The sequence below is a fragment of the Glycine max genome, chromosome 10, assembly GCF_000004515.6.
Source record: "Glycine max cultivar Williams 82 chromosome 10, Glycine_max_v4.0, whole genome shotgun sequence".
Taxonomy (NCBI): Eukaryota; Viridiplantae; Streptophyta; class Magnoliopsida; order Fabales; family Fabaceae; genus Glycine; species Glycine max.
Window position 1 is genome coordinate 3,910,298 of NC_038246.2, and position 70,299 is coordinate 3,980,596.

At 32.3% G+C, this 70,299-nt stretch overlaps 7 protein-coding genes and 1 pseudogene across 14 annotated transcripts; 4 read left to right on the forward strand and 4 right to left on the reverse strand.

Moving 5' to 3' along the window:
- Positions 1-3,163: 3,163 nt before the first annotated feature.
- LOC100798479 (pentatricopeptide repeat-containing protein At3g53700, chloroplastic-like) lies at positions 3,164-6,757 on the forward strand (annotated as a pseudogene). Its single transcript, XR_005886908.1, has 2 exons — positions 3,164-5,837; positions 6,455-6,757. The product of XR_005886908.1 is annotated as a pentatricopeptide repeat-containing protein At3g53700, chloroplastic-like (transcript).
- Positions 6,758-6,916: 159 nt separating this feature from the next.
- LOC100500025 (actin depolymerization factor/cofilin-like domain-containing protein) lies at positions 6,917-8,817 on the reverse strand. 2 transcript variants are annotated; one of them, NM_001349786.1, is made up of 3 exons: positions 8,641-8,817; positions 7,520-7,785; positions 6,917-7,413 (listed from the first exon to the last, which is right to left on the reverse strand). In NM_001349786.1, the coding sequence occupies exons 1-3, from the start codon at positions 8,641-8,643 to the stop codon at positions 7,263-7,265; spliced, it is 420 nt and encodes a 139-aa protein (NP_001336715.1). In that variant the 5' UTR covers positions 8,644-8,817; the 3' UTR covers positions 6,917-7,262. The 2 variants fall into 2 exon arrangements, with proteins under 2 accessions (NP_001336715.1, XP_025979741.1); XM_026123956.2 differs by lacking the exon at positions 8,641-8,817 and having other exon boundaries at positions 6,994-7,413; positions 7,520-7,818.
- Positions 8,818-16,629: 7,812 nt separating this feature from the next.
- Positions 16,630-26,116, forward strand: LOC100794242 (uncharacterized). 4 transcript variants are annotated; one of them, XM_041006323.1, is made up of 21 exons: positions 16,631-16,998; positions 17,232-18,176; positions 18,252-18,320; positions 18,403-18,601; positions 20,224-20,308; positions 21,048-21,155; positions 21,307-21,375; positions 21,494-21,575; positions 21,673-21,732; positions 21,828-21,880; positions 21,954-22,120; positions 22,488-22,653; positions 23,045-23,102; positions 23,180-23,236; positions 23,316-23,564; positions 24,070-24,131; positions 24,494-24,550; positions 24,636-24,729; positions 24,841-24,981; positions 25,581-25,677; positions 25,853-26,116. In XM_041006323.1, exons 2-20 carry the CDS (start codon positions 17,364-17,366, stop codon positions 25,665-25,667), a joined length of 2,676 nt encoding a protein of 891 aa, XP_040862257.1. In that variant the 5' UTR covers positions 16,631-16,998; positions 17,232-17,363; the 3' UTR covers positions 25,668-25,677; positions 25,853-26,116. The 4 variants fall into 4 exon arrangements, with proteins under 4 accessions (XP_006588727.1, XP_040862257.1, XP_014618445.1 ...); XM_006588664.4 differs by lacking the exons at positions 25,581-25,677; positions 25,853-26,116 and adding an exon at positions 25,309-25,420 and having other exon boundaries at positions 16,630-16,998; XM_014762959.3 differs by lacking the exon at positions 25,853-26,116 and having other exon boundaries at positions 25,581-25,776.
- Positions 26,117-27,290: 1,174 nt separating this feature from the next.
- LOC100809669 (arginine biosynthesis bifunctional protein ArgJ, chloroplastic) lies at positions 27,291-33,678 on the forward strand. Of its 2 annotated transcripts, none has more exons than XM_003537142.4 (17): positions 27,291-27,554; positions 27,682-27,786; positions 27,914-28,037; positions 28,123-28,196; positions 28,584-28,628; positions 28,835-28,885; positions 28,983-29,051; positions 29,227-29,285; positions 29,531-29,600; positions 29,891-29,971; positions 30,051-30,137; positions 30,414-30,536; positions 30,964-31,026; positions 32,118-32,195; positions 32,276-32,421; positions 33,103-33,173; positions 33,279-33,678. In XM_003537142.4, exons 1-17 carry the CDS (start codon positions 27,501-27,503, stop codon positions 33,359-33,361), a joined length of 1,383 nt encoding a protein of 460 aa, XP_003537190.1. In that variant the 5' UTR covers positions 27,291-27,500; the 3' UTR covers positions 33,362-33,678. The 2 variants fall into 2 exon arrangements, with proteins under 2 accessions (XP_003537190.1, XP_006588728.1); XM_006588665.3 differs by having other exon boundaries at positions 27,293-27,554; positions 30,414-30,521.
- Positions 33,679-33,850: 172 nt separating this feature from the next.
- Positions 33,851-36,960, reverse strand: LOC100812338 (uncharacterized). Its single transcript, XM_003537144.5, has 3 exons — positions 36,403-36,960; positions 35,172-35,523; positions 33,851-34,417 (listed from the first exon to the last, which is right to left on the reverse strand). Exons 2-3 carry the CDS (start codon positions 35,505-35,507, stop codon positions 34,034-34,036), a joined length of 720 nt encoding a protein of 239 aa, XP_003537192.1. The 5' UTR covers positions 35,508-35,523; positions 36,403-36,960; the 3' UTR covers positions 33,851-34,033.
- Positions 36,961-42,197: 5,237 nt separating this feature from the next.
- On the reverse strand, positions 42,198-46,081 carry LOC100306101 (pyrophosphorylase PPa4-like). The gene is made up of 9 exons (NM_001250623.2): positions 45,843-46,081; positions 44,959-45,103; positions 44,821-44,849; positions 43,962-44,027; positions 43,774-43,881; positions 43,071-43,136; positions 42,845-42,965; positions 42,635-42,716; positions 42,198-42,519 (listed from the first exon to the last, which is right to left on the reverse strand). Exons 2-9 carry the CDS (start codon positions 45,092-45,094, stop codon positions 42,477-42,479), a joined length of 651 nt encoding a protein of 216 aa, NP_001237552.2. The 5' UTR covers positions 45,095-45,103; positions 45,843-46,081; the 3' UTR covers positions 42,198-42,476.
- Positions 46,082-60,235: 14,154 nt separating this feature from the next.
- On the forward strand, positions 60,236-65,125 carry LOC100813408 (WAT1-related protein At2g37460). The gene is made up of 7 exons (XM_003537145.4): positions 60,236-60,497; positions 60,588-60,650; positions 60,757-60,873; positions 61,427-61,658; positions 63,188-63,349; positions 64,133-64,284; positions 64,645-65,125. The coding sequence occupies exons 1-7, from the start codon at positions 60,307-60,309 to the stop codon at positions 64,865-64,867; spliced, it is 1,140 nt and encodes a 379-aa protein (XP_003537193.1). The 5' UTR covers positions 60,236-60,306; the 3' UTR covers positions 64,868-65,125.
- Positions 65,126-65,405: 280 nt separating this feature from the next.
- On the reverse strand, positions 65,406-68,910 carry LOC100794765 (uncharacterized). Of its 2 annotated transcripts, none has more exons than XM_014762963.3 (6): positions 68,552-68,910; positions 68,307-68,410; positions 66,131-67,351; positions 65,981-66,049; positions 65,697-65,895; positions 65,406-65,585 (listed from the first exon to the last, which is right to left on the reverse strand). In XM_014762963.3, exons 2-6 carry the CDS (start codon positions 68,307-68,309, stop codon positions 65,530-65,532), a joined length of 1,548 nt encoding a protein of 515 aa, XP_014618449.1. In that variant the 5' UTR covers positions 68,310-68,410; positions 68,552-68,910; the 3' UTR covers positions 65,406-65,529. The 2 variants fall into 2 exon arrangements, with proteins under 2 accessions (XP_014618449.1, XP_025979814.1); XM_026124029.2 differs by having other exon boundaries at positions 65,981-66,046; positions 68,552-68,884.
- Between the last annotated feature and the right edge of the window lie 1,389 nt (positions 68,911-70,299).

Consider the following 70,299-nt stretch of genomic DNA (forward strand, 5'->3'; position numbering starts at 1 on the left):
CCCCGAAATTCCTGAGCTTCTCCTCCAATGCTATCCTTTGCTTTGTTCTTCAATTTTCGTGTGCTCTTTCTCCTCCATAATTACCGGTAAGTATTTTTTAATTAAATGATATTTATGTATTATGTTCTTAATATTATAAAAAGATTAAGTTAGTTAGTATTAATAGGTATTTCAAGATTAGGTTTGTTAGTTTTAATATGTATTCTATTGTTAATTTTTATGTATTAATAGGTATTCGAAGGTTAGGTTAATTAGCATAAAAATATTATTTGGTTAATTAGTATGAAAATATTATTTGATTGTTGTATATATTCTGAGATATTATATGTATTGTATATGTACGATATTTTAGTTAGACATATACTCTTTCGCTGAAATACAACACTGTAATAATTGAATTCATGATATACCTACATGAACAAAATTAAAAATAATTAATCATAACAAGAGTAGTTTTAAAATAAATAACTATATTTGCTTGCTTCATCTACTAACTTAAACTACAGATTCAAATTTCATTCTAACTTCAAAAAACTAGAAGGGAATCAGGTAAATATTTATAACGATCGTAAATAATTAAACATAATTAAAATAACTTCAAAATAAAAAACCTAATTACAAAAATTTATACGCTTAAACTTCACGTATTAATTTTTTCTCAAAAAACAATTATTACTTCAATTAAATATTTTGTGAATCATAAAAATAAAAAAATCTATTTGCTTGCTTTATTAAACTTAAACTAGACATTGATACTTCATTGTAACAAAAAAATTATTACTCCAATTAAATAATTCTAAAAAAATTCCTTAATTTACAAAACTGGAAGACTCACCTCTAAATATTTTTAAGTCAGAAATAGCATCAACAAAAGCTTATAACCCGAAGGATTACACGTCAAATTTCTAAGTCACAAAAACCATGAACAAAGACGCTTACAAATAATTACTCATAATAATTTAAAAATAAAAATTCTAATTCCAAAATTACTACACTTAAACTTTACCTTCAATTTTTAGTCTGACAAAAAAAATTATTACTTCAACTAATACTTTTGTCAATCATAAAAATAAAAAATATTTATTTGCTTGCTCTATTAAAATTAAACTAGACATTCATATTTTATTCTAAAAAAAAATTATTACTCTAATTAAATAATTTATGAAAAATTCCTCAACTTCAAAATCTGCAAGTATCACATATAAATATTCTTAAGACTAAAATACCTTCAACAAAGGCTTATAAATGGAAGAGTTACACTTAAAAAAATTTCAGACACAAAAACCTAATTCAAATAATTACTAGTAATAATTTCCAACTACAAAATCTAATTCAAAAATTTACTACACTTAAATTTCAGCTTCAAATTTGATTCTAACCACAAAATTTATTACTTCAAAATAAACAATTTGTAAATGATAAAAATTATTAACAAATTTAACTTCAAACCAAATGAAATAATGCTTCTAAAAATTTTACTGAAGAAAAATTCGTTCCTTAAAATGAATACAAAAAATCCTTACTTTCAATAAATAAATAAAACTTTGAACATGGAATGAATAAACTTCAAACAAAAATAAATTTGAAAGAATTTAATAAACCTGAAAGAATTTTTGCCTTTCTTTCTCTCTTTAAACTATTTTTTTCTCGTTTGCTTTCTCTTGCTTATGCCTTTCTTTCTCTCTTCAAACCTGTTTTTCTGGCTTTCTTTCTGGCTTCAGAATGTGGAATTTGAAGTTATACCATCCTCCTATTTAAACGAAAACTACACAAGCCATTATTAAAGCATGCCCGTGAAGCTAATTTTCTCCAAAGTCTTCTGGCCATATAACAGGCACACTGTATCCATGTGAACCTTGCACAGCTGCAATGCATGTGACCCTTACACAGCTGCACAACTAGCCTGCAAATGGTTCAGCTCTATTCTACATGATTCAGCCCTAGCTGCATGCAAATGGCTCACGAACAGTGCCTTAAGCTGTCTCGCAGGAAGCAATGGCGACACTGCTTGTCAATGGTTCTCGCAAGATGCAATGGCGGGTTCCATGCATACGTGGAAGACTTCTCGCCAGTGGTGCTGGCGGCACACCCACGTCACCATGCATTTCGCTAGTGGTGCTGGCGGCACACCCACATCACCATGCATCTCGCCAGTTGTGCTGGCGGCACGCTCACCATGCAGCCACGTCACGAAGCTTCTCGCTATTGACAATGACGGCACACCCATCTCGCCAATCCTGTTGGCGGCATCAACGTAAGAATAGACCCCCTCCGTAAATACTTAGAAAAGGGACCCCTTTACATAAATACTTTATAAAAGGGACCCTCTACAGTAAATTTGTCGACATATATACATCAGCCATAACATTTGCATGAATTAAAGGAACAACATGATCAAAAACTTGTAAATTTTGAACTACAAATATACTTATATACAACATAGGCTTGTGTTATTTTTTCTCATTGTAACAAAAAAATATAAAATATATTTTAATCTATTTTTATTATTTTTTAATCTCATGATGGTTCACATTTAAAATATTAGCATGATAAAAGCTGGCTCAAAAAGAAAAGAAAAAAACCAAGTTGAAAGAAAACACGCATATTGTCATGATAAATATTTAACTATTGACATGATTATCTATATTTCTCAAAGAAATTAGTTATAATTTAAGTTTAAGTTGTAACTAATTGCTCTAAAAAGATATAGAAAGAATTATGTGAGCAGTCCAATAATAAATAGGTTGAAAAATTGGAAGCAATAATGTTCAAATAAAGTAAGAAAAAAAATACTTAAATGAATGAGAAAAAAAGAAGTGGATGAGTTATATAAAAGAGTGTGTGATGAGGTGTATTGTTAGTATATTTTTAGTTTTATATTTAGCTGCAAAATATCTGTTAAACACTTTTAACACATTTCAATTTTTTTATAATTTTAAAGAGAAAAAAAATTATATATTAATAATATAAAACAGAGAAAATATTATAAATGAACAAAGTAAAATTTTTATATAGGATGATTCAATCACAATAAATAATATATAATAAATTTATTAATTTTTAAAATAATTTAAATAATAATTGATGATTGTATAATCATATAAGATTATTTATAACATCAAGTGTATAAGTATGAAATAAAACTATTTTTCTCACCCCTCGTAAAAATATTCAAACCGAAAACGAAAAAACAATAAACTATAAGCTTACCCGAAAACAGATTTAGTTCTGGTGCTCATCCAACCGCAGGGTCGCCGATTTTTCAGTCCCAAGTCCGAACTCATCCACCTCCTCAGATTCCTCACGCACAGCACATGTTTGTAGAATTGCCCCAATGGCGCTCTCCTCCCTCCACTGCCACCCTCTCCCTCTCCCATACACCATAATAGCCCAACGCCACACGGCACCCTTCCCTTTCTCTTTCTCTCTCTCTTCCACCTTCAGACTCTCATCTTCCACTTCCGCCACCCACCACCCCCTCCCCCCGGACTTCTCCCCCTCCCAGCTCCTCGACCTCCTCCGCCGCCAGCCCGACGAATCCTCCGCCCTCCGCCTCTTCCAATGGGCCTCGGCCCAGCCCAACTACTCGGCCCACCCTTCCGTCTTCCACGAGCTCCTCCGCCAACTCGCCCGCGCCGGCTCAGTCGACTCAATGCTCTCCCTCCTCCGCCAGATGCACTCCTCCCAATTCCCCGTCGACGAGTCCACCTTCCTCATCTTCCTCGAAACCTACGCCAACTCCGAACTGCACTCCGAAATCAACCCCCTCATCCACCTCATGGAACGCGACTTCGCCGTCAAACCCGACACGCGCTTCTACAACGTCGGGCTCAGCCTCCTCGTCCAAACCAACAAGCTCAAGCTCGTCGAAACGCTCCACTCGAAGATGGTCGCTGACGCCATTCAACCGGACGTTTCCACCTTCAACATTCTAATCAGGGCTTTGTGCAAGGCCCATCAATTACGGCCCGCGATTCTTATGCTTGAGGACATGCCCAACTACGGGCTCAGGCCCGACGAGAAAACGTTCACCACGCTGATGCAGGGGTTTATAGAAGCGGCTGACGTGGACGGCGCGTTGAGGATTAAGGAACTCATGGTGGAGTCAGGGTGCGCGCTCACGAGTGTTTCGGTTAATGTGTTGGTGAACGGGCTTTGCAAAGAGGGGAGAATTGAGGAAGCTTTGAGGTTTATTTACGAGGAGGAAGGGTTTTGCCCTGACCAGGTTACGTTCAATGCTTTGGTGAATGGATTGTGTAGGACCGGGCATATCAAGCAGGGTTTGGAGATGATGGATTTTATGCTCGAGAAAGGGTTTGAATTGGATGTTTATACTTATAACTCTTTGATCTCCGGGTTGTGTAAGCTGGGTGAGATCGACGAGGCCGAGGAGATTCTCCACCACATGATTTCAAGAGATTGCGAGCCGAATACCGTGACTTATAACACGCTGATCGGTACATTGTGTAAGGAGAATCACGTGGAGGCCGCCACCGAGCTTGCCCGCGTTCTTACTAGCAAGGGGGTTTTGCCCGATGTTTGTACATTCAATAGTTTGATACGGGGGCTGTGCTTGACAAGTAACCGGGAGATTGCCATGGAGTTGTTTGGGGAGATGAAGGAGAAGGGGTGTGAGCCGGACCAGTTTACGTATGGTATATTGATCGAGAGTCTGTGTTTGGAAAGGAGGCTTAAGGAAGCGTTGACGCTGCTCAAGGAGATGGAGTCGAGTGGCTGCGCGAGGAATGTGGTGGTGTATAATACTTTGATTGATGGTTTGTGCAAGAACAATAGGGTTGGGGAAGCAGAGGATATCTTTGATCAGATGGAGATGTTGGGTGTTGAGGAGTTCGGTGACATATAACACGATTATTAATGGCCTGTGTAAGAGCAAGAGAGTGGAAGAAGCTGCTCAGCTTATGGATCAGATGATAATGGAAGGGTTAAAGCCTGACAAGTTCACTTATACTACGATGCTGAAGTACTTCTGCCAACAAGGGGATATAAAGAAGGCAGCTGATATTGTGCAGAATATGACTTTGAATGGGTGCGAGCCGGATATTGTTACGTATGGGACACTTATTGGGGGGCTGTGTAAGGCAGGGAGAGTTGATGTTGCAAGTAAGCTCCTTAGATCTGTTCAGATGAAAGGTTTGGTCTTGACTCCACAAGCGTATAACCCTGTGATTCAAGCACTCTGCAAAAGGAAGAGAACGAAAGAAGCCATGAGGCTTTTCAGAGAAATGATGGAAAAGGGTGTTCCTCCGGATGTTATAACATACAAGATTGTTTTCCGTGGCCTCTGTAATGGTGGAGGGTCGATACAAGAGGCTGTTGATTTTACAGTTGAGATGTTGGAGAAAGGAATATTGCCGGAGTTCCCATCATTTGGTTTCTTGGCTGAAGGTCTTTGTTCTTTATCCATGGAGGACACTCTCATTCAACTCATCAATATGGTGATGGAGAAAGCAAAATTATCACAAGCTGAAACATCTATTATCAGAGGCTTCCTCAAGATTCAGAAATTTAATGATGCACTAGCCAATCTTGGTGCTATCTTGGATAGGAAAAGGCCCAGGAGATTTTGAGTGGTTAAAGTTTGCTGTAAGTGCACTCTGGTGATGCTTTTAAGAGTGTTGTGGAAAAGCTCCTCGTTGCATAAAGGTGCTGAAGCATATGAAGGAGTTCAAAACCCAGGACTCAAGGGCTAAGACTATGTTACAGACTTGGAGTCAATACATTTCAGCACTAGTGTTGCTTACATCTGGCTGGCCTCATTGATGAATACCACTTCTTCAGCCTCATTGTTTCCAGTTTCAAGGGGACAATGTAAACATGTAACTTGTTGCTAGCATTCATATGAATATTTCTTAATGGATTCAAAGCATAAGAAAAGAGTTCATTCACTTCTTAATTTTGACTACTTTAATACCAGGATGAGAATTGCAGGTTTATACTTCACTTAGATTACATATGCTCAACAAGAGTCTAGTCGGTCTCAAATTGGTATAATGGTTAAGTACAGCCAGCATTTTACTTTAAACTTTTAGATAGAATATCCTTCCTAATACAAGTAAACAAACATCAAATGCTATCCTATATGAACTGTCATGTGTTGGAGAATTCCCTAAAATGAAGTCAACTACAAACTTAATTCATACCTATTCTATATTTCATGCGTCTGGAAGTTTACTGTCTGCGAATGTAGAGTTCAATCTTTTGGATCTCTTAACCAGTTGAGGTTTCCTTTTTTTTTTTTTTCCGGTTCTTGGGAGGTGTTACGGCACACTTATGGGTGTCTATGAGACTAAACCTTACTCATGGCACCAACGTTGCCCTTTCCTACTATCTTGCAGGCTCAAACCCCTCACATTGCAGACCCCTCAATCGCTGAACTTCAGCTTGCTTACTATTTGAGTCACTCTAATGGGAGTTTTGCTTATTTCGATTGCAGGTGCATGAGCATGCTAAGGACTACCATAGAGCTCTCATAGTCAATACAATACAATTTTTGCCCATCATTGTGATTAGTGTGACCATCCAAGAGTGATCCAGACTCATTGTCATGCACCCACCCTTGCGTGGTTTAAGGTGAATACTGATGACTCACAAGTTAGTGCATGCAAGCATTTGTGGAAGAATAATCAAGAGATGATGGATCGTTTTGTGACTTTTTCTTGCAATCTTGGCACTTGTACTATAACGCAACCTGAATTATTGGGTATTTATCATGGTTTGAGGTTGGCCGAGTGCTAAATATTTCTATCTTATACCATCTGTGCTGTCCAGTTGCTGAGCCTGAGATGTGTTAAAATACCAACGCAATTGTGAAAAAAATACAAAGTGCTTTGTTTTAAAATGCATCAATACCAACGCAATTGTTTTGCATCCACAAAACTTACCCCTCGACTTTGTTATGATAACATAGTTCATAATATGTATTAAATTGTTTTCAAGAAAGTATTTTAGTTAATTTAAGTCATAAGACATTAGTAAGATGGCAACTGGCAACATTACATCAATACCTGGTCCCAAATTTTCGTTCAATCACACAAAGAACAGTTACAAAATTAACTACTAGGAATAGGACTAAGATTACACCCAAACACGGGTTATATGTCGCAAACCACAAGATACACTGGAACAAGAGAAGCTTTGTTGAAGCTGCAATAGACCTCATGTCAAAACTTGGAAAATTGAGTCCAAATTAGCCAAGTTGACCATCCCCATCACAACTCCTATTTATGAATAATCGGAATCATTTAATTGGCACGGCTTTTGAACACATCAAGACCCATCTCAGTAGGATCAGTTGCTTGCAGCTCAATCTGAATTCCATCAAGCTCCCTCTTGAATCTATCTTTGGAGCTGGCATAAATCATCTTGCTCCTAACCCTAGATGTATCAGGGGACCTTCAGACAAAAGCAAGCAACAAAATTAATATGGAAAAAATAGTTACTACAATTCTACTTAAAATCTATGTTATGGTTGTTTTGTTTGTGTAAAAGAGCCTATTACCAAGCAATGAAGAAAATTCTGCTCTTTTGGCAATTCTCTTCAGTGACAAAATCAAAATCATAAACAGCATATCGACACTCATCAGCAGGAAGACTGGCAGCGAATTCATCATAGCCATTTGCAGGGTCACCCAGCTTCTCCACAATAACTTGCTTCGATTTCTCCTCAATCTTAAAAACGATATACCGGTACGTCCTCTTCGCCTTGAGCTCCAGAAACTTTAGCTTGCACTCATCATGGACGGCCATACCAGATGCTGCGTTCGCCTGTAAAATTTCACACATCAACAAGTGATTGGCAGTTAACACATGAAATTATGAAAACAAACAGATCAACAAACCCATGTGATGTGAATTGTGATTATAATTTATAACCATAACAACAATGACCAAGTCTTATTGCCCTATAAGGAGTCAACTACACTTAACAGCTACAAATGAGTTAAAACAGAAACTAAATTTTCAAAAAATCCATTTAAAGAAGCAAGCCCAAGCGATTATGCATAGAAAACAATAAAATAAACATAAATATAAAAAAATTGTAGGCAAGGAAAAACAGGAAAATGATGAAATATATGCCTGAGCAACGAAAAATGGATCCAAGTAATTTAGGGCAGGAAACCTAACAGAAAACACTTCAAAGACAAACCAAACCCAACCATATGCTATCATCGCTACAGGATCAAGCAAACAAAAAAAAAAGCTAATCGCTACACTACAATGTGATTCCAGATTAAACGGTGAAATCGATATCAAAATCAGATCTATCACTAAAGAACATGCGGATGAACAGTAAGCGAAACATAAAACGCATGATTACAACATCGATTCAACACTGTTCAGTGTTGATGATGATCAGATCGATTATGAATCCAGCACAAACTCAACAAATAAAATAAAATCAGTAACTGCCGAAAACAGTTTAAACACAGATAGAGAGAACGCGAGAGACAAATATTGCGAAATATTTCGAAATTTTCCGCAGAAACTTCAAATCGCTGGGAAGCTCAGTTCAGTTCTCTCTTATCCGTTTCCTGAGGTTTAAAAAAACAGAAAAGAAAAAAAAAAGAGAGAAAGAAATAGAAAGAGAGAGAGAGAGAGAGAGAGAGAGAGAGAACTAACCATTTTTTTCTCGAGGATGAAGGGTAAAAATGGAAAGTAACGTTGGCAGCGATCCTGAAGGAGGAGTTGTTGTGGGCGAAGGCGAAGATTGGGTTGGGGAAGGAACGAAGAAAGGAACGGAAGGAGAAAATGAAGTTAAATTGGTGGGGGGCAGAAATTGAATTTATATTGTGGCACGCGGAAAGCGTATCCGAGCGTGAAATTTTTTGTGATTAATGGACCAATCTCAACAGTGCCACCTGTCGCAGTTAGTACAATTTACGTGTTTAAAATGTACAATAAATAATTAATTAATTTCATCTTTTAAATGCAATTGAAATTAAAATCGATATTTTTCTTTTTTTAGTTTCAAATTCAAAAAATCGTGTAACATAAATGATAATAAATACTTAAGTCTAAGTATTAAAATCTTAAAATAATTTTTTCAAAAAAAATAATATTAAAGTAACAACATAAAAACTTGTAGACTTCTTTGACCTTTTATTATTTTCCGAAACTAAATTGAGAACATTTGACACTTTGAAAGATAAAATTCGTTTACCCTTAAAATGTAGCAACCTTGCTTTTCAATTTTGACGTGGCTTCTGCTATTCGACTCGGCTTGCTGTTTCTTTGCGTATCAACTAAAGGGACATTGCGCCTCATAATCTAAACCACATATGTTAATGATATAACTTTCGGAAAAATTGAGATTTTTTATTTGAAGCTTTTTTTGTTTACGTAAGATAAGATGCATTTGACTTAGATACGTTCTGAATTTAAAACTTTTTGTACCATCGATATAGTTGATTTTTATATAAAAAAAACAAAATGATAATGAAAGTATGTAAGGTTATTCAAGTCATGAGACATGCTTAAATGTTGTTTTACAATTTTTAATTTTTCATTATATTTATTAATGGCATTAATTCAAAACTCAGCAGCATAAATTTTTAAGTACATCATCTAGATATCTAAACTACTTTTTTTTTAAAACGTGTTTATATCATTTCATTAACAAACAGCTGATAAATATAATAAGAAATGCTCAAATACATGAAGACTAGAATAAGATAAAATCATCCTAGATATGTAATATGTAATAGTATAATTTACACTATTAAAGAATTTTTTTTTTGGGAATAAAAAATAGTCCCAAAATATTTATAACATTTATATACACTCAACCAATTAAATTTAAAGTCCCCAGTTGATATTCAATGAAAGGAATTATTCTCTTTAAATATTATTTTTATCTTTAAAAAGTACACTATTAATATTATTATTATCTTTAGATAAGGTTTGTTTTACTGTTATCTTTTAAATTAATTATCGATGTATATAAAAAAGCATCAGTAAATTATATTTTTTTACAGCTCCGTCAAAAAAATTGTTTTTCTGGCAAAAGCACTATTAATTGTTTACAAAAATAAAATTAAAAAGATACAAGGTGAATGATATGATTAGAAAAGAGTAAAAGAAAAGAAAATTAGAAGTTCGAATTCTCTTATTCTCATATTTATTACAAAACTAATATTTGTCAATAAAAATAATAATAAAATGTTAGAATATATTTTTTATTTCTACACGTTAATATTTTTTATTTTAATTCTTACAAAAATATATTTATTTTGTTTTTTGGTCACTAAATTTTTTTTCATCGAGTTGAAATAAAAATAAAACGTTGGTGGCATGCAGGCGAACCACGAACGACGTGGCTGGCTCATATTTGGGCGGCTGGCGCAAAGTATAAAGTGGATATTTGTTAGTGGTTGACAATTTTGCAATTGACATTTTTGTCTAAAAAATTGAGGGGTGTTTAATTTGACTGTTTTTTGTTTTTATTTTAATAAAAATAAAAAATATGATGAAAATGTGTTTGGTTTAATTTTTGAAAATATTTTCAATAAAAATAAAAAATAATTAGAAAATGAAAACAATAAAATTTTAATTTAAGTGTTTTTAGTTCAAAACAAAAAAATGAAAATACGATGATAAAGAATGTAATTTTAAGTAAATCTAAAAATATAAAAAATATAAGAAGTTAATATATCATAAATTTTCAATATTTTTATTTCCTAAAAATATAACCAAAAATTTAAATCAAATATACTTTTAGAATTTTAATCTTTTAAAAATAAAAACAAAAAATAAAAATACAAATCAAACATCCTTAAATTTGAATATTTCGTATAAAACATGAATGAGGAAAAATAAGAGACCAGCAAGGATGAGAATGACACTTACTTGGAATTGGGTCCCCTCGATATTCTTTTTTCTGCTTCAATCCTACGCGACCCATATTCATATTCCTTTAATTGCAACGCTGGCCAAACATTCATGTCTTCAATCACTCCTCACCACCACACCAGAGTGTTGCTAAACACATGTCTTTTCATTTCTCATTTACAATTAAGTACGTCTCTTAGGTTAAATTTTAAATTGATTTTGAAATTTATGAATGCTAAAGTTATTAATTTTTAAGATTCAAATTTAATTTAATTGTATTTATAGGAATTAAAACATATTTTATTCTTTATAAAGTTAATCAATTTATTTTAATGATCAAATTAAATCTGATCTGATCTAAAATAATTAATTTGTATTGGATTTGCTTTGGTTTTTTGTTCTTTTCTGTTAGAAAATGATATTCAAATTACTAGTAATAGTATATTTTATCTCTTTTGCATATTTTGTAGAAATTATATATTAAATTAATCTTTATAATCACAAATATTAATTGATTTAATTCTTGATGTTATAAGTAAACTACATATACATCTCATTTAAAAAAAGTAAAGTACATTATTGATGTTTATTTTCTAATAAAATAATTACGAAACTCGTGTAATGTTTTAGGATAAGATTGTAAATTACTATAATAACCTACATGATAAAGATTGTGGATGAAAACCAAAGTTCTTTCTTCTTTTGCTTTTTTCTTGAAAACTCTTTTCCAACAATTGATTGCTTAATTTTAAACTAAACAATCAATAATTAACGGGCAATGATTTAGATAATACTATATCACAAGTTTCCTTTTATAATTTATTTTGGGTTAAAATATCATTTTAGTTCATTATCAAACAATTTAATTGAATATGTGGTATTACAATTTATAGCAGTTCTAAACGTCATAAATTGTTTAAGACTTATTAAATGTTTCAAAAGTAATTTTTAACAATTTTGAGCGAAAAAAAAACAGTTAGAAAACGTAATAAAATATAATAAATTAGTGTCACATTATCATTAAATGGAAGAAATTACAATTTTGGATCCATTTGCATTCATAAAAGATCAAAATTAAAAAAATGCAAAAATATAATAAATCAAAATGATATTTTAGCCTTCATTTAGTTTAAAAAGTAAGAAAGAAAAAGGAAAAAATTAATAAGGTGGAAGATATTGAGGAAATAAATAAAGTTGAGGGTTTTCCACATCCTATTTTGTAACTTGGAGTCTTATCATAGATGTATAATTGCAGAAAATGTGGCTCTGAACCCTCCTTTATAAAATCATTCTTTTGTTTAGGGAAGAAAACTTATTCCATTTCATTCATAATAGTTTCAAAGATACAATTGGGTATATGCTCAAAAAAGATGGTTGCCAGAATAAAACCTAGAAGTCTAGCTAGGTTATGGGGTATTTAGTTGGCTTGCCTCCGTACTAAACTCACCCTAAAGTTTGGATAATGACTAAGATGATGATTACAAGATGCAATTATGCAATAAAATTCTGAAGGTCCATGTTGTTTGGAGCATAAACTACCTGTGATCACCGCCTTGCAATAACTTTCCAGAATAAAGCGATCAAGTTCCATGTCTACCATCCATTTCAATGCTTGAAGAATTGTCCATGCCTCTACCTTCTTTGGATCTATTAAGCCTTTTTCCTTGATCGTTTTTGCTGCCACAAGCTTAATTAGCATGATGATCTCTGATTACCACACCTGCCCCAAAAGAGGTTTTGATCCTTAAATATTGTTTCATCCACATTAATTTTCACGTAGTCCATCTGCAGTTTTCTCCACTCACTTGACGTGCTTGAATGGGACGTTGAAGGTGCAATAATGGTGGGTGAATGTTTTCTTGCGGTGGACCACTCATGCAGGTATTGAAGGGCATGACTTAATTACAGACATCGTGGCTAGTGGATCCTTGTCTTTCCAAACTCTATTGTTTCTATGCTTCCAAATGCACCAAAGGGACATGGCAAAGATACATTGTTGTTGCCAGCTTGGAAGAGTGTCTAGCATGCTGAAGATTAGTTCATTAGCAGATTCAAAATCAAACATTTGATAACTAACCTTATGCCATAATTTCGTTGTTGTCCAGACATTGATCACTTGGTCACAATTGAAGAACACATGCCATTCATTTTATATATTCTTTTCGCAGTAATCACATAGACTAGAGCATGGAACTCCTTTGGTTTGCAAACACTATCTTGTTGGAAGGCATCCACGCAGAGTTCTCCATAAAAAATGTTTTACCTTGGGAGGCACTTGAAGATTTCAAATGGTAGTCCAGTTTCCTTGACCTTTGAGAGTTGCATTATTGACCATGGTTTTCCATTAGGATGTGGTAGGCGGATCTAATTGTGTATAAACCCGAGGCGCTTGCTCTCCAAATCATTTGATCTGAATTTTGATGGTTCATAACAGGGAGCTTCTTGATGTCTTTGGAATCATCATCATTAAAAATGTGATCAATAATATCATTGTTCCAATGCAAGAAATGGTGACAAGATCAATGAGGGAATTAACAATCATGTGTTCAAGACCAAGAGGGCATATGGATGAAACATAATACTTATCTTTACTCCACAGCCATGGTTGTGTCAAATGTTGATTGAAAGGCCATCACCAACTCTCCATCTCATGTCTTCTTTTACCAAAGTCTGTGAAGCTTGGATGCTACACCAGATATAGCTTGGATTGTGGCCTAAGGGAGCCTCCAAGAATCCTCCATTGGGAAAGTATTTAGCTTTGAAAGCCTTTGTAACTTTAGCATCTAAATTTGTGGAAAATTTCCACACTTGCTTCTCTGGCATGATAAGATCAAAGCCATGAAGATGTCTGAATCTCATGCCTCCAAATTCCTTTTGATAATTTCAACCAGTTGAGCCAATGGATACCTTTTCTTTTCTAGAACCATTTTTTGATCCCCGCCATAACAAATTCATCATTTTTTGGATTTATGGATAAAATTATCCTATGTTGTGTAATATTGTACCCTGAGCATGAAAACTATATACACTTGTCGAGTTGCAATAATGTTTTCATCAATATGAACACCAAGGAAAGTGAATGAAAGTACATGGTTTTAGACATAGATCCAGTAAACCATCAAAGGATGACTGATTTTTTTTTGGTACTTTAATTATTTAAATATCTAATTTCTAATAAATAAATATTTAATAAATAATAAGTTTTATCAAATTATTTATTAGTTTTACACACAAAATTAAAATTGTTTTTATTTCAAATGACAAAGAAAGAAACATGTGTATTTATAACTTGTACTAATTTTTTTTTTTATTTTAAGTTTTGAAAGATTTTTTGGGTTCAGAAATAACAATTTAATAGGACTCACAATAATAAACTCCAATAAAAAAAGTAACAAACTCATTGAATATAATAATAATAATTATTAAAATTCATCAAATTTTATAACAACTATATATAATAATATATAAATATGTTCATAGTGTACTTTTAATAATAATTAATGTTAATAATTCAATATAGATAAATAGATAATTAGTTGGAAAGTCATTAAGATGTCATTCATATCATATATATATATATATATATATATGTGGGATTAGATTATAATTAGTTGTAATATATATTATCAGATTTATTAGTTAGTATATATTATTTTTATTTTTTATTGGAAATAATATATATATTAATTATTATATTGTTTTTGTTTTTTTTAAAGAAGTATATTGTTTTCATTTAAAATATCTCATTGAAAAATGTTAATTATCATATAAAATCTAAAAGGGGTTGGGGGAGGGGTAGCTAAACCCTGTATGGTCATAACTTCTAACATGTAAAAAATGTTTTCTTTCATATAAAGTGTCTAAAACTATTTCAAGAAACTCCTAAGATGCATTTACATTTGTAAATGACACATTTCCATCAAAGCAATACATATCACACAACTCATGGTAAAACAACCGTGACAACATCTACATATAGTTGGAGTAGGCAATTAAAATTTGACCCTTTTGACTTTTCTTTATCTACACGAGTATCCCCCTTCCTATATTATATTCAGATGTTTCCCCCTACCTGGTGTGAATTCCGGGATGGAGGACTCAAATTCACACATAGTTTTTGAAATTGTTTTTTAAAATCCCCTTTAGAATTTGGGACCCCCAAACCCAAATTTTAAACGAGTTATTTATTTTTTTTGCCTTTTGTTTTTATTGATTTTTTAAAATTCTATTTAATTTTTGAATAATACAAATAAAATAATAATGATAATTAGTAATATATTTATATATTATATTTAGATATTATAGATAATTATGATAATTGTCAATATTAACATATAATATAACTAATTGTAAAAGATAAACAGGCAGAAAATCATAACATAAAAATAAGAAACAAGAGTAACCAATAGATATGAAATGATAACCTAAAAACATCAAACATGAATGACAACGAAAATTTCCACTAAGACATATGAAGTGATTTTTTTTTCTTGTTTCTTGACATTTTTATGTGTTTGTTATGCTGGAGTTCTCAAAGTTGTACGGCTTCATCGACATGAAAGTATGAGAACAAAACATTATTGGAATCAAAGTAGTTGATATACAAGTTAAAATAACTAGGAAAACACAAGTCAAAATCAGCAACGTACTCATTAAATTGTTGGAATATGGGATCACTTATGTTGCTTTGTTTATGTCTACTCGTAGTATCAAAAATGCTAATTGTTATTTTTGTCAATGTTTGTCTCTACTCATAATATTGTTTGGTTGTTGTGGTAAATAATTTTTTAAAAAATATTACTAATTACTGATAATTATTCTTTTAATTTGTTATATTATATGTTAATATTAACCATCATAATGATTATTTATATTATATTTAAATATATTATTGCATTATCAAAAAAATATTCAAAGAAAGAATTTAAAAACAAAAAAGAACATTCAGAATCGGATTATCGATTTTTGAATGAGGTGCAAAAAGTAATCTGCAAAAACAGTGTGAAGTCGGATCTCACATTCCTAAATTTACAGTGGCTACTAATGGGGGATAGTTGCTTATATAATTGTGGGAGAGGGATATTTGGTATATAAAAAAGTGAAAAGATATAATTATGTAAAAAAATCTCATGCTTCATTATCACGAGTTCCTTGAAAATTGCAACCGAAGCACATCTCATGAAGATGAAGAAGGTATTGTTATTGGCACTCCCACTTTTGTTAAAGAAAGGGGAGGAGAGGGTTTTGAAATGAGGAGAGAAATGAGAGGAAAAGGGAGAGAGAGAGATGTGAGAGGGGAAGGGAGGGAGAGAGATGTTGGGGGGGGGGGGATGTAAGGGGAAAGGGTGGTGAAAAGAATGGGAGAAGGGGTGGGGGGTGGGGAAATTTGGTCAGCACTTTTATCTATTTTCACTATTTTTCAAAAAGTAGTAGTGGAAATAACAAATATGTTAGTGAGAATAGTATTTCCCTGAAGACAATCTTCATTATATTGGGTTGAGTTAAACATTTACTCGGCCCATAATGAATACCCAACAATTCTTATTTTTTTTTTCTTAGCTCATAAGTAGAAGTAGATTAGCCTTGGTTACACGTGTTAACTTGCACGACAGTTCATGTAAAAACGGCTGAGGAGGGCCGCCGTTAGATCCCAGCAATGCCACGTAGCGCAACATAATAGGCCCAACTCCCGTGGGTCCCATCACGTTTATCCATTTGTCTTCTCGCCTCTTCCGGAATTTCGTGACGCCATTTATTTATTATTTTATTTTATTTTTTGAGGACAGTTGTTTCTTTTCTTTTTTACGAAACTCATCGCCTTCAGCTCCTCTCTGCTTTACATAAAGTTGAAATCTGAACCGCGAACCAAGCCTTTCGCTTCAGTTCGTTGCCGCCCTCTCTCTCTCTCTCTCTCTCTCTCTCTTACCCTCCTTTCAACCAAACCCTTAACACTCTCGAATCTCACTTCTCTGTTTCGAATCTCGTTGAAGTGCAGAGCTCACTGCTCTTCACCAATCTCAGATCTGTTACTCGAAAACTCTATTCATGGCGCATGGAGCGTACCTTTCGATTTTCTTTTAATTCTAGGGATTGGATGCTAATCGGATTTGAGTTTTTTATTGGATTTTTAATTGGTGTTGTGGTTTTGAGGTAGGTTTGTTACTGTCGTTTTTTTTTGTGTCTTCTAATTGAATGAATTAAATGGTTACGCGGTTTTTGTCGATTCAAAGAGCCGTGTCGAAACTTCCTCTGGACGCGTTGATTGGAATATTAACTGTTTTGTCTTCTTTTTTGCTTTTTTCGATGCTATTTAAGTGTTTTCCGTTGTGCATGGCCGCGAATTGTTCGAAAAGTGTGTTTCTAATTGTAAATTTTGTGCGTAGGCATTGATTTGACACGAATATTGAGTGGAAGCTGAAGTCAGGTTCGAGTTACTTCGTGAATGCTGTGTGGTAGTGTTGTTTATCTGGTGGTTACCACGTTTGGATTCCCAGGGGCTCTGTTCTTTGATTTTGATGGGAGAGGAAGCGGATTGTGTGCATGCATTAGAAGAAGGAAAGAAGGAGAACAATGAGGAATCAAGGACGGAACTGAAGCGTGACTACGACCAATGCGTTGCTGATACTGAACCTAACGTGTCTCCTAATAAGAAACAGGCGAAAGAAGTTTCAAATGATGAAGTGCGTTCTGAGGTTTCCAACCCCAATGTTTCTGCAGCAGAGCATGCACTGACTTTTCAAGATATCAGTAGTCAACCAACTGAATCCGAAAATGTTAACCATGCGGAGTGTGGGGAACTGACGTCTACTTGCTTGGAGAATTCAAGTTCTGATGAGACCTTGAGTGATGAAGCTGGTGAACATAATAATAATAATAATAATAATAATAATAATAATACTTCTCAAAGTGATAAGGACACAGGTAGTGCTGCAATGACATCCTGTGTGGTGATGGAAATCCCCAAGCATGTGAGTTCATCTGGGATCAGGAAAATTACTTTTAAATTCAGTAAGAAGAAGGAGGACTATGATTACCAACCGCCTCCAGCTGTGCACCATCCTGCTCTTTATAATGATGGGAATCACATTGGCTTCCATGGGGATGATGAAGAATATTTGGCAAGGGATGATTGTAGTGGTGGGTCATTAGAAAGCCCGTGTGGAATGGGATATGTTCATGATGGAGATTTGGATTTGTACACTCGCAATATGGAATTGAAAATGTCCAAGAAAGTAGTCCCCAACTGCTACCCTACAAATGTCAAAAAGCTTTTATCAACTGGCATTCTTGACGGAGCTGTAGTGAAGTATATTTACAATCCTGGAAAGGTAAAGCTCGCATTCATTGTCTTTTTTTTATATACTTTTGCTTGGTTTCTTCTTATGTTTTGAAGTTATTGTCAGGTTGAGCTACAGGGGATTATTGATGGTGGCGGATATTTGTGTGGCTGTTCAATGTGCAATTACTCTAGAGTAAGACATGTACTCTATTTCTAGTTATGTTTGGAGATTCTGTTCTGTATTTACAAGAGGGCTAATTTTATCATTTTTTCAGGTTCTTAGTGCCTATGAGTTCGAGCAGCATGCTGGAGCCAAGACTAGACATCCAAATAATCATATATTCTTAGAAAATGGAAGACCGATATATAGTATTATACAGGAAATAAAAACTGCTCCACTCAGTATACTAGATGAGGTTATAAAGAATGTGGCTGGTTCATCTGTCAATGAGGAGTCCTTCCAAGCTTGGAAAGGTGAGAATCATTTCTCTAGCAAGAAAGTTTTGATTAGAAACTCTTGTGTCTATCTGAATCCTATAAAATACGAACCAGATATTTTTCTCTGTAAGCATTCTGTATCAATTTCTTTTATTGCCATATCCTTCCCTACCAAAGTCATCTTTAGTCTTTTTGATGTTGTCCACACATTTCATCCTCTCTGGTATCTATCCTTACCTTAAACTTACACAGCTTTTGGTTAGGGGTTATAAGGTTGCCTTAGTGGTGAAGGGAGGGGGCGGGGGGATTCCGAAGGGAGGAAAAATACTTGAAGCTTTTAAGCTTTGCTGACTAAATTATCCCCAACCTGAAAACTTAAGTGTAATTACTTTATTGATCTACAATAAGGCTATTTTTTCCTCTCCTCCCCTCTTTTAGAATCCCTGCATCTCCCTCCTCTCTATTTAAAATTTAAAATCACCCCCCCTTCCTTTGAACCAAACACTTTGTCAAGTTTCTAACATTTTTTTATTTGAAGATTAGAAAGTATCTGTCGGTTGGCAGCTTCTTTATTTTTATTTTGCTACACTGTGGTCTTCTATACTCTGAATAGCCCACATGTGGTATCAAGCATTGTGGGATTTAAATAAAATAAAACAAGAGAAAAGGAAATGGTTTGGAGGCTAAATAAAATTAAATAAATTTTAAGAGTGATATGAAAGAAAAAAACTAACAATATGAGTGGTGGAACTCTTACCCTAGTTTAAAAAAGAACAATGGAAGTTTAAGAAGTGGTTTTAGGTTAAAATTGTCTAATGAACTGTGTACACCAAATGTGGGGATTCACTTTATTAATAGTATAGATTGTAAAGCTTATCATGGAGTTTTGGAGTTATTTCTTTCCATCACAAGCATCTCTCTTTTATTCAGTTGATCCTTAACTTGTGTTGGAGATAATACCTGCACTACCCTTTCTTGAATGATTCTTCCTAGACAGTAGATATTCCCTCCATTTCATAATATGTGTAACTTTAGAGGTTTTGACTCTTTTAGATTATTTGTCACTTTAGAAAACCAAGAAAACATCACTTTCTTTTTTCCAACTTTATCCCTGTCTTTTAGAATCAGCACTAAATGGAATAAGAAAGCATTAATGGCAAGAAAGGGTAACATAGTCAAATAAAATTTTATATTTCCTTGAAATTGAGAACAATTTAGTAACCTTTCCTTGTGCAAAACCTTAACTTCAACAAAATTTATTTTGAAATGGAGTCCAAAAAATGTGGGTGTAAAGAATTGTTTCTCCTGTATTTTGTTAGAGCTTATCATGATATAGTCTTATGATCTTATCCTATAGGAGAGTATTATTACCAAGCTCTCCAACTTTCCTAGAAGGTTGAGCTGTTAGTTGAAAGCTTATGATTGGTTTTATATCTAACAATTATCATTACAAAACATCCAGGAACTGGAAGGAATAAACTCAATAAAGATTTAAAAATAGAGTATCCCATGCATGTTGTTTTGTGTAACTTGCATGGGAATACACATTAAGCGTATAGATGCATATTTCACATGGCAAATAGTAAGAGATGTTTCTTTTGCTTTGCTTTTGGTCTTGATTTTTCTTATATATATTTTCTTTGCCATGGGTTCTGCAGAAAGTCTTCTACAAAGCAACGGCAAGGTTCAGGCTCATAAAAGTTATAGCACCAAACTTGTTGGCATGCCTCATACAAACATAAGGTAAACTGGAAATAAATCCAAAATGAAGACAATAAAGCAGTTGAGCATTGCCTATGTCTTGCTTATTCAGCTTGTTTAGTTCATTTGGATATTGACAACCTTTTCAATTAAGGAATTCTTTAGTGAACAGGACATATCTGATTTTCCCCCCCACCAGAAGTAGTTCTTGCTGTCAATATGTTTATTTTTAATAGTAAAAGAAACTTGCTCTAAATGTCAAGACAATGATGGTTAACCACATTATTGGTCCAAGTGTTCAATGGGCCTTCTTAAGCAAGAATAACATCTCATGTTTTGTTTATGTGATGATGCCTTTACCTTCACATCACTAAAGCATGTGAACCAGTGCATTTTTGCTTGTGTACTTTAGCCTTGTTAATGGTGGCCTCAAGAATAAAATGATTACTTTACTTAGTCCCGATGCTTTGTCAGCCAGTGCTTTCAGGATTTGGGAATTGGTGCTTGTTGAATCGAAACTAAATCAGATTTTGTAATTCTATGGTTTTGTTAAAGGAAAACAATTTTGTTTTCACCTGAGTTTTGCTATGGTGTTATCTATGAGTGCTGCCAATTTAATTTTTGTGCCTTTTAATTTTGGAATTTTGGAGTACTCTAAATTCATATGTCTGTCAAATGTTAATATTTTTAAAACTTTTGTCATTAAGTTAATGAAATTTGGCTCAATTTTAAAAGAAAAAAGGACAGACAAAACTTCTTACCTATTAAATTGCTGTTCCAGTCAATCTGTAGAAAGTACAAGCCACTTGTCAACTTTGCACGTACCGAGTCATTATGAGCAGCACATGTATATGAATCAGACAACTGACGAATGGCGTGTGGTGAAAAAGTTTGTCCTCTCTCTTGGTTCAATTACTTATACCCATACTTGATTGTTGAGAATGTGCTTGAGCAGTCTGCATATGCATAAGGTTATATGGTCAATTAAGTTATAGATTTTTCCTTAAGATTCAACTATTCACAGTACACCTTTTCTGCAGGCCAAGCTCCTACACTTCTAACACAGGTGTACTGCAGAAAAGAAGTGCTGATGGTTGCACTAAGAGAAGGTACTTTTGTTTTGTTTTTGGGGATGTCTGTTCCATGTTACTTGGTCCTCTAGCTTCTCCATGTAAATTGCAATATCTTAGCTACTGTATTTTGAATTTGATTTTTTGCTTTTATCAGGGACAATGATTTACACAGGTTGCTTTTTATGCCAAATGGGCTACCAGATGGTGCTGAGTTGGCTTACTATGTTAAAGGACAGGTGTCTTAATATTTTCTTTAAATATTTTTGTCATTCGGTGCTTATGGGAATTTGCACTTGATTTTTATTCTTTTCAATATATTGATGTGCGTTTCAGAAATTACTTGGAGGTTACAAACAGGGAAATGGTATAGTCTGTGGTTGTTGTGATATAGAGGTATGCACAATCATATAACTTTGTGCACAAAATATTTTTTGTTTAAACATAAATGCTAATATAAGCTTTTACTATTTGCATTCATGTGTAAACAGATAAGCCCTTCACAGTTTGAAGCCCATGCTGGAATGGCTGCTAGGCGTCAACCGTGAGTAGAACTTAAAAGAAGCTAAATGACTGGTCTATTTTTCTTCATCTTGAAATAATTTGTCCTTTTGCAGTTACCGACACATATATACTTCCAATGGATTAACACTTCATGACATAGCTCTATCGTTGGCCAATGGTCAAAACCTTACCACGGGAGACAGTGATGATATGTGTGCAGTATGTGGAGATGGAGGAGATTTGATTCTTTGCAATGGATGCCCCAGGGCATTTCATGCAGGTGGACAAATTGTCTTCAACACTTCTTAAGTTATTAATTATTTACAAATATTGTAATGTTTTCATGTGTGTTCTTGTCCATGATATTTTAAAAATATATCCACCGTTGTGTGTAATTTGGATGATGGGTAATGCTGTCTATCATCTCCACATTGCAAGAAAGTGTGTTTTATTGTATTTATTTGCTGCATACCACAAATAGCTTGCATAACATATTGTCTGTCTTGCTACCTCGTTTTGTTCAGTGCTATATCATGCTTAGGTTACTATAGTAGCAGATACTGTGAAATTACTATGGGAAAATAAACTGGTTTGGAGGTAAAGTGACAGGTTTTGTTAATATTTGACATTTTCTGGTTCAATTGCAGCATGCTTGGGTTTACAGTGTGTTCCAGACAGTGGTTGGCAATGTCTAAATTGTAGAGATAATGCCGGTAATGGAAGAGAATCTTCTATTGTGAGGCCAATCATGATACGGTTGACACGGGTTGATAAAACACCAGAATTTGAAATGGGTGGATGTGTTGTTTGCAGGTAGGTTATATGGTTTGTTTACCTTAAAAAATAATTTATCAAAACAATCAATTTTTGACAACTTCATGAGGAAGATGTTTCCTACGTAAGTGTGCAATTTTACTTTCAAGATTTTGGATTTTGGCTCATGGTATTGACTATCGAGTGGTTCAGTAGCATAGGGTATTAGGAAGTCAAAGCAATGCACGTATATGACATATAATGCGGTTGTAGGATTAATGATGATTTGTGATAATTAGCCATTGAAATTTGAAATTTTGTTATTAATGTTTTTGTTTAATGACAATGTATGCAGAATTTAAGCTATTTGTATTGGGTTTTTCTGCTAGAGAAAGCTCGGTTTGGTTTTTAGTATTATACTATTCTGCTAATTGTTTTGATTGGTCCACAGGGAACATGATTTCAGTGTTGCTAAATTTGATGAACGAACAGTAATAATTTGTGACCAGGTATGATTTTTACATGATGACATTTGTATTGAACTTTTTTTTTTAAAGTTAAGTATATTTTGCTGCTTGTTATCCAGTGTGAGAAGGAGTATCATGTTGGCTGCTTGCGAGACATTGGGCTATGTGAGTTGGAAGTAAGCACGGGGCCTTTAGCAAATATTTTTATGATACTTGCAATTGTTTTTAATTTTTCATTATCATATTTTATGACAGGAGCTTCCCAAGGATAAGTGGTTTTGTTGTGATGACTGCAATCGGATATATGTGGCACTACAGAATTCAGTTGCTGCTGGAGCAGAAATTATACCAGCTTCCGTGTCTGAACTAATAATCAGGAAGCATGAGGACAAGGGATTATGTACCTATGGGGCCATGAATGATATCCAGTGGAGAATTTTAAGTGGAAAAAGTCGTTATCCGGAACATTTACCATTGCTTTCACGAGCTGCTGCAATTTTCCGAGTGAGTATTTATGGCTTCCAGGCATGTTAATAATTATACTTGAATTTTTTTATGTGGTTGATATTTCATATTTGTTCATGTTTCATTGGTTCTATCATCTGCTCCTAGCTTACCTTTATGAAACAGTTCAAATTTGTTGAAGTATATAAATAATAGGTCTATTGCAAATGCTGTAATATTAATTATTACTGTACTGTAACTTGCTGTCTTGATGAGAAAATTTTCTTTGTCGTATGGAATGCTGTTTACATTGTGTTTTGCTCAGATACTTGTCTTAGCCATGGCATAAAAAGTAACCCTGTCTCTTGAAATCCAATCCCTTAATTTTTTACATGATAAGAAAGAAAGAATTCATAGATTCTGTAGATGTTTGGAATCAAATACTTTATGAATTGGTTTGTTTTACAAGTGCAACATTTTGTTTGGCATGTTATAAAATAGGGATTCTGTATATGTTGTGTTAGGATGTTATCCACTCCTCATGCTTTGGGAATTGTTTTGGCAGGAATGTTTTGATCCCATTGTTGCCATATCTGGTCGTGATCTGATTCCTGTTATGGTCTATGGGTAAGTATGAATTATTTTACTATAACAGCCTTCTATATTCTTGTGCTTCCTTCCTAGTGATGATTTACTGCACTGTGGATTATTAACAGTGGAATTTATTATGGACTACCGCCAGGATAAGTTGAATCTGATTTGAATTATGATGTTTTAGGGTGAATTAAATTTGTGCCTACTTTTCTATCATAAACGGTGTTTGTTTTGAAGTTCTCTTTAGCATTTGAATTTATATTGTTTAAGAGTCTTGGTATGAATTTTTACTGGACATGAGTCACACAGTGATGCATGTGTTGCATGGCCAGGATTCTAATAATCTTTTAGTTCATTTTTTTCTGTTAATATATAGTATTTTGAATTTTGTGCAGGAGAAATATTTCTGGCCAAGAGTTTGGGGGAATGTATTGCATTGTTTTAATTGTGAAGTATGCTGCTATCTCCAATTTCCTAATTTTCCTGATAGTGCTTCTATTTGGTTGTATTGACATTGTATGTATCATACTTGCACAGTTCTGTTGTAGTATCTGCTGGGCTTCTTAGGATTTTTGGCCGTAATGTTGCTGAGCTTCCACTAGTCGCCACAAGCAGAGCACATCAAGGAAAAGTAAGCAACTTATTCGTGCATGACACCCAAAATTGAAAAGATTGATTGACGCATGCATTTCGGTAACACTTATTGAGGATAAGTTTCATTAACACGTGATTTTCCATTTAGGGTTATTTTCAAGTGTTGTTCTCTTGCATAGAGAGGTTGCTGTCTTCTCTAAACGTAGAAAAGTTGGTGCTTCCTGCAGCAGGGGATGCTGAGTCAATTTGGACTAAGAAATTGGGCTTCCGAAAGATGAGCGAAGATCAGGTAAGTCCATCCTTCTACATTTACTGGTTTACTAGGGAAAGTAGATTTACCTATGTGCTCAGAAGTGAGAACCCAATAAACTCATGATTAAATTGAATAGGTTAAAATCAAAATGTATGAATTATTCTTGTATATTTTAGACTATAAATCACATAGATAATAAATAATTTTGCTGGTCTTGAGATATCAGCGACCATAGGTTTGATTCCATGTTGCAAGACTGCAATGTGTTGGCTGTTAATTATGTGCAGTGGCACAAGTTCTGTGAAGGAAGACCAGCTTGTACAAGACTCTAATATAATCTGTTTTTTTTTTTTTTTGTCTCAGAGCATGCCGATGAAATAAAAATTGTTTTTGTTTTTTTTTAGAAAGTGTAACATTTAATGTTATCAATGGACTCATAATTTTCAATGAAAACTTTTTATTATTGATTTCTTAACGAGTAATTCAGTAATAGCACATGTATTTTATTTACTGATACAATATAATAATAAGAGCATAGTTTTGGTCATGGTGACTTGAGTTCAGAATTTGAAGAAATTGTTGCAGACATCAACAAGCATTGACGATTAAGCATTTTTTTAAAAAATTTTGGGCAGTTATCCAAACATCTCAGAGAGGTGCAGCTAACACTCTTCAATAAAACTTCAATGCTGGAGAAGACAGTGCAGCTGGCTATAGAATGAATTTTATCTGGTGCTGTAACTAATTTTTGGTTATTTATTCATTTTTTTAGCATTTTCCTCACTGTAACATTGCTGCTATGTTCTTGCTGCCGTATTGTTCTTTTCTTAATTTTTGTTTCCCACATAGTATGGGTGGTTGTGGCGGGATCTTGGTTTCAGCCCATGTCTCTTTTTGTACAATGTAGGATAAAAAGGCGTGAAAAATAGGGAACATGGCCTAGAAGGATAGAAGTAGAGTTTGAAAGAGCCAGCATGCTGACCATTTTTTTTAATTAGCATGCATGTTCGATATAAAATCCTACTGTATTGATTTTTTTTTTCTCCTAAAAAATTGTGCATCTTTGCAGTAAATTCATGAAACTTGGCTCTCTTTGGAACTTACACACCACGATGAATAGTAGTAGCATAATATTGAGTAATGTATGTATCGACAAACACTTTTTTTTGCCTCGTCGCGTTGCTTGACTTGGAGGTGATTAATGCTATACTGTTCGATATATTCTCGTCTCGTGGTGTTATAATTTTTAATAATATTACTAATTAGAAAGTGGGCTAGTAATACACTCTAATACATTTTTTTCTAACATTTTTATTATAAATTACAAATTTGAATTACTCACTTTGGAATTTACAAAAGGTTATAATTTTCAATAAATTTGTCAATAATGCTAAAAGAGTGCTGTTTGTATTTTTCATCTAATTAATATCTACTCTTATACTACATTGACTTATTTATATAAAAAATTTAACCAATTTAAAGAAATTGAGAAAAGTAGTTAATATGATTAGTGATATTAAAATTGTTAAAAATGGTATTACTTTTCAAAATTAGTCCTATAATTATTGAGAATAGTTAACACTTTTTCCTACACAATTATTTTGAATTAAATAATTAATGTGTTGATAGAATAATAAGTCTAGTATCCATAAGAGAGAGAAAGAAATACGAGTAATTTATAACATTAATAATTTTTTATTGTAAAATGGTTAATGATATTTAACAAAAAATCTAATATAAAACATAATTTAAAAAAAGTCTTGTAAATTATAATGAAGGACATATAAATTTCTCGAAAAAACTATAAATTAGAGTTTTTTGAGAGTAAAAATCTGACTTTTCATTTTTTCAACCAGAAATTCTCAACACTGTTTTTACCTGGAGTTTAATACAATTTATTTGTAATTAAATAAAAATATATGTTGATCAACATATTAATTTACTTTTTTAAATGAAAGAATTCCAACCATTACTACAAGCTAGATATTATCAATTCATTTTGATAGGAAAAATGATAAGAAAAAAATAAATGATAAATAATAAGTGTCCCTATACCAACTTCTTAATTATTTAAAGAACGCTCTTTATAATATAAAATCATGTGCAATTTTTTTTAAAAAAAAAAAACTTAAAAGAGTATTTTCTAACTCATCTTTTCTGGTTTTAACTTTTCATTTCACGAGGTGATTAATTTAAAGTTTGATCATAAGATAAATATTTTTAATCAAGAATTAAACTTAATTTTCTGATTCATTTGAATGTTAGCTAATAAAATTTAATCAAAAATTATTTTAATCAAATTAGAAGTGTATGCCTATACTTATCGTAAGTAACTTATCCGGCTTGTCCTTGGTGTTTGTTTAACGTTGTCAGAACTCTACTTTTCCTGGGTGGAAGAATCTGCGCAGCCACCAAAACGTTACTACATTTGAGAGAAATAAAGCCGAAACTCCAGCAGCATTAACTCCACACAGAGTTCACTTGACCTTCCCCACTTCTGATCAAAATCAAACCGCGAAAACCCTAAAACACTACATTTGAGAAAAGAAAAAAAAATGCATTCGTGCATTCCTCAGCACCTTCACTTGGCTTCTTCCCTAAACCCCAAGGTCACTCACTCTCTTTCTCTCTGGTTCTTCTGATCATCAATGTATACTCGGTTTCTGTTCTTCAACGTATGTTCGGTTACCAAAAATCGCTTAGATAACACATTTTTTCAATTAACCTCTTCTGCAGGCGTGTAATTCTCCCCTACGCAATTTGAGGATCCGTGCTGTTTCAACCACACATAATCACATACCAGCTGCTCCAGTTTTTCTGCCCGAAGGACCATGGAACCAGGTTCTTCTCTTCTTCACTTATACTGTTGCCACCACATTGTTACGATATCACTGTTACTTTCAAGTGGAAAATATTTGACTCTGTTTTGTTTGTAAACATCTGAGAGTGTTTTATTTTGAGCGTTCAGATTCCTGGTGGAGTTACTGCTGCGGAGGGATTCAAAGCTGCGGGAATGTACGGAGGTTTACGTGCCAAAGGAGAAAAGCCTGATCTCGCGCTTGTCACGTGCGATGTTGATGCAGTATCTGCAGGTTCATTACGTTTTGCTGATTATTACAGGTGCTTATTTTTTGCGTTTGGCGTGCGCTTCGCGTGAATGAGTTGAATTTCTTTCAGGATCGTTTACTACAAACGTGGTTGCGGCTGCACCAGTGTTGTACTGCAAGAGGACGTTGGATATTTCCAACACTGTAAGAGACTTTTATGTTTCTTTCCTAGTTTGTGCTGTGTAGTTTTCTCTATAAGCAGCTTCATTGTCCATGGTTCTGTATGGATAAACTTCTTTATAAGCACTTAAAAGAGTAGAAAATTAGTTAAAAAATTGACTTAAAATCAACTTATACATCCCTGATTTTACTGAAGTTAGATGAGAGTGCTTGTATAAATATTAAGTGTATAGCAATTTCTTTGATTCTCTCTTTCTGTTTGTTTGATTGGGTTTGTGTCAGAGAATAGGTGTTTGCTCATCCTACAGCTAAGATTCGTATAACATAACATGTTTGCATTGTAACACTTTTGAAAGTCAATATTTCTTGCTTGACTGCTCTCGCTAATTAATCAGTTTTGCAACTTTTCAGGCACGTGCTGTGTTAACTAATGCAGGTCAAGCAAATGCAGCCACGGTAGGCCACCAAAACCTTTTGTTTTGTGTGCCTGTGGGTAGTATTCAATGAATAGTCTACTGAAGTGTAGTTCACTCTAGTTACTTCAGGGAATTGATGAATGTTTTTCCATGAACTTAGTTCATTAAACTTTTTTTTTTATCAATTTTTTGAGTGAAATTTTAAAAAAAGTTAGCGGTTGAGGTTGAGGCCTTTCATATCTCCAGGGCAAAGAAGGTTATCAAGACGTGGTAGAATGTGTGGAAAGCCTTGCTAAGGTATGCATCCTTTCATTGTGTCAAACTGATTTGCTTATAGTGCTCCCTTTAGAAAGAGTTGGTACTTAGTATTTGCTGCAAATGTTCATAATTGCAGCTATTGAAAGTGAAGCCAGAAGAAGTATTAATTGAGTCCACTGGTGTAATTGGTCAAAGAATAAAAAAGGTAAATGCAGAGACTGCATATTGGGTTTTATATCCTGTCTGCTTATGTCCTTTGTGATATTGCTTTCTGTCATTTGGACAAAGCATTCACAAAATTCTGGACAGAACAATTGAAAAGCATTCCAACAAACTTAAATTCTGTTGCTTCAATTTATATACACTCATTTTATTTGCAGGGGGCGCTTTTAAACTCACTTCCCACTCTAGTAAATTCACTGTCATCTTCAGTTGAGGGGTAATTCCTGTTTTCTGTGATTTAATTTTACTTTCAATTTGTATAATTGGCATGCAATCATGTTAAGGAACTAACATTTTTTTGTGTGTGATTATTATACGACCTTTGTATTTGTGCAGTTTTCTTTTTGCCTTCCTTTCCCCATTTTAGTTTCTTAATCTTTGAAAAGTATATATCTCTGAACAACACTTGCTGTCTCTACTTTTCAATCCTTTGTTCATCAAATCTTATTAGCTTGCATACAGGGCAGATTCTGCAGCTGTGGCAATCACCACGACAGATCTTGTTAGCAAGAGTGTGGCAATTGAGTCTCTGGTATTACTTGTTACTATTTGTTGCTCACTTGTTTTAAGTTGATACAGCTAGTTTGTATGTAACTGTTTTATAAGCACACCTTTGACATTTGTATGGATGGATGCATTTAGTTCTACGGATAAATCATAAAATTGCCGTGTTCATTTCACTTGAATGAGTTGTTGATATGTATAGGGTCAGCACTCAGCAGCCAAAAGTTATAGGACTAATTTAAAATACAAACCTACAACTTGACTGATATGATAGCTTTCCATAATTCTGTTAAGCTTTCCATGTTGGGTGTTGGTTAGGTTGGAGGAACTAGGGTCAGAGTTGGGGGAATGGCTAAAGGTTCTGGAATGATCCACCCAAATATGGCTACCATGCTTGGGGTATGTCTTACTTGATGCTTCTTTCTTATTTGGAATATGTAGATTTAACAGTCCATTCCTTGAACTGTATCTACTCTAGGTAATAACAACTGATGCCTGGGTAACCAGTGATGTTTGGAGAAAGATGGTGCAGGTTGCTGTAAATCGAAGTTTCAACCAGATAACTGTATGTGTTTTTCACTCCTTTTCTGGATATTATGAATTCAGTTAGTGATATATTGGCGCTACATTATCATTTATAAAATAATTTTCAGTATTTTCCCTATTTTAAAATGCAAAAACATGTTGCTACAATTTGACAATTACAATTATAGCATTGTATGTCAAAAGATTATTAGCCAAATTTAATGTGGTTCTCTTGTGCAAGGTGGTGCCATCCAAAGATTTTGCCCCCAATTTTTGGATTGTAATTGATTCCTATGTTTTGCATATTTTGCTACAGGTAGATGGAGATACTAGTACTAATGATACTGTTATTGCTTTGGCTAGTGGGTTGTCTGGGCTAGGCTGCATATCTTCTCTAGACAGTGATGAGGCTATTCAACTTCAGGCATGCCTAGATGCGGTTAAGTTGACCTTGTACAATACTACAATTTCATCACTATTTTGTCATCTCATTTTCATTCTTTTCCTTTGAACAAATTAAATATAGTGATGTACTTAAACTCTTGCTCCCTTGCTGGAAGCTTCACCTTTCTAGTAAAACTGGCAAATGAATTACTATGACTGTTTTGCTGGAAGTAGTATCATAGTCCATTTGGAATCAGATATTCAGTAATATGCAGGGTGTGATGTATGCATAATCCCCATTTCTTTTTCTTGTAAATAATGATGTACCTCTCCTGCTCCAATTCATTTCAAGAAAAAAGGCCTGCAAAAATGCCTGAAACTTCCTTTAGATCTTCTTCCATGGTTACCTCGAGACATGTAATTTATTCTTCAAAAGTGCCTGGTCAGAAAATGTGAAGTTTTGAGTTGATTGTTCTTTCCAGGTAATGCAAGGTCTTGCCAAATCAATAGCTTGGGATGGAGAAGGTGCAACATGCCTCGTTGAGGTATTTTTTTGTGTCAAGGATAAGGATATTTGCATCATGACTGTTGATTTATGTGATTGTGTTCTTTTATAATCCAATATTAATCCTCCACAGTTCTTGTGCATGAATCGTGATTAAAACTATCTTTACTCTTTTAAGAGAACAAGTGATAGTTTTCATCCTGCCTTGTTTTCAAAGTACCTCATCAATTCAAATATTTGTTAATTAATGAATAAAAATGCAGGGTTTGAGTGTATAATAAAATCAAAATAAATTTAAATAATATATCCCTCATTATTTCTCCACTTTTTTATAATTTTCCTCCATCCTTATTACCACTGCCTTTTCTGTTTTAACTGATTTTGTCTCATTTTCTCTCTGCCTTTTCTTATTGATAAAGAAAATTCATAGCGAATAAAGGCCAGTGGAACTTATAAATCAGAAAAGATACACTAGTTCGGTAGATCTAGATAGAGAAAAGGAAACGAATACAATGTACAGTCTGAACTAACCAACAATATGTACCTCTGCTACCCAATGACTAAGCATTTTTGAGACTGGAAAGTGTTGCAACTTGAAGAGTTAATGATCACTTCTTCCTATGTGGATCTACGAGACCATTTAGATAGCCAATAACAACGGGAATGACAAAAGACACCCTAAAATGTGAACCCTCCCCCCCCACAAAAAAAAATAAGACACAACAGAGACATAAGATCTGTCACTGAGAGAAGCTAATCTGAACAACTCAACTACCAAGCTCAAGATTTGACAGATTTGAGCAATTTATTAGGAAAAAAAATGCAAAACAAAAAAGAAGAGAAGGAGACGACAGTAGCCCCGCTCCTGAATTCTTGCGGAGGGAAGCTAACAAGAGAAAGAGAGGCCCCTTTCTTTTTATGCTTACATGTGCATATGCTTTCTTTAGTAAGATAAATAAGCCATTGCTGATGTCTTACATGGCCACTTAATTATTCAATCGAACTCTAATTGTCAATTTCTTTGTAGCTGAGTCTGGATTTTGAAGTTTTGTTGATGTTGCTTAGCAAAAATGTGGACTTAGTCTTGCTTGATATTGTTATTTATGATCAAATTCCATGTTCACTTTGCAGGTCAGTGTGACTGGTGCAAATAGTGAGGCTGAAGCTGCAAAAGTTGCACGTTCTGTTGCATCATCTTCACTTGTAAAGGCATGATAATTGAACTAAAGAAATCTTTTACATTTTTCAATCTGGCTAAAGTCTAACTTTCCAACCTAATGTTTCATCAGGCTGCTGTATATGGTAGAGACCCCAACTGGGGACGCATTGCTGCTGCAGCTGGTTACTCAGGGGTTTCATTCCATCAAGATTTACTTAGGGTAGAGCTGGGAGATATTTTACTAATGGATGGTGGGGAACCACAATTATTTGACCGGTAGGATTTCTGTTTTTGGTTATTTTACTTGCATTTGGCAAATTAGTAAAAAAATAAAAATTCCTTTTATGACACTTAATTTACATTTAATTATTCCTAGTAAATCCTTAACAAGCCTTGACACCAACAAATTTCCTTTTTCTCCAATACCAGTTAGTAAATGTACAAAATCTGATGCTGTGGAAACTGTTTACTTAAAACATCAATCATTCAGCCAAATTATTAATATGTCCACATAATAAAAAAAAAAAGCTCAAGAATGAAAGCAAAGTAGAATAACATTGTTCTTCTGATTAGGTTCGCATGTTTTTCCATGCAACTCTAGTCTTAGAACTTTGTAGCAAGAAATTGCATTTAAGAATTGAGTTTTACTTTTCTAATAATGTCACTGTCAGCTATTATTTTGTCTACCAAAAAGAAAACAGTCTGTTTCCTTTTCTTGTCAAAATAATGATAATTGTAATTTAATATTCAATTTTAATTGCTAAGATGATGCTTATAGCTAACAAATGTCAGATCATGTAATTTATTAATCCATCATCCATCTAATTATCTTGTACATTTTAATGAGATTCTTTTTATGTACGAGGTCTTCTTTTGCCATTCACTTTAGAATCTACCCATGCCTGCATCTTTGTTGTGCTTTATTATACAAAATCTTAAACCTTGTCATCATGGCAGGGACGTGGCTAGTAGTTATCTCAGAAGGGCTGGGGAGACTCATGACACAGTTAGAATTCAGATATCAGTTGGTAAGTTGTAGCCTGAACAGAACACTTTTTTTTCTTTTTAAGCTGTCTGGAATAAATATCCATGCTATTATCATATTTTAATTGATATTCATTTCCTACTAACAGGCAATGGACCAGGATGTGGACAAGCATGGGGCTGTGATTTAAGCTACGATTATGTTAAAATAAATGCCGAGTACACAACATAACCAAATGGAAATCTTTACACGTACATTGGCATATTGACGGGGATTGGATTATGATCTAATTACTATTAGATATTATTTAGGATTTCAATTTAGATTTCATATTTAGGGATATTGTTTTGAATTTATGGTAATTAGTTTGCATTATCTTTTAGATTTGATTTGATTTCAATTTTATCTTTATATCTGTTAATCTTATGTTTAGGAATTTTATCTTTATTTTCTTGGTTCATAAATAAACCTTATTTTGACTATTGAATAAGAGAATATGGGTGAAGGTCGCAGTGCTCTGCAGTCTGCACTCGCCCCGTTTCTCATCATATAGCGTTTGATTGTGCACCAGTTGTTTAGCAATCTTTTATTTTGGATCTTCCATTCTGTACCCAGCATCTTCAATTTGTCAAGTGTGAATAAAAGACTTGATTAGATTGTGTAAGTGTTCAGAATGGTAAGTATACCGTTAACAGTCAAGTAAATAATTAAAGATCCTAATAGCACTGCAACCTAGAAGCCTTTAAGATTATTTGACAAAAAAGGGGTATGTATCCGTACATTATTAGGCTGCTTTTAGTGGCACATTGGATGTTCTAACAGCCTTGATCAATCTATTGATATTACAACATAACAGAAAATTATCTATTTATGCAGTCACTGTATACAACACAACCAAGCATGTTACAGCGCTTCTCCAATAGACCAGTGAACCTTTGTGAGTGATGTTTCCAAGTAGTAGCTAGTTCCACAGTAGGAATCATGGTTAGCAGCATTATCAGAGGAAGCTTCAAACACTTCATCATGAGAATAAAACCACCTATTTCGATACTGTTTATCTTTGCTGCTGCCTCTTTTAGAGTAACTGACCTTCTGGCCCTTCTTTCCATTTTTCTTTTCACTCTTCTTGATCCTGGGTTTTTGCTGTTTCTTGTTTTTAACAGTATGTGATAACAATGTAGGTACCGGATCATATACATCAGGGGCCCACTTCACTGTCAATTTCATTTGTGATCCCCGCTCTTTCTCGCGGCTACCTTTCATGGCAGATACAAGCTTTCGAGGTGCCTGTGGTGTAAAGCGCAGGGAAAATTAAAATCATAAGCAAGAGATAGCAAATGCTACTAAAAATAGCTGCCAATAATATATGCCCTTAAAGACCAAGTTGCATTTCAGCGTGTGATTCTATCACATCAGTTAATACATATCTGGTAAAACATATTATGATCCAAATTTCCACTCCCCTTAAACCTCGCTTCTGTTGTCCCAACAATAATGGGAAATGCTCTGGGACACTGTTGCAACACAAAACCCTGTAAACTACACCTGCCAACGTTTGCTTCTTTTTTTTTCCAACAGAGAAAACCAAATCATACGCGAGGAGAACAGTCCCCTGCTTCTATTTTGGATAGGAACATTAAATTTGAGATGAACTACAGTCTACAGCATGCAACATACAAAGCAATCGTAACATTCTAGCCAATTATTGCAATGAAAAGTACATGCCACACTCCACAAGGTTGGATTTTACAGACCCTGTATACACAATTTTTAGGTGCCAAATAACAAGAATTGTTTGTGTAGATGCACAGAGCATATTATACCAACTGATGCACTAGTCTGGAACACCCAAGCAACAATTCAGTTTAAACATCAATACCTCCAAATGAAGTCAATTCCGCTATTAATTTTATGCGTTTCCTCATACAAAAAAAAAAACCGCATTGCTGACAATCTTTGCATAGGATATCGAAACTAAACCACCTTTTTTTATCATTGAACAAAATAAATAAGATGCAAAAATTCAAAATTAAGAACTTACTGGCAAAGATACTGAGCACGAGTAGTTTTGGCGTGGAGACTGCTTAGAGGGTGACGATGCATCAGCCTCCTCGTCAGAAGAGCTTGAAGGCAGCATCATATCAGGATAAGGAAAAGTCGAACACTCTTTCAAGCACTTTATCTCTAGTTTGGTTTCTTGCAGTTCAAAACCTTCGCGTAAGTTCCGCTCTCCCACATCACAATTACCAATATGATCCCCTTCAGATGCATGTTCCGAATTCTGAGCATCATGTATATGTAATGACTCACTAAAAGTAACTTCCAGCTTACTTATGATGTTGTCATGCACAGCATTAACGGGAGAGCGCGTGTCCATCAATTGTATAAAGGCACTACAAGCAACAACCAGACAAAACAAAATATTTGATGAATAATAAAAAAAAAATATTATGCTCATGATTAGGAGGAAATCAATATTATATGAAAAAAAAAAGATCATTCATGCGCAAGCATTGACAAGTAAACTATTCCACGCATATTTCAACATTAGATAAGATAAATTATGATCATGATTAGGAAGAAATCAAAATGCTACAAAATGGGATTAATCAAAATCATGGTAATGAAGTAGCTGTAGCACTTGTAGTGAAATTAAAATTAAATAGAAGCATCTCGAAGGCTATATTGATAATGGGTGACGAATTGCATTTTGAGACTTCCACATAAAACTAACATGAGTCCCACAGGATACATGTAATGTTTTTCAGCTTAGGTTGGTATCATGACTAAGTGCTATGTATTGGCAATCTTCAAGATTACCATGAAATTAGAACTAAATTACTAGGTAAACGCTAAGAAGATTCCATGTTTCCGAAAAAAGAAACACATTTTTTATCCAATTCAAACGGCCAAAAACTTCTCTGCTAAAATCTTCACCCGCCTATTTGATATTTAAACTACTAATTTAATGATCTTAATTTTAAACTAAAAATTATGTCAAGTAATATTTCTCATACATAATTTTAACATTACATTACATAATTCTTTGTTAACCATTAAATTACATCCTTAATTAACTAAATGGATAAATGATTTTATAATATACTATTCTATAGGAATTTTAAAATATTAAGCATAGAAGAGTTACTCAGAATATTCTGGATACATAAAGCAGCAAATATAACAGCAATAAGCATAAGTATTATTCCATTAACTACAAACATATCTTCACATATGCAAAGTTATTTTCATGAAATTCAAAGCCTATATACCTTAAACGACGGCGTTTCCAGCTGCAAAATTTGCACTTTCCTTGAAGTCAACGCAAACACCAAGTGAAACAAAAACACCTCGATCCTCAAATTCGTCAGCCAAAAATAGATGAAACCGAAACAGGTATTTGTTTTCAAAACAACATAACCACGAACGCCGGGAAAAAAAAACAGAAGAAAGAAAAGCTCGTAATGTTAACTAAGACTACAACGCCGATCACTTTTTTCAAGATGTTTGAGACGATGAGAGGAGGATCCACCGTGGAATAGGGCCAAGGAAGGGACCAAATGGCGTAGAAGGAGTCCAAAGGGAAGCGAAGGCATCGTCGAAACCCTATTTCTCACACCGATTTCAACCGCAACAGCATTCGGTCAAGTCAAAAATCTTTGCACGTTCGAAAGAAGAGATTCGAGGGTTCTGGAAAGATTAGTTAGAATGAAATGAAAACGGTGAATGATTTTGAGATATGAGAATTAATTCATAGCAGAGACTCGTCGTAGATCTGGGTAATCTAGCGAAGAAGGAAATGGAGGAAAAACGCGTCAACGGAATTGAATTTGGAATCATAATGGTAAATTCTATTTATAGTTGGTGCTTGGAGGGAATGAGAAAGGTCAGAACAAATCTGGACGTACACGTGTCGGTGTGTTTGTGGATATGCTTAACGTCTCGATCCACTTACGGTGTCAAAGCCCAATATTTCATTAGATGTTATAGATTTTGGGCCCATATATAGAAAAAACCGTGTTTTCCTTATTCCGTTGCTTTTCTACAAAAATGAAAAATCAAACGAAGCATAATTCTTTCACAACCTAAAAATTCTTGCGGTTCACAATTCTTGGGAAATTAGTTTGACAATATAAATTACGCAGGATCTATTACTGTAAAGTCTCTTAATTTTGTAGCAAAGCATTTGTTTATGTAGGCTTTTTAGAGTATCAGAAAACACATCCCATTCTCTCAGGAGTGTGATGGGAGTATATAATCAACGCAGGAGATCGAAAATTTGAAATGTATATAAATGGAGATTATTGTTTTCAAATTTTTCAAGGGAGTATTGATGTTTCGATTTTAGTTAATATCAAATTAATTTGGTTTCCAACAAGCTACGAACATTCAATCAATCATCGGTTCTTCTCCCATATGGCATTCAATTCCAAAATTTGAATCCAAAAACAAATGATAGTGTGAACGTTTCTCATCAAATTACGGCAAACAAAGCGAAATTTCTGCAAGCGGTAAGAAATTGACACAAAACACCCTCTCCCTAAACTCGATCTATTAACGAGTGTTTAATTTGATTATTTTTTATTTTTATTTTCACAAAATAGTGATAAAAATGTGTTTGGTTGGATTTCTGTTTTTATTTTTAGTAAAAATATTTTCTAAAACGAATCAAAAACTGAAAACAATAAAATCTAATTTTCAATATTTTTAGTTGAAACCAGAAATTTCATTAATTTTAAATAAATCTAAAAATACATTTCTTTTAAAAACGCATTTTTAATATTTTTATTTCTTGAAAACAAAAACAAACAATCAAATCAAACATATTTTCAGAATTCTAATCTTTTGAAAATAAAAATAATTTTCAAAAAATAAAAACAAAAAATAAAAATGAAAATCAAACACACCCTGCATCCGAATAGTTAATCCAACAATTCTAACCCTAGCCACCACCAAAGCATAAAAAAAAGACAAAAAAAAAAAAAACAAACAAACAAATCATCCATAATCACGCAATTATAATTATTTGAAACGAAACCTTCAATTAACAACTCTTGAGACCATTACATCTCCACACTAATTTTAAAAACCTAGATCTGCGACGACACAATAGCCTAAAAGCATCAGACCTTTTAAGTAAATTTGAGAGTACCACATTACTTTTAAGATTTTTTTTATTATTTTTTATTACAAAAATAATTTTTATTTTGAGATTTTAATCATTTTTATTTTTATTTTGATTCCTTCACCGCCTCCATCTTCAATCCTCCCTCCCCACACCCTTCCTTCTTCCGCCACCCACCTCCCCTCTCCGCGGGTTTCTTCTCGGCCTCTGCGGGAGCCATTAGGAAAATAAAATGAGACACTTGGAAGAAAATAAGTTTAACTTATTCCAGTTCTTTTAGAACATAGAAATGGTATTCAGATTTTAACTTCAGTAATCATTGTTGCCATTTCACCATTTGAAAATGAAGTTTCTTGATTGGTACTTGAAGATTGGGGTTGTGTCGGCTCTGGTTGGGGCTTCTATGGAGATGTTCATGATCAAAACTGGATTCTGTGTGAGAACTTTCCTTTCTTATTCTCTAATCACCCTTTCCCTGCCTTACCATTTTCTTGATTTTCCGTTTGATGCTCTTATTTTCGCTTCAAGTTTAATGTGATATGATCTTTTGAGTTGTCTAATATCAGGTTATTGACTTTGTTTACTAGATTAGTGTCTTGAGTATTATATTGCCTCCAATTATACTAGTTAGTGAATTCACAATTCAATAATGTTGTGAATCTAATTTTTGGGAAGCATCCATGGTCTTCTAATGAGCTCAATATTTGGGAATATTTTGTACTCTATCATACATGTCTTTGTATATTATTGCCCAATCAACATACTATTTTGCACATGAAGAGAAATTAATAATTGTTTTCTTAGGTATTGTGATAGCTCCCACGATTTTTTTTCATCAAAGGATTTAGACTTCATAAAAATTTGAATTTGTTTCAATTTTTCCTTGCCTTATATTTATACAGATGACAAAGTAACTGTCTTAGAGTCAGAAAAGCGTGCCTGGGAGAACTCCCCGGATGCTCAGGCAATTAGAGAAGCTCTCAACCCCTGGAGACAGATTGACACAGAAAAAACAAAGAAGTCCTGACTCAAGTATGAATCCTTTTCTTAAAATTCACGAGTGATTTTTTAAGAACTTAAGGTGTTATATGAGAATATGCTGGAATAAACTGGTAACATTTGGACTATAGCTATTCTGTTATGAAAGTGGATCTGGTATTACCATCCAACAACCTTGATTGCTACATCTTGTTGGTTAGACTCCAAATCATGGGCAACTCTGGGATGACTCACACAACCTTCAATTTTGCTATCTGGTTTTGTGTGTTGAATTTATTTTGCTATCCTCAGTGTTTTCTTGGTAATATAGTACCACATACAACACTGAGACGAGCACAAGTGTGTAATAAGTAATAACATTATTCTCAACTAAGAAATACAAATGTTTCTTAATTTGTTTCCCTGGCTGACATTTACCTCTTATATGCAAGTCTTCTAGCGTAGTCTCATTCTTCTACTATTTCAATTGACATTTACTTTAGTCAATCTTGACTTCATCTCCTACAAGCAAAGGAGAAAAGCATTTTAGGGCTGCTTCTATACCCATATCATAGAGCTTCCACATTGCGATTCACTTATTTCTTGTCATCTTCATGACTGTCACCTTTGTCTACTCTTACTAAAGCACATTTTAGCTTTATTTTCATTAAGATGGGAATAGCTAGTAGCAACTATGGTTGGGTAGAGACTAGAGATGATAAAGAGGCAGTTCGAATAAACTTCTCAACGAAGACTTGTAGGAAAATAAAATAAATTGAATCAAGCTCCAATCACAAGTTAAATTAACTTATGTACTTCAACATTTTTATAACTTCTCTTATCTTTATAAGTTGAGATGTTTAACTTAGGGAAGTTTATTTTATTTCTTCTTCTATAAGTGTATTTTGAGAAAATTGGCTTAGAGTGTGCTTCAGAATCTGCAGAAGTGCAAAACAAAAATGTTACATTACAAGTATCAGTGTTTATTCTATTTGGTGGTTCCTAGTAATATAAGTGGGTGTTTCTGTTCCCTGATTCAAGTTTGAATTACAATTGTTCCCCGTATAAAAATGGTCATTGTTTCTTTTCGTTGATCTTTCTCAACGTTGAATGCTGCGGTAGTGCGGTTTACTTTGTTGAAAAAATTGCAGAAGCTCCAGCCATCATCAGTGATGTGTGGCACGACCTCTTCAAATGTGAGGTCTCTTTAATAAGCACTTCCCGAGTTGCATGCCTATTGCCTAGCCACCATCTGGCCACTGGTTGGTGACTCACTGAACTTTGACTGATTCGTTCCTCATCATCTACGTGCCATTTGTTTTGCTTAAGCTCAAATCCAAACTTTGATTGATTCACCCTTTTTGTTATTTTGGAAAATGTTGTTACGTGAATCTAGATTGATGCATGATTGATAATCTTTTTTCATGACTTTTTAAATGCAGTTTATTGTTGTAAAAAATATATAATATGATCCAAACCTATCATATAAATATTCAAACAATATTTGAAGAGAAAATTTTGTTATTTATAATAATTTTACTCAGTTATAGTAAGATATATGTGACCTCATACATGACTCTGGAAGTCGAATCATTATAATATACATCAAATTATTTCAGTTTTTTTTTTCCTTCTTCCAAAGCGATAATTTCTTTTTAAACGACTTACTCAGCTCAATGCTAATTGTTTAGCATATCTACTCTCAAATACCAGGGAACAATGCAACTACTTTATATTTTTTACTGCAAGATTGTTAATGTATTTCAAAAGTCTTGCTTTAGTTGGATGCATGACTTGATTGTTAATGTAATTTCAAAAGTATTTGCAAAATTAAAAAACTTGATTTTTTTTAGGCTAAAATACAATATTCATCACCCTAATTTTTTAAAATCTATGACTTTAGTCCTCTTATTTTTTATTGAAGATATTTTAGTCTTCATCGTAATTTTAGTCATCTTATTTTTTAATTTAAACATTGTCTTCATTTTTAAAAAATCTGTAATTTTAGTTCATTTTTTCAATTCCAGACTTGATTATGTATTTTTAAAAAAATTTAATAAATTAAGCTAGTTAGGAATTAAATAATTTTAAAAAGTATATATTATGTAGATAATAAATAGACATGTGTCAGTTAACATTTAATTAGTATATAGATCAACGGTTAATTGACTACAAGAATCAAAATTATGAATTTTTAAAAGTGAGAAACATGTTACAATTAAAAAATGAGGAATTAAAATAACATTTTTTAAAAGTGAAAGATAAAATATCGTAATTAAAAAATAATGTAAAATTACAGATTTAAGAAAATAGAGAGACAAAAATTACATTTTAATTTTTTTTATTAGGATAAAGAGTCAATATTTAAAGTAAAAATTTGCAAAAAAAATAAAACAAAACTATATGCGGCTTAGCCCTTGGCTATTTGGTTCTCACCGTTTTAAAAAATTAAGGATTTCTTCGCGGATTGAAAAATATATTGACCAATGTGCTAATGTTTGAAATAGTTTAGCTCTGCTATACTTTTTTTCCCTATTGACACAGATAACCCCGCAGTAGCTTTCCCAATTACACATGTGAAAAGTGTAGAGGGACATGATAGAGTGAAAGAGATAAAATCTATGTATTATAAAAAGTTTTATATAGCAGTCAAGGAAATATTTAATAAACGAGACAAGGTAGATATAAAATTTAATAAACTTATTTAAAAAAATCATTTCCTTTAATATAAGTTGCTTGAATCGTAACATGCCCTTGTTGTGCATGTGTCTTCCTGGTGCAGAGCGCTTTGCAAATTTACAAGGCACCAATTTTGAGAATTAATCACGAAGTCAAATGTTATCTTGTCGCATATTATTTGCACATATATGCATGAAAAGCAATTCAACAATTTGATTTTTGATTCAATGAAATTTTCGGGGGCAACAACGGAAATAAGCACAGAAAACATGGTACTAATAATTGTTGTAAAAATGTTTTATGTATATATATAAGATATATAGGAATCCCATATGCTCCAAATATTTGGTAGATTGAGCTACAACATTAAAACTTTGATATTAATAAATAAATAAAAATCATTCACTCAAAATTAAGCACATGTGCAGAATATGCATGTTGCCAGCCCTGAGACCAAATGCACACGCGACAAGGATAGAAAGGTTTTCTTATCGTCATAATCGCAATTATAATAGCAGCCTTTGAAAGCATGTATGTCTTCACAACCAAACAAAATTCCAAGCTCTACCGCCTCAAGTTCTCCACAACGTATTCCGCATATAAGGTCCTTCACAACAAAATAAAAAGGTTTTAAACTTCATATCATTCTTGCGCATGAATAAAAACATAAGTATTAAAATTGAAACCTTGAAATAATCATGAATCCGATGGCTGTTACTTACATGGAATGCTTGATAGCTTCATAGGCAGCTGAAGCAGGAAGAAAGTCGTTCACTGCAACTTCCTTGTTCTCATTCTTCTTGTCTAATTCCTTTATTAAGGAAAACATAAAATAGTTTGATTTTATATGGCACGCCAAATGATTACCTATATAGATGCTAACATATAGGAAGTACTGAACAAACACATTTTGAAATTCTTGGAAAGGATACAATCTTCAAAGAAACGACGAATTTCAGCTAAACGGTGAGGAGGAAGGTCCTTGATATCATTGTAATGCCTATACTCAGGATCATCAGCACAGACAGCAATTATCTTGTCATCTTTCTCACCCTGAATTTCATCACAATTAATGGTTGATCAATAATCAAAAGAACTGCTAGAGAGAAAAAGAGAGAGAGGCTCTTGCTTTGTGGAAAAAGGGAATATCTAACATACCTGATCAATCATAGGCATGAGTCCAATAGCTTTGGCCCGTAGAAAGCAACCTGGAAGAACTGGCTCCTGTCCAACCAAGTAAGACGAAGGGTTAGCATCACACAAAACACTAAAAACATAAAACAAGAAGTACCTAATAGATTAATAACATACTACTGAAGATAATAGACAAATAAAATACTAAAGGTATACCAAAGATAATATACAAATACTATATGCGGAAGATAATTGACAAATAATATACTAAAGATGTACAAATGTAAGATGATCCACAAACATCGAATCCAAAATTGTTGGACTAGGAAGACCAATTCATTGACTCTCCATGAATTATTACGATAAAAATATTCTGGAATTATTACAGTAGATATATAGAACAAATTTATATAGGTTCCCACATTGAGATCACCTTGAGCTGGCTAAATTTTAGATTACTAATAAAGATAAGGCCTAAAGAAGTAAAAGACTTTTAAAATGACAAGGATCACTTTTAAAGACACTAAAAGCATGAAAACTATATAAACCCCATTCAAGAGTTTAGTTAAAATGTTGACCTCATTACTCTAACCACCAACTTATGTATTTGATATTGCAGTTGAACGTAAGTTGTTGACTAATTACACAATCCATTTTCAGAAAACTTAATATCACACAAGGCACACTAACTAGCAAGAAGTTGACAATATGAACAAGATTCAAGTACCTGCATGATAACCAAGACATCCATGGGATCACCGTCCTCACAAATAGTACGTGGGATAAACCCATAGTTGTGAGGATACACAACCGATGAGTAAAGGATACGATCAACCTGCACATAGATGCCTGTTCAGCAATATCCTGTAGCAACAAGTGCGACAAGGGAAGAAAAAACTAGGCAGCGATGATTACCATAATAAGACCAGTTCTTTTGTCAAGTTCATATTTCACCTTACTTCCTTTCCCAATTTCAACCACCTGCAAGATTCATCAATATTTCATAAGTATTCAAATCCAATTTCTCAATAGAGACAATAAAATTCATAACAATTTAAGGTCACAAGAACAACATGATATGCAACCACTGCATAGATCAAGCACGTTATAGGTCAAGCACTGCAATTCTTAAAAAGCTTAGTCTTATCATTTTATAGCATTTAAGAATTAGATGAAAAGAAAAAGAAAGCAAGAGAAACACAATATAGGACTTATTTTGGGTACTTGACAAAAAGTTGTCCCACAATGCCAGATATGCTTAAACCTATAGTACAAGTTTAGAACAAATTCAGCCAGAATCCCATACAAATAATCAAATTATGCCCTTCCAACAAGTCAGTCAGGTAATAGGATCGTCATTTCCGATAATAAGACAGCCTAACTGGATAAATTTGAAATGAAAATGGAATCAGCATTATTCAATATGTTCCCTGTTCTAACCATCAGTCTACAAAGCACCAAGACTTGCATTTGCTTAGCATATTGTATCCACTATCCAATATTTGGATACTTCATACTTATTTGATGTCTCTTTACACGCCCGCACACACAAACACACATTGCAAGCAAGCATTGTTTCCCATATAGTATTTTAGGAATACTCATATGGCCTCATCAAACAAACATACATATTATATTTATATCCGTGTATCATAGCCATTAATAGCCCAAATCTCAGCAAAGCATTTAATGATCCTTTGATATTTTGAAATGGAAATTGCATGACAAGTCATTCAATGTTTAGGATTGAAAGTTTTTAAGTTTATATGCTTACACAGTTGAAGATCTTTGGAGCTTCAGGTCCTGCATTGCAGGGGGAAATTCAGTTAATATACAAAATAAAGTAAGAAAAAAGAAATACATAATGATCAAAACACCTAAGATGTCACAATTTTACAATGGTATTGCTTACCTATCTCAAGATCATGCCACGGGTGAGCAGCAACATGTTTCCTGGAAATGGATGAAAGAATCCTCTCGTTAAGACGAGGGTTTGGGGAGTGCTGATAGCTGGAAACCTTGGTTGGGGTCTCAATTGGTGGAGCCATTTCTACACTCTGAAATAATGAACAATGTTTTCCATTAGATCCATCGTTGCATTTACACATAATTTACCCACCATTTAAAAAAAAAAAACCAATATATCCAAATTTGACCTTTGACCTTTCAAGAATCACCCAAAAGAACAGTGTCCGAAAATTAATACAATAACAAGTCGATAATCAATCCATTTGTCGCGTAAACTAATACAAAAATTGCAAAAACAAAATAATTTCACCAAAAGCACCGTCACAAAAGATGAATGTCTGCAATTACGACTTAAAAACTCTATAACCAATCCATTTGACAAAATATATTTTAATTTCTAAATGTTATATGCAGAGACACCTAGTTTTTCTTTTCCAATCTCACCAAAAGCACCGACACAATTGCAATTACAACTAAAAGAAAACACGTTTTCCAATAACTTAAATGACATTTTCCGATTCAGAAGCCATTTTTGCAAGCGAAACTGCAGAGCATAAAGAATTACACAAAAGACGGAAATAAACGGCAGGTAAAAGCTAAAACGGCGACAGATCTGAGATATTCGAGAGCGCACAGATTGTTATTTAAAAAAGAAAAAAGATAAAGAAAAACAGAGGTTATTCAGAAACGTGGACTTGAAGAAAAGGCGCTTCAAGAAAATTCGCGGAAATAAAAAACAGTTTAGGAGCATCGCAACGGTGACGATGCGTTAAAACAGAGGGAAAAACCCTAGCGGTGGGAGTGGAAGGAGCAAAAACGGGAACTCACCGACAAGTGATGGAAGTGTGGTGAAACGAAGGTTGGAGAGAGAAACACAGATCTAGAGTGAGAAAGAGAAACGAAACGAAGAGTGAGTGAGTGAAATGAAATGAATGCTTGTTGAGTCTGCAAAGAATGTGATGCGAGGGCGCTTATGTAGAGGTAGAGGAGGAGGAGGAGGAGGATGTGAGGTGTACGCAACTCGTTCCCGCTCTCGTTGCTGTTTCACAGACACAGGCCTTATGCACTTCACCTTTTTCAAAATTAATTTTAAAAAATAATTAGGAGAAAGAAAAGGTGCCGAAGAAAAAAATAATACTGTGAGAAAGAAATGTAAATTTTAACGGAAGAAAAAATGAAACAAAGAAAAATTTTGGAATTTAGTTTTTAAAAGTCCATTTTTTTTTTCTTTCTTGTTTTACTCTTTCTTTAATTAAACTATCATCCATTGACTATATCTGAAAAGGACAAAGTTATCTGAAGTAATTTGGATTCTCAATAATCGAGAGTCTCTATTATAGTAATGCTTAGATATTAGCGTTTTTAAATAAAAACATAGAAGTAAAAATAAAAATAAAAACTCTTATTCTTCCATTTATATTTTGCGATTTTGGGAATATGAATTCCTTAAAATATGAAAGGAATTAGTAGCATTTAATTAAATACTTTAATGTGAGTTTGGCTGTGATAAGTTGTTTATATAAATAATTATATTTATAATAATTTATTATATATAATATATAAGTATATGAAATGAAGTTTATATTTTAATATGTTGAGTGGAAATAATTTTAAAATAAATTATTAGTTGAGTTTTTAAATTACCTTTATGATAAGACTATAAAATACTATGACATTATTTATAGCAATAATTATTTTTATTTAAGACAAATCATTATTAACATAATTTGCAAAAATGAAGTTTTTTAAAAAAATAATTTGATTACTCATAATTACAGATTCTAAACTTTTGTTTGATAAAAAAAAACTATTATAGCTGTTTCATGATTTTGGTAATTTTCAGCCAAAAAACATGGTTTTGGTAATTTTACCAAATAAATTAACCTTTTTTAAATAAAAGAAAGCTTTTTTTAAAAAAAAATATTTTCATTATAAAATTAATTTACTTCAAGAATTAGTTTTTTTTTTTTATCAGCGGTGATTTATGTTTTTGTCTCAGTTAATACTAGTATTCAATTAAATAATGATGTGTCGTTGCCATATTAATCATGTGTGTGAATAAGTGTATTATTATTCATTCCTTTTAAAGTAAAAAAGCATGAATTACTTTGAAGAAGGAGAAGAATAGAATACCTTCTTTCCTACTCAGCATGGATAAGCATCTCTTACCCGTTATCCGTATATTCCGTTTATCATATGCTGACTGGGTGTGCCGCGGATGTGACGTGGACCCACCGTTAACTGAGAGTCGGAAACCACGTTGTGCAATATGAACTTAAGAAGCAACAACACCGATACGATATGGATCCGGACTCGACATTAACACGCGTATCGGATACCAAACACAACAAGGGACTGAAGTGTTCGTGTTTCGTAGATATAAACCCACTACCTATGAGGCTACCCCATATTTTTGTTACGGATCAAGTCTGGTGCTGCCTCACCTACTGTAGAGATTTTTCATACTGTGGATAAATATTATATTATTTTTTCATCGATAAAAATCCCTTTTAATAAATATTGCATTGTTTAATCCACTAGAATTCGTTCAGAATAAATTAAACACAAAAATGCTTCTTTTTTTTTTTTTACAAACTAAGTAAACTATTAACTCCCCATCTTTGAGGGTGCCTTGGATTATCACTCCGGCTATTTATTTACCTGCTTACTAGCGATTTATGATCTACCTATGTATGTTTAAACTAAAAGTTGTTCATTTGTCTATGTATGTTTGTGATCTCTTATAGATAGTAACTTGATACTATTATTATTATGAAAATAAAAGGTTCTTTAAATTAACAGTTAAGGGAAGCATAGAATTAAATGAATGAAAAAGAAAGAAAAAAAACATGATAACAATAAAAAGAAAAAAAAAGCAAGCAAGATATTATTTTATATTTTCAAATTTATTAATTCGTGCAATAAATAATGTGAAATATAAAAAAAAAACAAGTATTTTATTCTATTTTTTATATTTAGTATACATTAATTTCTTTTTTCTTTTGAAAGCAGAGTCACCTCTGTTTTAAACCTATGGTCCCGTATTTTTCTTAATGACAACAAATTTAATAAGTATGACATTCCTTATTCAACAAAAAAAAAAGTGACATTCCTTGGCACTGTCCGCACAGGATGCGACCCTGCACTATTTGTGTAATGAATTAAAGGAAGTGGCGTAGAAGCGAGGCTTTTTTTTTAAAAAAAAAAAGGATAAGATAAAATAAAGAAATATTATATGAGATTCTGTGTGATATTTGAGTGAATATAGATAAGACAAATAATATAACTTATTTAATTAAATAGAAAAAAAATAGAATGTTAATTTGGACAATTTTTATCATGAATCTATCCTTCAATTTTTTTATCCCTCCTGTAATGGTTGATATCTAACATAAACTCTGTGTTTATTAATTATACAGGGGTTATTAATATACTGGGTCATGGGAATTTGATAGAGTCATCATGTAATATTTTTAACTTTGTATCCTGAATTGGTACTACTGGGCCATGAGAAATAGACTTTGATAAAGTGTAATATCTATTATCTTAAGAGAAAAAGGTTCTAATGTAAAAAAAAAAAAAAAGTTCATTTTAATTCATTCATGTGGTCCAGCTTAAATTTTAAAATAAGAAAAAACTCTTTGCTTAAGTTGATAACTATTTCCAAACCACCAAGTTGATTACTATTTCTTCAAAATATATGAAAGCAAATAAATAAATATGCATTGCATTTACAATGGAGGCTGGCATCTCACTGTCCCTTTCTTTCCTACCCTACAGCTAGTTTCCATTTCATCAACCCCATTTCAAATCCGATTAATTTAACAAAGCATTAATAAATTATTTGCCATTATGGTTCGAATCGAATTTCCTTTGCTCAGCTTTATTTTTTCTTAAGAAAAATAAATGGTAACAATGGGTTTGAATATATGCCTAAAAAAAAGGTTTGAACATAGATGGTGAGATTAGACCAGGACAAAATTTGAATCAGTTGGTCTTCAAAAAAGAATTAAGAAAAGAAACAGACCAGGTCGATCAAAATGACTTTTCAAGTTCGTTGCCTTGCCTCCATTTGTCATGGATCTTTCTTTTTTGTCGTTTTTCCCTCTTTTGTGTATTTTATTTTTCTATGCAGACACACACAAAAACAATCAAAAAAAGTGTCTGGCGAAAATGAATGCAAGATGCAAGGTCATCAAGGGAGAGGGAGACAAAGCATGTAGTGGTGCCCACACAGAATCGGGTGAAGCATCCTGTCCCGGAATGAAGGAACGTGCTTTTACATAAGCATATAATAAAGCTACGCGTTAACAACATTTTTTAAGCTTTACCATGTAGCGGCTGGAATGACAATTAAGTAATTAACCGAAAGTATAATGAACACTAGTAAAAAAATAAGGCTCAAAATAAAGAGGGAATTTTCTCCCCCAATAAGTCTTGATGTGGACACTCATTTATCAGTATTAAAAAATTGTAGGGTAGGTGTGAGTCTAAATATTTTATTATATATCTCAACTCATATTCAGACGTTTATTTAATAAATTCACAAACAAAAATTTAATGTTACATTTGTAAGATTCACACTTTATTCTCGCATATAATATTTGTGTAAGATTTAAATTTATTCGGACATTTTATTTGTGTTGCATTATAACTGGAATATAAATGATTTTTAATATTTTTTAACAAAGTTAGTATCATATTTTTAGAGTCCATTTGATTGTTAGATTATGATAAAATATAAGGATAAGATAAGAACATAATAAAATAATGATATATAATGTTTAGTGTATTTAATGATATACAGTAAATAATGATGATAGTGATAATAATAACGAAAGAGATGGAGATAGAAACAATGATAATGATGAAGTGGTTGTAGTGTCGACAACAATGACAATAGTGACAATAGATGTATTAATCGTGATGATGGTGACAACATGGTGATGGTAGCAATAACAACAATGGTTGAAGTAGTGTTTGGTAACAATGGTGGAAACTGTGATTGAGTGACTGTGTTAACAATGATGGTGATGATAATAATAATAATAATTGTTACAATAGATATGTTAATTATGATTAACATTGGAGACAATGACGGTGACACTGATGGCAGAGCCAATAATAACACTAGTGACAAGAGTGATAATGGTGACCAATAATGATAATGGTAGAATAGTGGTTATGTTAATGGTGATGATGACAATGATATAAGGGTTATTACGATGAACATGACAATAATAGTGATAACAGTGGTCATGATGTGTGCAGTAATAATGATGATGATGACAATAACGATAGAGGTGATAAGAACAACAACGGTGATAAGAGTGACAATGAAGTGGTTGCAATATAAAACCCTAATTTAATATTAAAATTGATGTTATGGAGATTTTAGAATAAAAAAGGATGAGTTTGATTTTTTTATATTCTATTTTAACTTTAAAAGTGGGAAAAGGTTGAGCATAAAAGAAGCAAATGCAATGTTCTTGATCAAAATGTGTGATAACATGCATCATCAAGTTGTTGCAAAACATTTTCAGCATCCTTTGCATATTTTGTAAGCAAATGGTTTGAATTTTCTCTCAAGGTAGTTTGTAAGTTATACAATGAGTTATTTGACAAATAAATCACACAATCATGCATCCTTGTCTATGAATAACCAAAAATATTATTTAAATTTAAGGTCAATTTCTATATGCATACTTCAAAATGGACAGGTAATTATAATTTTTGTACTTAATTATTATTCATGTCTTAAATGTAGAATTGCATCTGTACGGTTGAAGGTACACATCTATTTGCTTGTGCTCTTATTTCAAAACAAGATGTCATGCTTGCAAGTGAAAAGTTGTAGTAACACAAATTGTGTTAGTAATATGTGATTTTTACATGCTATTTACATTTGCTTATTTTGACCGGAAAGAGATAACAAATGATTTAACTCATGAAAATCATTTTCTGAAGCCTTGTTCAGATATTTTTAAAATCAATATTATTTCATTTTTAACGGTACTAAATCATTAAATAGGTGCCTTGTTTATAATTTCAAAACAATTTTATCTTACCAGCTCTAAATTTCCACAATATGCTAGGCTATTTTTGTCCTATTCGAAAGCCAAAAATTCATTATAATATATGTGTGTGTGTGATTTACACAACGGATGATGTCCACAAATAAAAGGCCACATTCAAATAATTTTTTCATAAACATCCACGAGAGAAGAAAATTAGAAAAAAAAAAGATGATTTAGCTTCTCTCATAAGTTATAAACAACTTATGCTCTTAACTTTTCTAAAAGTTTAAATGTATTATGTTTATTTCAGATTGTAAAAGAAACTTATTTTATTTTACATTATTTTTTGTGTTAATCCCTTTTCTGCTCATGAAGAAATTTATCTAAAAACAAACTTATTTAATGTGTTTGTAGAATGTTCAAACACGTAAAATAAAAAAAAATATATAAATGTTCATAAATTTTCTGATGATTATAAATAGGCATTTTTTGTTATCATCGTTATAATTAACTTTTTAAAAAAATCTATAATACTTATATTTATAGATAAACAATGCAAAATATTATTCAGAATATATATATATAATGCTTTATTTATAATTTTTTATTAATAAAAATATATAAATATGTTTTTCATGTTTTAAATTTTATATACTAAATATTCAATGAAAAGTAGAAATAAAAAGTTAGAAAATAGAAGTAAAAACAAAGGTATTTTCATAATTTTCATTTCTTGAAAACAGATAAAAGTAGTTAAAACAAAAATATTTTTTAAGAACAAAAAACAAAATAAAGATAAAAATGATGAATCTAAAACTACTATCTTTGTGAGTACTCCGTATACGTTTAGAAATGAGTTTTCTTTTAAATTGATGATATGTAAATAAATATTATATACCTTATACAAATTTTACCCATTAGCGATCCAATTCAGGACAAAATCAACAATGCAAAAGTAACTGTTAAAATTATTTTCTGGATCCACATTCACTGATATTTAACGCGTTACCAAAATTCACTGATAACATGAACTGAATGTTTGGAATCTTCTGCAGTTAAAAGGAAAACCACATACTTCTTTAAATCTTGGCTCAACACTTTTCAAAAACATTTATAAATTATTTTTCAGTAACATAAAAAAATAAAATTCAAAGATGACGATCGTCAACACTTTCATGAAAAAAAATTTATCCAGATCTCAAAATATTATTAATTTTCGGTATTATTTTCTCACTATAAAAAAATCTGCAAAGAGGTTATAAATTAATTAATGAGTAATATTAAAAATTAAGTTTTTTCTTTTAAAAATAGATTTCTCAATTAATAATTATTTTATCTCATTATTTAACTTTCCTATCAAATGAAAGAGAGAGATAAAATAAGCTTGTGATATTTTAGTTAGTTAGTAATATTGTTGGGCACACCAATTGGGTTTGGGTTTGGGTTATGAACCTTCCTGAGCCACTTGACAAAATTAGTTTTTGCACTCCCGTACACTACTACATCTACAAGAAAAAAGGCAATTGCTTCCTGTACCTCATTTTTATTTCTTGCATCCCATTGGAAACTTAAATGAACAAATATGTCCTTTCCTTTCCCTTTCGCCCCCTTCCGTTTCAGATCTGAATGAAACCTCACGTTGATTCCTTTTCCATAATAACTACACCCTCACCCCAAGACCTTCAAACAACAAATGATTTTGGCCTTTTGTTAACAAATTTTCTTTATGGGTGTGAGTTAATTTTTTTTCTTCTTATATTTCAGTCCAAAAAAGTGCAAGATACTTGTGTTTTGCTGATTAAAAAAAACATTAATATCCATATTGCGTATTTAATATTCATAATTGTGTATAGCTTAAACCTTAAGGGCTATTTAGTTTTTTTCAAGTGAGGTAAATATAAATATTTTTTTTCCATAAGTATTTTTTAAGTTTAAAAACCATATAACTTCTGAACCTGTTAAAATGAGCTTTCTTATGATAACGGATAAAAAGGAGTAGGGATCAAAGCATTTTTTGAGGCATTTGTTTTACAAATTATTTTTTTAATCCTACAAATATAACATGAGAATGTTATTTATGAGTATTTTCAGAAAATATGTTGTATATTCAATAATAATTATTTTATTACCTCATAATAAATATGAGAATAAATTTTTCCAATCTTATATTTTAAAGAATAAAAAAATAGTCCATGAAACAAACTTCGAAAAAATGGAAAAAAGCTGTGTTGGATAAACAAATGAGATGTGATGGCATTCTTAAGAAGACCTTTACTGTTTTAGATATGATGGAAGATATAATTTCAGACGAGCTGCCATTATGTTAATCTCTTGCTATTGGAATGGGATGACAATGAAAGCCACATTTTTGGTTTGCATTTGCTGATGTAGAAAACAATATTCTATTCTAAAAAATCCCAAAACAATAAAGTAAGCAACCCCATGATAGGACAAAAAAAAAAAAAAAAGAGGACAAAATTACTATTGATTTGATCAATTCAAGTGCATTGTGAAATCATTTCTAAAAAAATTAAGAATAAATATACTTCTGTTGCTTATTATTTTAGAGAAAAGTTAGCTTTATGATGAGCATTTCTTCTAGGATTCCCCCAGGATCAAAAAGTTTTTAAGGAAAATGCGGTATCTCGTTTTCTAGACTTTTTCTTATTTGATTTTCATTATCCAAATTCAGAGTTCAATTATTCCATTTCTTTCCCTATTCTCTATTCTTATCCTTTGCGTTCCGTCCATCAATGCATAATAGGCATCTTAATTTGTCTATATGAAAGCTACGTACAAAGCTAAAAAAAACAGAAATGAAAGAGACAAAACTGAAAAAACAACTAACTTTAAGAGATTTAAAGGTAGTCTGTTTTGCAATAAGGAAAGTAATTAATTTTAAAAAGTTGAATAAAAGAATTAAAACAGAAAAGAAAAGGTCTTAGTTTATCTTACATTTTTCCTTCGATAAAAAAAAAAAAAAACCACCAGTTCTGGTTGTTGGTGTGTTATGTCATAGCTGTTTTTTAGTTCCTTCTTTTAGGGCTAAAAACGAAAATGAAACACAATTGGCTAATGTATGTATTGGCAACCTTATGAGAATCATGTAGCATTGCAAAAGCAACATAAAAGATCGACAAAACAGGATTGGAAGCAGAATTTCATGCATGTCGAAAATTCACAAGCACTGAGTAATTTCCAGTGAAAGGGAAAATCCTAGATCGATACTTTTGATGTTAAAACTTAAAAGGAAGAAACTAGACATACTTTGATGTTGAAAGGAAAAAATCCCAGATATGTACTTTGGTGTTATTTGCTGGCCACATTGAAGAATAAGGGAACATCTCAAAGTGTCTGTTCGAATCAACCAACTTTTCTGGAAAATCCTTATAATGAATAAAAAAAGTGGAAATACATTAGCAAAAATTAGCATGAGAAAACATTCGTTTAGCTATGGTTCATGATTGTCATAGGCGTAAGTCATTGGTTCAAATCCGATAATGGGCTTTTTTTTTTTTTTCCAGAAACAAAGCAGTAGTATTTCTATTTTAAGGAAGAATAAAAGTATTGTTGATATTTGGAACAAGCTTCTATCTGTAATAAAAAATAAATTAATCATAGAATTTCATTAAAATATAATCAAGAAAGAAATTCAAATTAAAAAGTATAAAATTATTAAAAAAGAAAAAATTAACAAAAAGTAAGTGGAACTAACCCATTGAATCATTCCTATATTTATTATTCTGATATTCAAATTGGATAAAGTCTTGGAAATTAAATTTCATCCACGTGCAACGAACGAAAAAATACTTTTGGCAAATTCTTATCCTCCTAGATTTGTCCTTTCTTGATACAAAATGCATTGCTTTAATTAACATCTTAGGGATGTGACATTGGAATATGTTCTTATCCCTCTCTATAGAAATAAAACTTACTATAGTGAATTAAGTTAATGTACTGGCCCATTACTGTTAAACTTAACAGTTGATCCACAAGGCCAGCATTGAGAACTTTCTGATGGCACACCAAGCTCAATAAACTACGAAGCACCGAATCAACCCCATAATTTGATTAATATGCACCTGAAATTTCACATAATTTGACGTCTCATCATCACATAAAAAATTCTAATGGCCGAATGGTGGTATTTGACAAAATTGATTAGTAGCATAATATTGAAATAAAATAAAAAAACTAAAAAAGTAGAGTTTGGTGGTATTTAACCATGACATGACCGAATGAAACACCATTGTGACTAAAGAGAATGATGCAATAAGCATCTCGAGACACCGAATGCAAGAGAGTTTTATGTTTCATAAAATAAATTAGTAAATGGGGGACTATGAAAAAAAATATTAGGGATGAAAATGAAAAACAAAAACCAGTTAATAAGAGTTGAAAAGCAGAAACACTACTTTAAATAATATTTTAAAAAACCTTTTAAATTACTAAAATAAACTACTTCATCAAACAATTTTTTTTCTCGTTTAAAAGGGTTTTTTTTAAGGAATAAAATAAGTTGTCATCGAGCAAAAAAAGTATTGTAAAATACACTCATATGTAAGTAATTTTTTACTAGTATTTATTTAATACAATTTTAACCGTACAATATATGAGCAACTTTCATATTTTAAAGAAATTTAATTAAAAAGATTAAATGCAAATAATGATGTTAACATTCATTTATTAGTTATTTGCTTATTATAATTTAAAATAAAACAAAAAATCATGTAAATAGTACTAAATAAAAAGGAATTCGTTTTTTTGTAATGTCAAGATTTTTTTTTATTAATTCAATATATTTTAAATAAATAAAAATGACATGAATATACTATTAGATATCAATAAATTTATACTTTTTATTGATAAGAAAATTTCAAGTTTATTAATAATTTTTATCATCTTTTTTATAATTTAAGATTAAAATAAAACAATACTTCGAATTTTTTATTCTGTTTTTTTTATAAAAAAAAAAGAATACTACATGGAGGGTAATCTTTTTTATTCAGGGTGATTGTAAATCACAAATGTGGGACTGTATTGGTGGTGGGATTGGGAATTAATTTAGTTGTGATGCTGTATGAGTTATCTGATTGGAGGGGAGGTATTTACTATTTAATGCGACAAGCTATTTTGTGTGTAGGTGATGGTTTGGACTAACAGGATTTCTTATCTGCTTTACTTTTAATGCTTTCAACAACAGAAATTAATGTTATATACTTGGTTTAACATGGGAAAGCAAGACCAAGCAATCCTTTTCATTTTCTTGTTCACTTCTATTATCCTCTAAGTTAATTGAGTACACGTAAGTGTTGATACTAACACTTTTTTTGTAACCTTCTATTATTCGGTGCTTGGCTTAATGACTTATAATTTCTGTTTTGTTGTGTCTAACAACTTTAGGAACATAAACCTTATTTTGAGTCAGCCTTTGTTTTATTGAGACTAAATTCCTTTTTGGTCAATGGCAAGCTCGACGGGCACACCCCTCCCATCGTCACGATGCATTTAAAATAATTAACTAATTTTTTAAGAACAATAACAAGAAAAGTTTAAAGTTCAATAATTAATGTATAAGATAGAACTCTTCAATTATTAGACTACTTTTGATTATTATTGAGAAGTAATAAATAGAGTTGTTATTATTAACTATCAATTTTATTAGTATAGTTTTTATTTCATTTACAATGTCGATAATTAGGTTTCAAGTTAAAACTTCATTCATATTACCCATATCCATATTAGTATTAGACAACCCTAGTGGGTTACGTATATATAATTTTGTTTAGCATTTAGACAAAGGTTATAAAATTATTAAAATCGAGTTAAAGTTATTAATAAAACTAAAACAGTTGTACAAAATAAAGACGAAAATTGTATAGATTTTTAATGAAAAAAATTGAGAGAATTATAGTATTTCGTTACTTTATAAATAAGAAAAGAAAATATTATTTTTACAATTATCGAATTTTAGATAAAATAAGTGTATCTATTGTATTTTATAATATTATAAGTATATTTAAGTAATGCTTGGGTTGTCCATAGTGCACTTTTATCTCTTAAAATAGAGAAGCGAGTCAAACATTTAACTTTAATAATTCCAATAAAAACACTGTTCAGTTGAGCACGATTAATTTATATTAAGTATTAAATTAGATAAAAAAACACCACTTAATTTTTTATAATGTTATATTAGATAAGTGCTAATTGATACGAAGTGTTTTGGACGAAACTGAGCGCGATTGAGTTTTAAATAATTCTTGTTTCATTTAATAATTACTCTTGTTTCTTTATTTTATTAAATAATTAATAAAAAAACTACTTAATTTCATATTGTTCCGTGTTTAAAGTATTTGTACTATGTAACTGTTTTGGACCTAAATTGTAAATAACAAATTTATTAATGACATCATCCACATATGTACTCAATATTAACCATATTTGAGGGGTTACAGTTAGCCTAAAAATCAACAAATCAATGAATTAAATTGACCACATATGCAATCACAATTAATTGGGCACATTTTGAAGAAAACATACATTTCCTTGTTAAATTAAATTATGTCACATAAGCAAAATGCATATTTAAAGAGAATGAACTTAACATACAAATAATCAATGATAGTGGCACTCTATCATTGTAAGTATTGCACTGGGTATTGCCTAATCTTGAATTTGGTATCACTTGTGTCAAATTCAAGCATTTTCGTTACAATAAAAAAATTGACTTATAAAAAAATCATATTTATTAATTTATTATAAATTTCAATTATATAAAAATAAATATCTATATTGTACCATACAAACTAAAATAATGGTGGTGATGAAAATAAAACTAGCTGTTAGATAATATTAGATCTGTTAACTAAGGATAATTTAATCCGTTCAACTATACACTAATTGATTGAAGAAAATTATCCTTCTCGTCACTCATATTTGACAAACCAAAATGATAATATAGTGCAACAAAAAAAGAATAAGACAATAAAACTTATTACTAGAACCATCGTGCCAGAATAAAAATAGAGTCATGACAGAACAAAGAGAGTTGTAATGATTAGATGATGCGTGGATGGCAAGCCTGATGGAACTGGGTTTGTGAAATCATAGAGGTAGGCATGATGGAATTGGATCACGATCTGGGTCGAACAAATCAAAATTAAATCCTACAAAAGTTGTGCACAACGCTACAATAATTCTTCATCACGAACCAAAATCTTTGATATCATGTTAACATAAAGAAAATAAAAAACCTAGTGAAGAAGAAGAAAAGAAGAATAGGGTTCCATAATATTAGTAATTATGAAGTATATATGATACAAGACACAAAATAATAATATACATAAATGACAGAATGACTAAATTGTCGTTAATTAATATATATAATATTATCTAACACTAGCAGCATAGGTAAGTTGAGTTTCAAAAAATAAATATGACCCAACTTGCCCAGATTTTAACAGTAAACATTAACTAGTTATTGTTGAAAAAGAAAAGTTTTTGTTTTTTGTTGCTATTTTATTTATAGGTAAATGTCGTTTAAAACAGTAGTTTTAATTAATGTGTTAGTATTTAACAATTCTTGTTAATTCCTTAATAACATAGTTATAATTCTAGTATAAAAAAATATCGTATATATAATTGTCCTTTCCCTTTCCTTCCGACAATTGTTTTCTTGTATGTTCGGTTTCTACTATGTCATTTGCTGGTGGTGATAACTGTTGCTACCGGACCCCGCGTTGAGTAAGACTCCATTCATAGGCACATTAGCCCACCAATGCTTCAAAAGGGGGACGCCGTATAAACATACAATTAGTAGACATAGTCATTGTTTTTTAACAGTTTGTGGGGTCATAAATCCACTAATTATATGAAAAATTAATAAATGGATTAGTGAATGGGGTTCCATGCAGGAGGTGGAGTATCCAAACGACTATGCTAGTGCCTTCACATACTGAAAGCACAAAAGGAGGAAACAACTTTAGCCACCAACTATACATATATATAGTGGACACACTTTCAGACCAAATCTTTTGTTCATAGTGTATAAAACAACACTAATAACAAATAATGATTCACATAAATAAATAATAATGATTTATATTTATTAAGCAAATGGTTCAATATCTAAGTTCTAATTGGACTCTTGAATATAAAATAAATCATATAAAAAATGAAATATTTATCTTAAGTATATTCATAATTTCTGACAAAAATCTATCATTACTTTTGATAAAAATATTTTTTTTATCAATATATCTTGATTAAAAAATATCACAAGACACAGGATATGATTAAAACACTTACGTAAATCATCTCTCATATGTCAACTTAGACTGTGGACTAATTGGACTGGCCTTCAATAACTCTTTCTTGGAAATTTAAACCATGAACAAGAGCTTCATCTAAAAACATCTTTGGCATATTGTTTTTCCTCACCTCATGGGAGGACAGAAAATTACAAATAGTTACATTATGCTATAACAAAATCATACAACTTTTTTTATAACAATTAACATTAAGTTTCTCTATATCTCTCTTATGATATTAATTATCTCATGCATTTTTGTCTTCTTTTGCCATCTCTCTTTTTAGTGTATAAATTTTTGTACAATATTCATATACGAATACAATTTCTCAATGAATAGAAGAATAACACGTGATTCCAAATAATATTTTCTTTAATGTGCTAAGTTTTTGTTGAGCTATCATTTTTTTATCAGAGAAATAAGACGCAAATATGTCCTTTTTATACAAATATTTTACATGCAGAATGCAAAAGCCAATAACAAAAAGAAATTGGAAAGCAGAACCATGAACGATCGATAAAAGCTACTCTAGAATCAGTAAATTTGTGAAGTCAATCAGTAAACATTTAACTATTTAAAAGACACTAATAATAGAAAGAAGACACATTTTAAAGAATTCTCCGGATGCTTGGGGTGGGTTACACAGTTGATCTATCATTCAAAACAAAAAAAAATTGATTTATACGTTTTAACTCCGTTTATTTGCGTGAAATAACGGAGTTCCTATGTAATATGTATGCCTAGTGGACGCAACTGATTTAAAAAAGCAACAAGAGATTTTCATACCCTCTTATGGGCATTTTATAGTGACGTGTTATTTATCAATTGGAAGGGCAAAAAGGGGCAAATGATTTTCAATATATCCATATAAATACACGATGCTTCTACGTTGTATCATTTCATTCTTGTGGCTCAACAAATTGAATATTAGTGGTTAAGGTTGTTGGAGGAGCTCTAACAAGAGATATGGAGACACAAAATTGGTTCGAGAGATTGAAGCCTTTCGCAGCTGTGGTATCAATACAGTTTGGATATGCAGCTATGGATGTTCTATCCAAGGCTGCAATGAACAAAGGGATGAGCAATTATGTGTTTGTTGTTTATCGCCATGCTGTTGCATTCTTTGTTATGGCCCCTTTGGCATGGTTTTTTGACAAGTAGTTAACCTTTCTCCCTCTATGTGTGTTTGTTAATTTTGTGTGTGAATATAAAATTTAAGTAACGTTGTTGCATTAATCCTTTATCAGGAAAGTAAGGCCAAAGATGACATTCTCAATTTTCATGAAGATAGCGGTGCTCAGCTGGATAGAGTAATTAAGTTCCTGCATTCATTTGCTAGACACATTAACTCTTTTTTTTAATGGACAAATAAATAATCACTTAACTTTGATGTTGATTAATATTTCTTTGTGGCAGGCCAGTTATTGACCAGAATTTGTATTTTTTGGGGATGAAGTACACAACAGCAACCTTTGCCGTTACCATAACCAATATGCTTCCTGCCATTACCTTTATCTTCGCATGCATTCTTAGGTAACTCTAACATTAATTGTTTTCAATCCACCAATTGGAAAAAAAAAAGTTTTCAAATATGGTCTAAAACTAATCAGTTAAAGGTGTTGCCGTGTTAGTCTTGCTTGCTTGCCAACTTGTTCAAAGATAGAGATTCTTATACAGATGGCTAAGCTAACAAAAAATTACCTTTTTGTTGGGTTTAACAGAATATAAGAGTACATTTTTTTATTTGATCAACCAATCAAAAATCATCTTTAATATATGATTATTAAAATAGTTATCATAAAAATTAGAACCAATTATAATAATACCCCTAAAATTTCATATAATTACACATAATTTCACTCTTTTTTATTTTCCTACATCAATCACCTTTTAAGTTTGAAAACTTTACATTAACTTTTTTATTTTTTACAGTAACTTTTTTTAAACTTTACATTAGCACTTCATTTATTAAGGAGATGCTATAATTTTTGCTCTTAAAACTAACAAACTTGTTTACCTTATATAGCAGTAGTTAATTTGTTCATTGTTTTTTATAAGGTTAGGCGATTTGTTTGTTTCTGATCAGGCTTGAGAAGATTAAAATAAGAAGTATACGGAGCCAAGCAAAGGTGGTGGGAACCCTAACAACTGTTTCGGGAGCCATGGTCATGACACTCCTGAAAGGGCCAGTACTTTTCGGGTCACACGGAAGCAATGATCACAGCCAGCATAATGGGACAAGTATGCGACATACAATAACAGGATTCATATTGATCACAATTGGATGCTTTTGTTGGGCTTGTTTCGTGATCCTACAAGTGAGTGTTGATTATTCAATAATAATATATAGAACAATGACCAAAAAACTATAATAATAAGGACACTTGATCTCCCTTCTTTCTTTTCCTTCGTATATGTAGGTAAAAATATTAAAAAAATAGATAAAATTGTAAATTTGATCTCTCTAATTGTTTCCAATTTTAATTTTAGTCTTTCTTTAACTTTATTCACAAATTTAGTCTCATTTATGTCTAATCCCATAAATTTGGTTCCCAAGTTCAAATTTGGACCCAAGTCCAAATTTGGACGTTGATTGTTACAAATAAATGTTGATTGTCACGTGTCACGTTTTGATTGGACCATAAACAGTCTCTCTAGCAACCAATTCTCAGACACACACCCTCACTCTCTCTCCCTCATTTTCTATAATGTAGCTCCTTTGGGAACTGCTCATGGCAGCATTGCTCGTCCTCGCCACCCTCTCCGACACACACAACATCACCAACATCCTCGCAAAGCACCCTGAGTTCTCCACCTTTAAGCACTACCTCACCCTCTCCCACCTCGTCCCCGAAATCAACGGCAAAACCACCATCACCGTCTGTGCCGTCAACAAAGCCGCCATGTCGGACCTTCTCTCGAAGCACCCCTCCATCTACACCGTCAAGAACGTCCTCTCCCTCCATGTCCTCCTTGACTACTTTGGTGCCAAGAAGCACCACTAGAACACCAATGGCACCACCCTCGCCGCCACAATGTACCAAGCCACCGGCACCGCCCCCGGATCCGCTGGCTTCGTCAACATCACCGATCTCCACGACGGAAAAGTCGCATTCACCTCTGAAAACAACGACGACACACTCTCCTCAACGTTCATCAAATCAGTCAAAGAAATCCTTTATAACATCTCCTTAATCCAGACCAGTAAGGTTCTCCCCTCTAATTGGACCACACCCGATTAAAATGACGCACTTATTTATGGTCCAATCAAAATGTAACACATGACAATCAACGTTCGTTTGTAATAGTCAATGTCCAAATATGGGCTTGAGAACCAAATTTATGAGATTGAACATAAATGGGAGACTAAATTCATGCATAAATTTAAGGGGGGATTAAAATCGAAATTAAAGATAACTAGGGGACCAAATTTATAATTTTGCCAAAAAAATATAATTAATATTTTAATTTTATACAAATTATTAACTAATTTCTTATCTATATTTTGTATTTAATTATTTTTCTCTAATAGAAAACCACATATAATTTAGAACAAAGAAGGATGAACATCTAATGTTATTTTTCACTTTGAGAGAGAGAAGAGGGTGGAAAAAAAGAAACACACACACGTATACACGTATATATGAATTTAAATGATTAGATGATAAGATGTGATAAAAAATAAATGAATAAGTGTTTGTGATATATGAGTTATATTTAAAAGGTCGGGAAAAGAAAAATGAATGGAATAATATAGAAAATTTCCAGTCAATTTTGTTGTTATATATATATATATATATATAATTTAATTGATGGAGTCCTAACACAGTTTCATCTGTTTGTGTAGGCTACTACCCTTAAAACCTACCCTGCTGAACTCTCTCTTTCTGCTTGGATATGCTTAATGGGCACACTTGAAGGTGCCGCAGTGGCTATGATTATGGAAAGGGGCAACCCTTCAGTTTGGTCTCTAAAATTGGACATGAAACTGCTATGTGCTGTCTACTCTGTAAGCCCTTCTAACCTAACTACTCAAAATATAAGAAAACCACACGTTATGCAACATGTTGCATGGAAAATAATACAAATATGAAATGACATCACCAAGGGTCAACTTTTTATTGGGTTATGGTGTTGCCTTGTTGTGTTGGCTAAATCCACTCGTTCTGTTTTTTTATTTAGTTATTTATTATCCACTCGTTCTCTAAAATTGTGATAAATAACTCAATGAAAAAAATTGTGTGGTTCATTTCGTTTATATCGAACCTTTCGTTGGCACTTGGCATCCAAAGCCTATATTCTCGAGCTACTATTGATATTAAGAAAGGACAAACAACAAATACAGTTCTTTAGATATTTTGACTGTTATTTTATTTATAGCTTAAATTAGAGTTTCTTCAATATTAAAAAAAAAGTTAGCATTTAAAGTCAGGTTTTCAAGATGAAAAATCAACTGTAATTAGAAAACAATACTAAATTAGGAGCTTTCTCTCCTTTGGAAGAAAAAGAGGAAAATTTATTGAAAGGACAAAGTCTATTCCATCTAGTCACCTACCCACCATTATATTAACAAGATAAAAAAAAAAACTTATTCAATATAACAACATTTTCTTCTTCTCACCTTTTCCCTCTAATCAATCAAGAGAAAAGAGAAAATTGACTTTTTTCTTTACATATTCATACAAATAATAAAGAGAAATTTCTTATTTATTTTTCTTCCAAGAGTTATCATGTATGCCAGTTATTTATAATGCTCATTCTAATAAACTAATTAAGAAAATATTCACAACAGGGTATAGTGTGCTCAGGAATGAGCTATTACTTGCAAGGAGTAGTGATGAAAACTAGAGGCCCAGTCTTCGTAACAGCATTTAGTCCCCTCTGCATGGTAATCGTGGCTGTCATGAGCTACTTCATTCTGGCCGAACAAGTGTTCCTTGGAAGGTAATAATCAAAATCTTAGTACCTATGATGTTTTTTCGGTTTAAATATTTTTTTAATCTTTATCATTTAATATTTTTTTTAATTCTTGTAAATTATATTTATTTTATTTTTTATTTTTAAAGTATTTTAAATAACATTTTAAACAGTAAAAAAAATATTATTTAAAATGTTATAAAGAACAAAAAGTAAAACAAATATGATATATAAAGACTAAATTTTGTTTTTATAAAGATCAAAAGCAAAAAAATATGATTAAATTGCAAGACTAAAAATGTATTTAAAAACTAAAAATATATTTAAGTCTGTTTCCGTACCTATGAAATTAACCAAAACCTTAATGAAATCTTATAATTGTTGCAGGGTGATCGGTGCCGTTATCATTTGTTTGGGCCTATATGCTGTGGTGTGGGGCAAAAGCAAAGATTGTAGCCCACGAAGCCCAAATACTCAAGAGCCCATATTACTGGCAAAGCAAATAGTAAATGAGGACAATGCTAAGAAGGAAAATTGCAATTGCACTCACGAAGTCATCAACGCCAACAATTTTGAAAATGGAATCACTAGAAACGAAGAACAAGTGTGAGGAAAGCTTACCATTTTATTATCTAAATTTCAACTATTATAGGACATTCCAGCTATGCTTGTGTTCGTTTCTAGTTGTTTAACTTTCAATTACGATTTACCAGAGCATAGATTTTTAACGTGTTGTAAGTTATCTCAACAAGGCATGTAGATTAACTAACAAATAGTAGTGAAACTTTGAAATAGATTATGATGTTGCATATAGCTAAATGTCAAGGTGTAACAGCAGCAATAAAATACAAATGTACCTATTATCAAACTTCCTTGTCAACCTACATATGACACCAGGAATTTGCAAGTGTATCTAATTATACAATATTTCGATTTGAGATATGATACACATAGAACAACAAAAGAAAACGATGATAATAAGGGTATTAATAAGATTAAGACCTTGACAACAAAATCAATTTCCCTTCATGAAATTTATCGACTGTATGCTACCACGATAGATCCAATTGCAGCAATACATATTTCCATTTTGTTTGGAGAGTTCCCTACTATTTTCATCAAAAGACGAGTTTATCCTCAAATGGGTAGAGGATTCAAAACTTATGCATTGACAATCCGTCAGAAAATGGTGTAATCAAAACATTACTCTTATGAAACCAACAAATATTGTGCTATCTTGTAACTCAAAATTGCTCCATTATAACCATTGCTTTACTTCTTGTTTTGCACATATGCGTTGGAGTTCCCTGCTGTAGCCAAAAAAGATTCTGTAAAGGAGGAAGAGAGACCAAATGTGAGAAGGAGCATCTTGTATCAACATAAAGAAAAATATTAGACAAAACCAGGAAACACAGCACTAACAGAACAAGACAAATTACCTTTCCAAATGCAGAAGGATTTCTGATCGATAGGTGAACCAGTTATAGTCTGAATAACTTCAAACAACATGCTCTGCGGAGTGCTCCTGAGCTCTTGTACAACCCCATATATAGTTTTCCCATTATCAAAGTAAATGTGATTATTGGGGTGTTTTGTCTTGCAACCAGCATGTCGCTCAAATTCAAATGCATTAATAACCTGAAGAAATGTAACATTAGTCAGAGATAGCAATTTGGCTCGAAAAGGATTCTCCTCTATGATAAATGGCTTGGAGAAACTTTACCTTGGAAAAATTACATGAGTGACAACTGCACAAATAGCCAGCACCTTTTATAACACCTCGGAGTTCCTTCTAACAAGCATAGGAAGAATGCAGACATGTGATGAAAGATAAGCTACTGTGAAAGATGAACTCATTAATACTAAATTTTACCTCCCGTGACCATGCCTTATACTTTACTGAGAGACCATCCAGCATACCAGTGGATAGCAAACTTCTGACATTTGAAGGGAAGTTGTTTGAAGTTGCTTTTCTAGACATTTTTATCTCCCCTTTTGACTTGGGAACATTTTCAGTTTCAGGTGCAGATGTCTGAGCTGTACTTGGAAGTAAATTTGAACTAGATCTAGCCAACTCTTTCACATTCACAGCTTCTGACTTATGTGAAAGTGCTTCACACATCAACAGATCATAGTCAGAAATGAATAAGTCAGAGGGAGTTGTATCATCGTCACAGCCACCAAAGGATATGATAGTGCTCTCTCCATTATTATAGGAATGTGAAACAAATGGCACATCATTTCCCTGCTTGAATAAGGGGTTAGTTAACACGGAATTGCCATAGACCTTGTTGTAACCTTGAGCAATAGATGTTACATTACTATCTACCTTACTGAAACCAAGATCCATTGATATCGTATTACAAATCTCATTGAACGTTGGATGTATAGATAAGCTGTCATTTCCCTTGTTAAAGGATTGACTCATTGGCATGAAATTGTTATCTGTCCTGTCATATGTGCCATCCATTGTTATTATATTGGCAACCTCTTCATTGTAGGCATGACTCGTTGATATGGAATTATCCTCCTCCTTGTATAGACAAGGATTTGAGACACTGTCACTAACACCCCTATCATAGGGATTATTTGTAGTAACAGGCATGACATTCTCAGATTCCTTCACCTCGTTAAATTTGACTTTTCTAATTCCATCATAATTAAAAACTAAATGAGGATCTTCTAATGCAGTTGAGATGGATAAACCAAAAGAGGACTCACTCCCAAAGCGATCCACGTTATCCTTTCTTTCCACACTCAACTTATCATCTATGCTAACAGAGGGGGTGTTTGTGTCTTCAAAACTCATAGTTGCTGCATCTGGGGCAAATAACTGTTCAGTAAAATGACCATTTAAAGAGTGAAATCCTGAGGAATTTCCCCACAAAGAAATATTGGAGTTGAGCATTCCAGATAACAAATTGTTCGGAGCCTCTACGGCTTGTTTCTTATTGGGAAACATATCCACTTCAGGGTCATCCATGAACCACTGATGAGCACGCTTGGACTCAATTCTAGAAGAATCCTTTGTCATGTCACCATCATTCAAACCCTCAGGACTCTTCCCCATCCAAAATGCTCGATTGTGGAAAGACTGTCAATAATAACTATTTAGAAAGATGCCCCTACCAAAGAATTTCAATGAAAAAAAAAAGCTTGCCAATAAATCTGAACTATAGATAGAACAAACTTTAGCATGCACCTTATCACCAATAGGGAAAAACATTCACAAATACCAGTGCCATTAAGAATAAGAACCATGCTGATAAAAAAAAAAGAATAAGAACCATGAAAAAACAAAACTTTTCCTTCTCTTAAATCTATACAATCTACATAACATATTCGAAGAAACCCCTGAATTATGACTACAGACAATAGATCTGAACCCAAAACGTCTTTGCATGAACTTATCACATGAAAACACTCTCATGTAGCCTAAGACTAACACACAATGAATATGCAATTATTTCAATCAAATTTCCTAATCAAGTAGCCATAAATTTTGTCACAAATTCCACATATAGCTAATTGCCACTAACAAATGAAATCACAAAAAAAAAAACATTAATTTTGAGTAAGTTTTAGGTTAGCTGAAAACTGTTTCGCATCAACCTCTTTCATCCTGGCACGGGGCCAGCTATGTAAAAATTTGCAATAGAGCACAGCATTGGCTGAAGATAAAAAAATGCATGTAATTAAAAAAAAAAAAAGAGGAAGAATCATCATAGTTAAAAAAAAATTCTATGAAAAACACATAAAGAGATCATAACAAATAGTTTAGTGAATCATGCAACAAAAACAAATAGTTAACTCCTTTAGCATAGTGTTTGTAACTAGAGCATAATGGTAAACTTCCTAACCATTACACACATTTTCCTTACTGGACCTTGGACACTCTTTATTCAGGTTAATAATGGAAATAAAAACAAAAAATTAATGATAAATCTTTGTACCTACTAGTACCACACAAAGTTTCGGAAAAATGGACCACAAAAGCATATGCAGCAGCAAACAAAAATACCATGCAATGAAGTGCGAGCGAAACGTACCATTTCCCTATTCACTGAAAACTCCTCGTCACTAAAACAATCAAAGCAATGCTGGTCTTTCCGATGAAACTTCCAAATAATCAGTGCTCACTCGAGAAATTTACCTGTCGATGAGCACACCCAAAACCAACTTAGACTAAAAACCGTTACTTTATTCGAAAATGGAACATGCAATGGTAAAAACCGCATCTGGGGGGGCTCCAAAAGTTGATAAAATTCGGGTCAACAAAAAAAATAGAACTTACATGCTACTGAAACGAGGAAGCGGAAAAAAGGAACACCATTAACATCGGTTTTGATTCGTAACCTAGTGAGTGAGTAACTAAGTGGGAATGCGTTACCGTGAACCTACGTTTGATGGAGCAGGTTTTGTGAATCATGCGGAGGAACACGGTAAGATCGGTAGAAAGGAAGATTTTTGAGGATTTTTGTGCTTGTCGGAAAAGTTAAACGATGGTGCTCCGCACGATCGCATCGTCAAGTCACATCTTTTCCGTACACGTGGCACATCGATGTCTGTGCGTCAGAGGTTCATCATACGCCGGCTGCCTCACCTCACCTCAGTGATTCTCTCTGACTGTGTCTATGACTATTCTATTGTTTCAGTTTTATTTTGAAAAACAAAAATTATTATATTTGAAAAAATTAAGAATACCTGTGTTTCTTTAATTGAATTAATTCAAAAAGAATAAATAATACAGACTCTCATCTAATTATGTTCGGTTCTGTATCTTATTCATAAAAAAATTAATTTAGTCTTCAATATTTTTGAAGTGGGTAAAAATTGTCATTTGGATATAAGGAGCGCGGTTGATTTTAGAATATAATTTTAAATCTTTTTATTAATTCGAGATGTATGTCCCATCATAATATATATATATATATATATATATATATATATATATATATATATATATATATATTTTAAGTGATATTTGAACATAAATGAATCATAAATATAATAGAAATAATATTTTTTTTAAGGAGAGGTTATAAATGTTTCTCAATTCACTAAATAGATCATCTTCTAATGTGAGGACACACTCTTATACTCTTACACATAATGGAAATAATATAAAAAATGATTCTCACAAGTACAATAAAATTATTTTAAATTTCTTGTTTAGTCATTAGATTCATTTTTCATAATATTTTTACTATCTTTATGATTCATTTTAGTTCAAACATCAATTAGGTTTTGGGAGACTAATAGATTACATTTTAGGTATTGATTTAGTCAAAGTTCAAAATTATATTCGAAAATAAAAAACATATTATTTTGGGAGAAGTATTTGACTCATTTTAAAAGATAAATGATTAAGTTAAATTTTTCAAAAGATAAGAAATGAAATTAAATATAATCAAACACATAAATAACTAAAAGTGTACTTTAACAAATTATAAATTCATCACTTTTATAATATTTAAAAACTCTTATTAATAATAATTTATGAATGAAAAAAATAATTTAAATATGTGTTTAGTTTCTGATAAATTATTTAATTTTATTTTTGTCCTTAATTTTAGCACTTTGGTTCCCTAATTTGTTTAAATAACACTTTTAAAAAATAAAATAAAGTGATTCAGATAGCATTTTAAATATATTAAAAACAAAAAAAAATTAGAACCAATTTTTTTAAAAAAATTAAATTAATTTTTTTTAAGAACTAAAAATATATTTAAGTTAATTTTTTTTACAATAATGATATTTATTGATATTAATTTGATTGGGAAAAAATTAGTTCGTTGCTGCATTGCTTCTAAAACTTAAATCGTTATTAGGACAACTAGTTTGATACTTGGGTTTCTTAATAAATATAAAGGGTTCGATTTTAATTATAATTATATAAAAATATTTATCTTGTGCAATGTACAAATTAAAACATTAGTTAAAACTAAAAGTCAGTATTTATAACTATTATAAAAAGAAATAATCTCATTTGATATTATCTTTGTTATTTTAAATATTTTTACCATCAATTATTATAAACTG

Coding starts and splice junctions, on each gene's coding strand:
- LOC100812338 (XM_003537144.5), bottom strand. CDS start 35,507: ATGGACACGCGCTCTCCCGTTAATGCTGTGCATGACAACATCATAAGT. Junction 34,418..35,171: donor CGTGCTCAGTATCTTTGCCA/GTAAGTTCTTAA, acceptor TTTACACCACAG/GCACCTCGAAAGCTTGTATC.
- LOC100500025 (XM_026123956.2), bottom strand. CDS start 7,803: ATGTGTGAAATTTTACAGGCGAACGCAGCATCTGGTATGGCCGTCCAT. Junction 7,414..7,519: donor AGAATTTTCTTCATTGCTTG/GTAATAGGCTCT, acceptor TTTTGTCTGAAG/GTCCCCTGATACATCTAGGG.
- LOC100306101 (NM_001250623.2), bottom strand. CDS start 45,094: ATGGCTCCACCAATTGAGACCCCAACCAAGGTTTCCAGCTATCAGCAC. Junction 42,717..42,844: donor TCGTCGTTTCTTTGAAGATT/GTATCCTTTCCA, acceptor TAAAGGAATTAG/ACAAGAAGAATGAGAACAAG. Junction 42,520..42,634: donor GAAGCTATCAAGCATTCCAT/GTAAGTAACAGC, acceptor TTTGTTGTGAAG/GACCTTATATGCGGAATACG.
- LOC100809669 (XM_003537142.4), top strand. CDS start 27,501: ATGCATTCGTGCATTCCTCAGCACCTTCACTTGGCTTCTTCCCTAAAC. Junction 30,537..30,963: donor TTCAGGCATGCCTAGATGCG/GTTAAGTTGACC, acceptor TGTTCTTTCCAG/GTAATGCAAGGTCTTGCCAA. Junction 33,174..33,278: donor TAGAATTCAGATATCAGTTG/GTAAGTTGTAGC, acceptor TCCTACTAACAG/GCAATGGACCAGGATGTGGA.
- LOC100794242 (XM_041006323.1), top strand. CDS start 17,364: ATGGGAGAGGAAGCGGATTGTGTGCATGCATTAGAAGAAGGAAAGAAG. Junction 18,321..18,402: donor CAATGTGCAATTACTCTAGA/GTAAGACATGTA, acceptor TCATTTTTTCAG/GTTCTTAGTGCCTATGAGTT. Junction 21,881..21,953: donor ATGGCTGCTAGGCGTCAACC/GTGAGTAGAACT, acceptor GTCCTTTTGCAG/TTACCGACACATATATACTT.
- LOC100813408 (XM_003537145.4), top strand. CDS start 60,307: ATGGAGACACAAAATTGGTTCGAGAGATTGAAGCCTTTCGCAGCTGTG. Junction 60,498..60,587: donor TTGGCATGGTTTTTTGACAA/GTAGTTAACCTT, acceptor ATCCTTTATCAG/GAAAGTAAGGCCAAAGATGA. Junction 64,285..64,644: donor GAACAAGTGTTCCTTGGAAG/GTAATAATCAAA, acceptor TAATTGTTGCAG/GGTGATCGGTGCCGTTATCA.
- LOC100794765 (XM_014762963.3), bottom strand. Junction 65,896..65,980: donor ACTCATGTAATTTTTCCAAG/GTAAAGTTTCTC, acceptor ACATTTCTTCAG/GTTATTAATGCATTTGAATT. Junction 65,586..65,696: donor ATCCTTCTGCATTTGGAAAG/GTAATTTGTCTT, acceptor CCTCCTTTACAG/AATCTTTTTTGGCTACAGCA.